The following is a 72089-nucleotide window of genomic DNA, read 5'->3' as shown; positions in this document are numbered from 1 at the left end:
TTCTGGATTTGCAAGAATGTAATTTAGTGTACACAAACTATAAGTTTCAAGTTATAGCCAGACACCATTGTGACTTGTTTATTATTTTCCCATTTCAATTTGCCCCAGGTTACTGAAAATTTGCTGTAATGATTTTTGCTTTTGCCAACTAAAAGTTTAGCTTCTTTCCACTTTCTGGTACATTGCTGAATTTTCACCCAGCTCCAAGTAAATAGTAGTTACCATGAATTTCTTAGCTAAAAACCGTTCACTGACAGGAAAAAGGCACCTTCTTCTTTGCACATCTAGCTTGAACTTTGCATATGATGAGTTAACAACTTTGCGCATGCTACCATGAATGATCACAAGGAAGGCTACAGCATGGCCATGACATTTCAGAGAGTAAAGATTAAGAGGGCAGTAGATGTGCTAAATGAATCTTGGCTAAAGACACAATTCTTGAAAATGTTGGCATGGAATATTATGAGAAGGAAATTTAAAAATATTTTCCCTCAAAACCTAAACATTTCTCCTTTAGTTCCTGCTTATAAACTACTCTCTCTGGAAGAATTCTTCCCAAAACATTGTCTGTCTTCTTCTAGCTTTGATTATCAGTTTCTGTACTGGAAAAGTAATAGATAGATAATTTATTAAATAGTTTATTAAATGATTAGTCCTACAACCATATCAGGGAAAGTTATATATGCCACAGAACAGAGGAATGTAGCAAAACTTTTGTTAATCAGAAAAACTTTAATAAAAGAAACAATTATCTATTTATGCACCTTATTCAGTCAGTAAACACAGTTATATTTTGAAGCTGGGCTAAGGACCTCAGTGGATAGCAGTGGGAAAGGATATGTAAATTAATTGCCTACTTAGGGAGCATCATTATTTGTTGTTCCACCTCAGGCAGCAAAATGGATTAGATCTTCTTTTATTAGACAACCTAAATATAACCCAACAAAGCAGTAACTCATTTATTCTCTCATTTTATTCTCTTTGATCATAATGTTCAGAAGCATTTTCTGCCCTGGGAAGTCATAAAGGGAGGAAATACTCAAAATATCCTCAATCTATTCTGGTGAAATTGAAATAGTGTTCCCCTGTACACTGTTCATCCTTAACTGAGTCAGGATGGTCAGTGATTCTGTAAGTGGAAAATCAATGTTTAAAAAAAAAATCCAGTATCAGAGGTTGCCAGTTTGCTCTTAGGTAGAGTTGGTGATTCCAAATTAGATAATTTGGAATCATACACTTACCGTACAAAGTGTACAGAATCATACATGTTGACACATACTTCTACTTTGGAAATCCAGTCATCCAAAAACTGTGAGCATTGCCTCTCAACTGTCCATTTCTCTTGTGTTTCCTCTCTTTCATTGCAATGAATGAAAATGGATTCTCCTCCAGCAGCCTTTAAAGTTTAAACCATATTGGCTAATCCTACATGGGAAATGATTGACACAACCTTTGGCATGATTGCAGTAGGCACTGTTCCCCTATGGTGCTTCAATTTTTGACTCCTTTGGCATCATAGGAAGCTTCTATGTCTCTTTAAAATTTGATAAGCACTCCAGAGCATGATATTAAATCACCTAAACCTATTACTGAGACAAAATAGAAAAACAAAAACATGTAAGAGTTCTTAGTAGGATAATACAAAGGCTACAAATGCAATTCTGAAATTCTTCATTGATTAGCTATATGTCTAAATAAAAAAAGTTGGAAAAAAACCCTAGCAAATGGATTTCAAATCTCCCTCAATGTACCTACTATTGGTAGCATACCTACTAATTTAATAAGTTCACAATCTGTTTTTGTGCTATGTGTGTTTCGGTTGCTGATACATGATGTTGCTTTCTGAAGGTAACTGTTAATAATTCCATAGGAAATTGAAGGTTCTTAACTATGTTTGCTAAAATTTAGATTTCTGCAAAAGTTATACTCCAATTCTTGCATTTCCTCTATTTACATTTCATCATTCCATACATCCTGAATGAGTAGAGATATTTCAAACTGGGCTCCTATTGCATGACATCTTATAAGTAAAGTCCTTGCAATGTATGGCAAACAATGATCTCAATTTTGCATTGTTTTGTTGCTCAAACTTTGTGCTTTGTATGGGACTTGCACATTCATAACTCACATATTCAGAATAGAATGTTACTAGTTACACCAAAATAATTTTATGATAATTTTTTTGTACTAACTTTATTGAACTTACCTTAATACTTTTTGAGAGGTTATCTGATATAAAGACTTTATGTTGTCACATTTGTGATTTAAAGGGAAACATGAAAAGTTAAAAAAAAACTGCATTAATCTTAAATGTGAAGAAAAATAAAACAAGAGTAATATCAAATAGCAAGTTATAAGTATTAGTGTACTTACAGTTGGTAATAAAGAAGTATAAATGGTGAATTGGACTAGAGGATCTATAAAGAGGTATGTGTGCAGATACGATAACAAAAATAAACCTAGGGTGGAAAACAACGAGAAGGGATTTTTCTTACTACAGGACTTATGGCAGCTCAGGGAATGAATACTGATGATTTGATGGTTTTTCTACTCTCCTACTAATTAGCTGGAGGAAGAGCTGATTAGCTCATGATGCTTTCAGCCTTTTGAAGTCAAAGAGGGGAGAATGATAGCAAGTCAGGTTCAAATTGTCTCATGAGGGATTAGAAAGGAAAACAATGTGGTGTGAAGATACTTGTGAGCTGGATAATCCTTCAAACAGAGTAGGGTGTCTGCAAGGTAGAATGTGAACTTATGCATATAGAATGTGTAAAATTCTGGAGTATGTTGGCATCTTTTTAACTGATTAACAAATTTTATTAAAAGATATAAAGTTTTGTGAGCTGCAGTTTACTATATGTTATGCACATCAAAGGGAGAGCGTGTGGGCACTTTTATCAGCCACTGAAGAGTATGGAGCATATAGTAATATATCATGCTGTTCCAATACACACTACTCGATAGCCTTTTTTTCCTTCAACTTTCTAGTCTAGTGCTGAAACAAAGGCACTGGCCAAAAGTCCCAGCTGGTATTTGTGTCTGAGGATTAGAATTTGGTCTCTGTTCATAATGCAGGACCTTAACTGTTATACCTACCTCTCCCTTCTGTCTGCCTGTCTCTGTTTATCTGTGTGAATGCTTCTTGGGAAAGAAAATATTAGGCCAAGCAGGGAAAGACAGATTTTTTTTCTTAGACCATTCATTTGGTTTCTGATGCTTTTTGAAGAGTGGTATTACCAGTGAGTTATGGGGGCAAGAAGACCAAATGTTGACCCAATCCAAATTTACATTAATTAGGTAATCAAATATTATCTCCAGAAGCTAGATTTAGGATTGAATAATAATGGACAATTATTGTTCATTATTAAAAAGATATAGGAGGAATCATTCTAAAAAACAACAACCCTGAGTGAAGACATAACTTAAATCTCCCTGTGCCTCCTTTCTTTCCTTTTCCTTTTAGTACTTCCTCCGAGTCATTGCCTTTTGCTCTAGAGATGGAGAGATCCATTCTAGATGAATGAATGTTGGACATGTGAATGAATCTGAGGCCTGCATCTGTGGGTGATATCAGATATTGTTTTTGTCTGAGGGGGTGAAAGCTGAGTAAAGACATCCTAGTAAGGTAACTTCTTTCAGGACATGAATGCCAGCTGCTATTTGACCTCTGAGTTTTTTAGTTCCAAAGGCACAATGTTTACAGTGACCTCTGACTTCGCCTAATGTTCAAATCCTTGTCTAAGTCCAGAGTAGAAGGAAATGTTAAAATAGAAACCAGTCACTCTCCACTTTCCTGGCTTATCTTACACTTCCCAAAGTCTGCAATATGAATAGCCTGTGGACATTTCTGGACTAATGAGGAACAATCTGCAAACGTAGACATTTTGATCTTTTGAAAAGTAGCTACTTTTCAAAGTAGTATTTTGAAGTCATATAGTAATGTTCAAACAAGTACTACTGTTTAACATCTTAACTTTATGCTCTTTAGAACAGGTATAGTACATTATTGACTTCATTAAGCCATTTCATTTTCCAGATTCCCACATTTTTGCCTTAAAAATTAACTTTATAATTTGGTAAAATAATGTCAAGTTCCATAATATCAAGAAGGGTTTCTTTCCCCATATGCACTGCCCATACAACCTCTTGATTATGAATGCTTTGGCCACGTGAAGGACTTCTATCCTCCATTTTAGGGCTTCTTCCCTTGGAATTTGAAAGCACAGCTTATGCTGAGTTTGTTGTGGCTGGGCTGTGTGGAACCAATGGGGAGTGAGATTGTGAGATCCAATGCTGCCACAACTTCACATGTTTATGCAAATGTGTAGTCCATTTCAAGCAAGCATCCTTAAACTCTGAGGGACTAGAGCCATTCTATCTTGAAGCTAAGCTGCTCGATTTCCCCAGGGCCTAGCTGGTTGCAGACAGACTTAGAGGAGAAGGTAGGGAGGTGGAGATATCTTTTATTCTTTTTGTTTTAAAAATGTTTTTCCTCCCACTGTATTACTTTTAAGCTAGTTTGATTTTGTTTCAGTTTGTGATGGAATAGAAGAGAGATATTACCTTTGGATCCTTCCCATTATGAGCATTTACTTCTGGAACTCTGGCAGTGAGGAATTTTAAATTCAGAAATTGCCAGCTATGTAAGTTAAAAGTTGATTGGTATTTGTTTAATGAAGGTTGACAAGGAAGTATGAAAGCATGTGGTATTGGATTTTGACCCTTTGTTATAGTTGGTTCTTACCTCTCACTGCTCATGTACATCTCTCACTACATATGTATATCTTATAAAACAGTATCTCAAAAGTTTGCATACTCAGCTTTACAAATATAACTTTCAAAAGGTTTGAAGAACCAAAGTTATAAAACCATGAACATGCTTACACTTTTGTTTGTACAGGTAGTCCTCCACTTACAACCATTCACTTAGTGACTGTTTGAAGTTACAACGGCACTGAAAAAAGTGACTTATGATGATTTTTCACATTTATGACCAATGCAGCATCCCCATGGTCACGTGATTTACATTAGAATGTTTGACAATTCATATTCATGATGGTTCTAGTGTCTTGGGGGGTCATGTGATCACCTTTTGTGACCTGTCAAGCAAAGTCAATGGGGAAGGCAGATCCACTACACAACTGTGTTATTAATTTAACAACTGCAGTGATTCACTTAACAACTGTGGCAAGAAAAGTCATAAAATGGGATAAAACAAACTCAACAAATTTCTCACTTAGCAGTATAAATTTTGGGCTCAATTGTGGTTGTAAGTTGAGGACTACCTGCACTTGATTTTAAAAAGTTCTAAACCCTAACCCTAGAAAAACAGTATCTACAGGATGTTCTTAGATAGTATATAAAGAAAGCTTTTCCAGAGATGTGTAGACTGTAAAGAACAAATGGTAGTTATTTTATTTTAAGTTTTCATAAGGGAATTGAAAATACAGTTTGTAATATTGTGGAAAACAATATTCCCATATGTATCTTGGAGCCAATGAACATTTTGAAAGAATCCAAACAAGGGCAAAGTAGTAAGGCTCTGGAAGCTGAGGAAAAAGATCAGCTAAATCCATTCACTCCAACTTTTTATTTTTATTTTTCAGCTGTATTTATCAGTAATCTGGCAATATTAACCAATTAACCCTTTACTATGTCTTCAGTGTTCTGATTCTCTCAGCTCCAAACTGTCTCCTACTAGCTCCTACATTGCTCTGAAGGAACCCTTGATTTGGGAAAAGATTTCCAAGACCACCACAGATGGCATGGAGAATACAGAGATGGGATTATTCATTTATTTATACCCCTCTTTATTGTTTTTGCAAATAACTCAATAATTGACAAACATACCTAACACACCTTCCTCCTCCTCTTTTTCCCACAACAACAATCCAGTGAGTTGGGTATTGGGTTGGGCTGAGAGAGAGTGACTTTTATTAAATAAGCAGAAACTTCCTCATAGAGCCAAATCAGTGTGATTTACCAAATGAAGTCTCAACTTCTCAAACACAGTGCTTTCTAAAATACACACTTAATTTTAAAACCAATGATAGTTTTCATTAAGCAATATTACTCAGAACTGGTTGCTGCAGAAGATGACTGGACAATGTTATTCTGCTTTTTCTGCAGGTTTTTTTTTTTTTTTTATGTGTGAAATTCCCCCCAGTATCTGAATGGCCACTGTGGCATTGAAATGCTGTATTTGGAGGGCCTTTTCTTGGCTTCAACAGAGTTTTTCTGTTAGGGGCTTAAAATGCCTGATATTCAGAAGTTAGATACGGAGATGAGACAGAGGTGAAGCACAGAGCTATCTCCACTGAAGGAAGCTAATCTGCTTTCACAGGGCAATGTTTACTTTAACAAGAAGAAAAAGAAATTGATAAAATATTAATATTGTCTTTGCTGTCTAATTCCTTCTCTGTGGGGTGTTTTGGGAATATTTGTTTATAACTCTTTTTTATATCAGTTTACAGGAGTTGACAAGAAGATGGAAGAGGATAAAATAGGATTTGCCTAGAGTACCACTGAGGCCCAATGGTGAGTCAAGATCCTCTCTTTGAGAAATGCTGTGCTATAAATTAACAGGGGAAGAATATTAAACAGATACATTATTAAACATCTCCACCTAGCAAAATTAAAAACAATCCCTCAGGGGAAAGGAGACATAATAATTTCTACATCCCTTTCCTGCTTTCTTCCTATTTTCTATTGTAAAAGGAAATTATGGAGGGAAAAGGAACCAGCAATTTAATTAACCCACTCAATGAAAGCTGATGAAGTTTTCAGACCAACTTCTCTGGCTTTTGAGGCTGAGTTTCTGTGAGACAGCAGTACTATCTGTTGGATCCATCTAGTTCCTTTTGAGTTTGGTTATGATTATGGGGCTCTGCTGTAGAATAACAGGAAGTGTGATTAGGAGAAAGGATCAGAGAAAACGTTTCTAATTTCTTCTCCAGATTGCATTTGGGCTTTTGTTTTTTCCCTTTCTTGCTACAGAAAGACTTGTCTTTCCTGTTGGCTCTTGGGATGCTCTGCAAGCAGGAAGACGCACGTACTGTAAGGAAAAATCTGCATGATCCTTCTTGGCGTTGGCTTCTTTGAACATCCTCTTGCTCACCAAAGCCACAAGGCCATCAGTGTGTACAAGAACTCAAATCTATATACAGTAAGTAAGTATTGTAGACAGAGTTTCCAGGTTAAATAGGCAGATGAGGAATCAGAGACACAAAACACTCCTACATAGGTATAAATAGAAAAGAATACCCCCAGACCTTTTACCTGTATCACATACTCTGTAATGTGGATATTCAGTTTTCTGTACAGATGCCCATCACAAGGTAAATGCACTAAGGCTTGCTTGTGATATATGGTGTGCTCATCACATGATCACTTACAGATGGCCATGTGAATGAATTCAGTCATAAAAAGCCTTTCTGAGCAGACCTAAAATAACGTGAATATTCTGTTTGTGACATTTGGTCCTTGATGGTGCATTCATGCATGAGAACCACTCATCTGTAGTTTCACTCAAGTCAAAATGAATGTTGTCTTCAGTAAAGAGATACAACTAAATATACGTGATTTTTTTTTTAAAGGAAAAAATAAGTTCTCTAACTCCCCTATTCAGTCTTATATCTATATTTTTCACCCAAAAAAGTGACATTAGGGAAAAAAAAACCCTCACATGCCATATTAACTCATAACCGTACTTATTAAATGAGTATTTTTTATTCTCATGAAAAAACATTCCCACAATTATATGGAAAAAACACATTAATAATATCTGTGTATGCTTATGTTCTTTGGTCCCATTTACTCAAGCAGTGGCTAAAATACAAAAAGATCTCAGAAAAGAGGGCAGTTCCACAGAAATCTGCCTCCTGGTCTAACTAGAATATGTTCCAAAGAGGCTCACTTCTGTACATTTACCTGCCAAGAGCTTTTAGACCAGAGTTCTCCTTGTTCCATTTGGAGAACAGGGACTGAGGTAAAATTCCTCCAACCATTATTAAGAACTTTAGGAATCCTGTTGTCTAGGGAATCCATTGTCTGCATTCTGAAGGGCTCTTTATTTTTCTTTTTAGATTTAATGAAGAAATATTGACCAAAGCTACATTTGAAATATTCTTTTGTAATCCTCATTTTAAAAATGTAATTTTAATTTCATTTTCCAAAATTGAAAAGTTATCTTTATTAGAAAAATGTTTTTGCCCTTTTCCCCTTGTCATAGGAAAGGAGGGACAAGAATAAATTTAAAATGAATAAACTTTTTTAAAAGTGCAATTTAGTGGCTTTCTTTTTTTCATTTTCTAGTAACTAAGATGGTAAATCTATGTAGGCATATTTGGAAGACCAATTACAGTTATTCCGTAGACTTGCCTACTTACATCCTTTGAACTGTACAGAATTTATTTCTGTAAATAAGCAAATTTTGCATATGTTTCTAAGTCCCATGGAATATACTTCCAGACTAATTGTACTGGATTGCATCTTGAAATTTTCTGTGAAAATGCCTTGTAGTCTTTTTTATATGTAATTTAAACTATATTCAAATTCCTTCTTATTTACAATGGGAAAGAGATAATTCGGTGATGTGGAAGACAGCCGGCTTGATGAAAAATTATTATATAACAAGCAGGAAAATTCATCAAGCAGAAATTTATTTGCCCAATAAAAACAGCAAATATAATTATTTGAACATGCAGGAATATTTAAAAACATTTAAATATGATTTTTAAAAAACATTTCCAACTCCTTTGTTTACCTTTTCTACTACAAAAACAAAAGAAAGAATTGTGTTTTTAAATTAAAAATAACCTTTTGGCTTAAAGCTAATAGATTTTCTGATTTAATTTTTATATGAATTATTGTAGGAATACTGTTTTATGTCAGTTACTTTGATTACAGCAGCTACAAAGAAAGAAAATAAACACATCAATCTTATTTGCCCTTTTGGGCATTCACATGCCTAAGCAAATCAGGAGCCTCACTTGGTCTTTCAAGTCCCTCCCCCACATTTGCATAATTCTAGGAGATGGAAAGGAAACATCTGAACTGGACATTTTTTAATCACCGAGTTGCCTCCCTCAATTGGGAAGTTTGAATAAAATAAGGCTTTAAATCAGGGGTGTCAAACTCAAGGCAGGGTGCTTAAATCTGCCCCGTGGGGCTGGCCTGGAAATATCAAAGGACTGGCCCGGTGCCTCTGCTGGCCAAAGTGGGCTGCGTGCGGCTCCCCTGCGACCCATTTTTGGCCTCTATGGCCTCCTGTGGCACTCTGCCAGCCAAAAACGGGCCACGTGGAGGCTCTGTGAGGCCCCTGTGTGGCCCATTTTTGGCCTCCATGGCCTCCAGCAGCACTCTGCCAGCCAAAAACTAACCCACCCCATTTTGGCCGGCAAAGTGCTGCAGGAGGTGTCCATCCTGTCTCCCCTCCCCCACTGCTCTCTGCCAGCCTGCAGAGAAAGAACTACAATGCTGATCTGGCCCGCGAAGAAATCCAGTTTGACACCCCTACTCTAAATCATGAAAGGGGCCTTCAGGAATAGAAAACATGGTTTCTTCATCTTAGATATTTGATCTTCAACTGTGGAAGACTGTAAATAAGAAGTTGAGGCTATGTAGGAAATGCCCAATTTTTCCCCACAAGTGTTCAACTATGGAAGAGTACGAAGAAGGAGAAATGGTTAGGTAGGGAATACCCCAACTTTCCTGCACTTTCCTGGTTTTGTGTCAGAAACCAGACCTAAGAAAGATGACTGACACGAAGTTATACTAAGAAATCTACCCAACTGTATAAATCATAAAAGTTACTATTTGCTCCAGTATTAAGGGACATGCAAGAGTACAGACATACATTGATCCGCAGGACAGTGAACTAGCCAAGATAATACTTACTAGTATTATCCCATAATCAGGGTTGGTGATATGGGAAGTTTCATCACATTTGCACAGGACTTATCTCAATGAACAAGCAGTGTGCAAATTATTTTATTTTTGCACAATACAGTCCAGACTATTTATTCAGGCTTTTTACTTATATTTGTAGACTTAAACCTGGTTTGAACATCTTCAGGTATCACATGACAAAAGTTAAGGCTACTGGATATGATATTAATTTTCTGTTCCATAAATACCCAGATGTTCATGAAATATTCTATATTGTTGGAATTATTACATAAGACTCAGGGGATGCCATTGTATTTTCTAATACTGCAATATGAAGGAACTCTAAAGGAGAAGTTATTTACCAAGGAAAATATTGGCATGTTTTAAAGGTGCTTAACACTATCTACCAAAAGCCATTATGTAGTTGTTCCACATTTCCTTCCTCATTCTAATGTAGTAAGAAATGCAATGGAGGAAATAAAGGAACAATGTGAAACATGACAAGCCATGGGCACCCCATATAATTTTATAAATAAAAAAAGTTTTCTGGAAGCATCCAAATTAATTTCTGTGAACTACAAGGGAAAATGGGAAAGGGAAAATTAAAAATGAGCACTAATAAAAAGTTGAGGAAACAGCAGGTATGACAAAATGACTGAAGATACTGAAATCAAAAGTATAACAAAACCCATTTTTGAATTTTATTTTTTGATAGAGTGAATAGAAAAACTACACATGCCACATAAAAATATAGCTGCAATATTATCTATCTGTATTCCTGGCAAGTAAAAGTAAAACAAGAGGAAAACCTTATATGCACCAATTCCACCCGCTCTTTCTACAATTTTGTAAACAACAAACTAAAAGACTCAAGGTCCATCCCACCCCTGAAAAGACCTAATGGTAAAGACTGCAACGACGACACCATTAAAGCCAACCTCTTTAACACATTCTTTGGTTCAGTATTTGTAAACAGCAATGGATCATGCCCAGTATTTCCTAGTCGAACTACAGACAACTACAATGATCTAATACATATCGATTTTACAGAAGACATTGTTGAAAAAGCACTGCGCAATCTAAAACCACCTCTATCTATTGGACTGGATGGAATATGTGCCTACTTCTTAAAAAAGCTATCCACTGCCATAGCCGAACCTCTAAGCATAATCTTTGAAAATTCTTTCAGGACCAGCTCCTTGCCAAAACTATGGTCACAAGCCACAGTCATCCTCAGCCTAGTTGAAAATTACAGACCAATCTCTTTATGCTGTGTCACCTGTAAAGTCATGGAATCAATTATTAACAATCCATCATCCTCCACTTAGGGACAAATACTCTCTAATAAACAATTTGGTTTCAGAAAAAAACTATCCTGCAATCTGCAACTCTTACACTGCAAAAACATATGGACTACACAACTCGAGCAGGGCAAAGCAATAGATGCAATCTACATAGACTTCTGTAAAGCCTTTGATTCAGTGGTACACGACAAATTACTCCTAAAACTAAAATCTTATGGTATCTCTGGACACCTGCATAACTGGATAGAAGCATTCCTGTCAAAGAGACAACAAATGGTCAAAATTGGGAGCACCCTATCAAATTCTGTACCTGTCAACAGTGGTGTCCCCCAAGGCAGTGTTCTAGGACCAACTCTTTTCATACTCTACATAAATGACCTCTGTGATCATATTAAGAGCAACTGCATTCTCTTCGCTGATGATGTAAAGCTATTCAACACCACAGACAATACTGCTACCCTTCAAAAAGACCTTGACCATGTATCAGAATGGTCAAACAAATGGCAACTTCAAATCTCAAAAGATAAATGCTCTGTCTTACATATTGGCAAAAAAATCAGAAAATAAAATACAGGCCGAATAGTCAAGACCTCGTTGATGATCCAAACTCTGTCAAAGATCTTGGAGTACTCATCTCTAATGATCTAAGTGCTAGAGCCCACTGTAACTACATAGCCAAAAAGGCGTTAAGAGTTGTTAACCTAATCTTACGTAGCTTTTTCTCTGGTAATATTACACTGCTAACTAGAGCATACAAAACATTTGCTAGACCAATACTCGAATACAGCCCATCAGTCTAGAATCCACATTACGTATCTGATATTAATACAGTTGAGAAAGTCCAGAAATATTTCACAAGAAGAGTTCTCCACTCCTCTACTCGTTGCAGAATACCTTATGCCACCAGACTTGAAATTCTAGACCTAGAAAACCTAGAACTACTCCACCTTTAGCCCGATCTAAGTATAGTATATAAAATCATACATTGCAATGTCCTACCAGTCAATGAATACTTCAGCTTCAACCATAATAATACAAGAGCAAACAATAGATACAAACTCAAGGTTAATCGCACCAAACTTGATTGCAGGAAATACGACTTCAGCAACAGAGTGGTCAATGTCTGGAATACTCTACCTGACTCTGTAGTTTCTTCCCCAAACCCCAAAAACTTTAACCTTAGACTGTCTACTATTGACCTCACCCCTTTCCTAAGAGGTCTGTAGGGGGTGTGAATAAGCGCGTCAACATGTCTACCATCCCTGTCCTATTGTTTCTTTTATTTCTTTTATTTTTCTTATATGTATCCATGTATTCATAACTATGTTTTTACTTATACCTATTATCTTGTAAGCAATTGACAAACCAAAAACATAAATAAAAATAAAAGTACCAGACAATAAGATTTTATAATTTTATATTTAGCGATATGTGTGAGTATGTATGGGTGTGTGATGTATATTCACACACATTCATATAACACATGGGTGTGATATACGTAAATATTTGTCTAATCAAGGCAAATTGTAGTTTGGGGTTCAAAAGTTAAAAATAATACATAGTTTCCCCTCTTAAAACAATCCTTCAAAACTGGTAGAGTTTGAAAAGTATTTTAAGATGATCTATTTAAATCAGGGGTGTCAAACTCAAGGCCCGGGGCCCAGATTTGGCCTGCAGGGTGCTTAGATCTGGCCCACAGGGCTGCCCTTCAAACAGTGAAGGACCAGACCACAGTGCTTCTGCCAGCGAGAACGGAGCTCAGGAGCCCCCACAGATCAGTTTTTGCTGGCAGAGGGCTGCAAGAGGCCATCGCAGCCAGAAATAGAACTCAGGAGCCCGTTTTCACTGGCAGAGTGCTTGGGCCGCCCCAGGCGCCCCCGACATGAGTGATGTCAAGCTGGCCATGCCCATCCTGGCCATGCTCCCCGGCCCCCCAAGGTCAAACACAACCCTGATCTGGGCCTCAATGAAATCAAGTTTGAAATCAAGTTTGAAATCAAGTTTGAAATCAAGTTTTAAAGCAATCTTCTCTGATATGGTCTTGTCATTTGAGAATGATAGGAATTGAATTCCAAGATATATGGAGGATACCAGTTGGGGGAGGCTAGCCGAATCTCAATGAAACCAACTAATTTGGTTAAGGAAACTTTCCAAAAATCTTGTGTTGCTATTCTTGAAAGGGGTTCAAGCCTCTGCTGAATGTATGAGATATGGACTAATAACATTCATTTTAAAAAAAGCTTTTAGAAATTTCAAAAAGTTTATTTGAAGCAGGCAAAGAGAAAGTTATCCATTATTCTTATCACGTTGTTTGACTTGAAACCTTCCTTCGTTGGGCAAAAAACTTTGCATGCATCATCTCTTTTCCTCTTTAAATACTGTAACATGAAACTTATCATTGCTTTTTTTAATAAGAGATTTTCTGTTTCTCTCCATCAGCGGTGGTCTGAATTATTTCTGATGGAAACCTATTACTACTTTTCATAAGTAAGGTGGTGAGGAATTCTTAGAAAGACAGATCGGAGAAATAGTTGATGAACCAGTGTCCAACCAGAATTCATTGTCTCATTTTATTTTTTTTAACCTGGATTTATTTCTAAAATCAGTGTACCCCAGTCTAAGACTAGCTGGATAACATGCCTGAGGTTTCTGAGGATTTCTGAGGAAAGTATGTACTGTGTGGGTCTACATGTGTATCTATATATTATGGCTTACTTGAGATGATGGCAGGTTGGTTACATTTCTATGGGTTAAAGCAGGCTGTATGTTAAATATCCATGCTTACTTTATATGAATTTGGCTTGACTCACATTTTAACACAAGGTGTTGGTGATATTATATAATGTTCCACTTGACATTTTAGACAAATATTTCTATTGAATTAAAAATCTTCCCATTAAGCAGCTTGTTTTGAAACTTCACAAATCTTCTTTGAACTTCTAGTCTTGGGGTGTCAAACTCACGGTGTCATGTCACCATGTGACATATTGCGACTTTTCCCCCTTTGCTAAAATGGGGGTGGGCGTGGCCAGTGCATGACACATCCAGCCCATGGGCTGCGAGTTTGACACCCCTGTTCTAGGATTTTTATGCCACAATCATAAAATGTGTCATTTTATGTCAAATAGTGGTTCAAGGGCTGCTGCTGGCTCTTAGGCCTCAAAAACAGCATCCTGAGAAAGCAAAGATGACCACCCATTTTCCTTCCTGGTCAACTAGATCAGAAGTGTAAAACTTGCAGTCCATGGACCAGATGTGTCACGCGCTGGCCATGCCCACCTCCAGTTTAGCGAGGAGAAAAAAGTTGTGATATGTCATGTGATGACAATGTGACTCCGCAAGTTTGACACTCCTGAGCTAGATAGTGTGAAAAAAAGAGGTTGAGGGAAGTTTTTTTTTAATGAGAATTATCTCATAAAATATTTTACTCATATATTTATATTTCCTCAAGTGTAATAATGTTGTGTGAATGCAAAATGTTAGACAATCCTGAATTCTACATCAAAAATGTAATGATGGGAAGTTTTTTATTTGGTCATGCAGATAAGATTATTGATGACTAATCCTCAAAGTTGAATTTCATAGCAACATTTTAATGTTCATCTTTTAAAAAATTGTCGTATGCACACTTTAATTTAGCTTTACAATATTACTCAAGTACTACAAAAGGCACTATGACTACCGTAGTTATTTCATTTGCCTCCGACAAACAAACAGTCCACATCTCCTTATTATGTTTAAAACGCATGGTGTTGGTTCACAGTGAAACATCTATACATCTATGGCCAAATGTAGCTTTATAGACTGAGGTGCTAGGGCTGGTAGCACTGAAAGAAGTAGGCAACTGCCACAAATGTTATGTGCTGGAAGGATGTGACAAGTTCCCAACCATTCCTCCTGAAACCCTTGGCTATTCCTTCCTCTGGGTTATGGCACCCAGCCTGTCCTATAATCCCTCAGCTTTGACAGAATAACTAGTTGCCAGTCCATTTGGCTTCTGTTTAATGGGTGGAAAAGAACTGAATCATTCTTTGAAAGCAAAGTGCTTTGCATTGGTTCTGTATGTTGGATAAGATAAATTAGGTACGACAGGTAATATATAAGGGGTCTTTCTCCCAAAAATAGAATGCAAAATTGGAATTGGAAAAAACAGAGACACAAAGATGCTTGCTCTGAAAATGCAGATTAGCTGAATTTTCTAAGAATTACCAACAATTTTCTAAATAAAGCCTAAATATATGCAAAAAGAAAATGAAGAGAACCCCAAAACTTTCCACTAACTGCAGCAATGCTTCCTTAGTTACTCAGGATACATTCATACCTCCTTGCAATTTACTTGGTTGTATTAAATGGTGCACTTAGAGACATCTTCCATTTAAGAGTTGAAGTGAGTTGGCTGAATTGGCAGAAAATGATATTAGCATGCAATGTGCTACTCCCATTGCTGCTGCCTATCCTACCTTCCATTGCCTATGTTTCAAATTAATTTACCCACTTGACCTTCCCCAAGATAAAGATGACAAAGCTTAATAGGTTTTACATAATTTGAGACTGCCCTTGGGTAGTGGAAAAAGAAACGGGCGGTGGGGGGGGGAATGCAAATTTAACATTGATACAGTTAAATTGGGGACAAGATAAAGGTAAGATCACAGGCATGTGGCAGGAAAAAAATACACTGCCAAAGGATCTAACTGAAGTTGAAATTAAGGCTGAGACAAGGCATATTCTCTTGTGCAAGTTGAGAGAACCATTGACATCTGATCATCTATTATTTAGTACCAACGAGAAGCTGAAAGTGGCTCTCAGGGCAGAGTTAGTGCTTATGTGAACACTCAATAATTGCTCAGATCAACACCATTGTGGTGGCACAGTGGTTAGAATGCAGTATGGCAGACTAATATTCTGCTCCCAGCAATTCAATTCTCATTGGCTCAAGGTTGACTCAGCCTTCCATCCTTCCAAGGTCAGTAAAATGGGGACCCAGATTGTTGGGGGCAATATGGTGACTCTGTAAACCTTTTCAAGAGGGCTGTAAAGCATTGTGAAGTGGTATATAAGTCTAAGTGCTCTTGCTAAGTGCTAGCTGTACAGGGTCTGTTAACTCATAGGAATGGTGGTTAAAAAAAAGCTGTTAAGAAACACTTGTACTTTTCACTGATAGTAGACAATCAACTCTTCATTTTTGTTTGCAGTAGAGTCTTTTTCCACAGTCTGTCTGTGAGATATCTCAGTTCTTAATCTAAGAAACAAGTTTAACTTTTGAGGTCTGTAATTAACTCCTGAATTCTGGTTGGGACACCTTGAGTTTACACTCAAATTATTCGGATTCAACAATATGCTCTTGTGCTTGATAAACCTGCACTGTATGTAGGCTCCATAATTCATAAATAACATGGGCTTACTTGAAGAAGAATGTTCACATCTTAGGAGTTAGTTTGCCAAGGGCACACATGGGGAAGTTTTTATGATACATTCAGCCACAAGATTCATGTTCAAATGTCGCTAAGTGGACATTGGAAAGAGATATTGTTGTCTACATGATACCAACTCTTGAAAATATAGGCAATGTATGATGAAAAAAGAACAGTATGGGAAGGAGCAGCATAAGTCATTTTCTTCATGATTTTCCTTACAAACCACTTTTTAAATCCAATTTTCAGAACCATAATTGCAATGTGAAAGAATATGGCTGTCTTTAAAGAAGCAGATGTATGACAAATAGATCCCAGTCACCGGGATAAGGCTATTAACTTATGTTGTTTCTAAAAGATTCTCAGAGCTATGTCTATTCCAACTGAAACAGCTCATAATTTAAGTTAAGCTTCTACAAGCTGGGTGTTATTCAAGATGCGTGGATGTCTGTTTCAAGAATTCCTTAAAATGCATGGCAATTATTATGTATTCTTAGAGTCTGTCTCTATGAGAATTTCCAGGTTGAGGAAGGCTGGACTGTAGAATTATCCCACAAGACTTGAGTTGTAGAAGATGGTGACTGACATTTATTTTTCTACAATTTATTCAATTAACACAATTGGAATTCGAGAGGATATTTGAAGAGTTCAGTGTGTGTGAACTTTCATATTCAATGAAAGTTCTGCATAAGAATTCAGAACCCAGTTTGCACTCTACCTTATTCAACTCATTTTTACCAGTTTTGCCAGCTGCAAATGTCAGAGAATTGCAGGTTAACATACCATAAATAATCATATGATTTTCTTATCACCAGCTGGACTTCTAAAAATACTTTTTAGATCATCCTCCCCACTAACCTTTGTGAAGATGAAATTACAAACTGAAAGGCACCTTGATGTTTGTTATTTGAACAATTTTAGATTAGCTTGGACAGAAATCAAGCAAGCTCAAGGAGTGGTGGAATCTACTTTTTTGACCATGACTGTATAAAATTACAAGACATAAAATGATGTTTTCCTCTTTGGCCAGTAGATATGTACTGTGTTCAATACTGAGAATAGGAAACAGTTATTAGAAGTTAAATAATGACATTTCTTTTTTTTCCATCTCTATTTGCTTGATAATTAGAATATAAAAGTTAACACCAATACAGATTGCTCTGCGACTGGGATTCTTAAAACATAACCTGAACATTTTTTGTGCGGTTCATGATAAGTCAACACAGGCAAGTTACACAGAGCTTGAGAACAATTCACATGATATAATTTTATCTTACAAATGAACATCTATATAATTTTAGCCCTGTACCAACTGGTTTCCAGGTATTTCTGAAAGCCTCATAAAAACAAACATTTAGAGTTGCTTGACAATTAGTTGTTCTTCTGTCCAATCCTTTCATCACAGTGTTATATTTTCCCCCCAAATTACTCTGTGATGTGTCAAGATGTGATTTTTGAACATCTTTATTTGTAGGTTTCCTGAATGATGATCATGTCAGGGACAATTTGGCATCTGGGGATGAAAACTGTAATGGTTCCTTAACAGCAATAGCAACAGCAACAAATATAAATAATTAACAATTTTATTTTCTGCCAGATGCAAGCTGCTTCATTTTGACTAATGGCAGAGTTGGCTCTTTATGTGAGATCTCAGATCTTCATGCGTCTCACCTGGTAGATCTCACTATGAAATGACCAGGATAAAAAAACCTCAAGTACATAAAAGAAGAAGGAAAGGACTGGTGTCCTTTGAATGACAACTTCACTCACCACCTTCTTGATTTTAGTGGGAGTAATTGAGGACAATGGGATTTTACTATCCTTTCTCTCTCCCAAGTTCCTCTCCCCCAATAGCAGCATTCAGTATCTTGTTTGGTCCTATACCTATGCAAAAAATTAAAAAAGTTGAAATATATTAACTATAATCAGAAGACACACATTTCTATGAGATAGTTATAGGCTTTATAAGGTGCTTCCTGTGGCAGGAATATTAACTATAGTTACAGTCTAATATGCCTGCTTGACATCTGAATCTTCATGTGCACCATTAGCACTGTAGATCTAGATGCAGAAATTATGTTATCAATCAATGTTCTTGGTGGTGTTCATCTGATTTTTACACTTATTTTTAGGAACTGGGTTTGTGAACTATGTAAATAAGTAGTTGAAATAATGAAGTATTCAGTTCTGTTCCCTCCCCTGATTTTGTAGCTTAAAAAATTAATTCTCTCCATTTGTTCTAATTATTCTATTATGGACACTTCCATAATAATTTCTTCCTGTACTTAGGGATTTTTCATGTTGTGAAAATAAAGACAATACATGTTCTTATGAAAGATGCTGAATGTGTTGGGATAGCAAAGGGATGTAGCAATGAGACAGAGTTGTCAACATCATCCTTATATCTTAAATGCACATTATTTTTCAATGCAGTTCAGTGAGATCTGGAGAAATAATCTTTGTAACACTAAGCGTGGCTTCCTTCAAATCTCCCACATGTCCCTTGGAATTCTGACTTTTAGCACCATCTAGTGCTAGTCATACATTGGCACCATGTCACTATGCATAAATTTGCTACACTATGTATTTAAATTTGATACAATTCTTCATTACTAAGATTCCCTAAAGGAGAACATTTAGCATCCCCATTCTTTAGAGAAATCCAGTTAAGTGGATATAAAAACTGACTGGTGCAGATATAGTTTGAAAAATATTGAAAAACAAACAAAGCAGTCAATATATTGAGAAAATTGCTAGATTATGATGATTCTCTAAAATGTCTACAGGAGAAACATCGTATACTTCTTAACCTCCCACAAACATTATTTCCAACAAGTACCCACATTCCCCCCCTTCCCCCCTCTTTTCAGGCTAGTCCATTCCACCCAACCCAAAACACAATCATCCTCCAATGTTCACCTCAATGTCCACACCTATCAAAACAATACTTTTGGAACCAACCAACCAACTTTCTATCTATTTTTTTTATGAGCAATACATTAAAGCCTTATTCTATAATGGTACTTATTTTAATTATTTCAGGTTTTACACTCCTGTAATGCAGTATAGTAATTCTCTGCATAACTGCCATATTTGAAGTTCAGGTCAAGAACTCTCTTGGCAGGCCATTCTAGCCAACATCTGTTCGGTTAGCATGAGGCTTGTCATAAAACCAACAGACATTTGTGTAAATTGTAGCACCATCTATACTAAAATAATTAGCAACTGGGATGAAAAATAGTCTATTTGCCCTTCTTTTTTTGTCTCCAAAATATTTTTGAGGTGGGGGAGTTACTGATAAAACTGCAAGTTCTGAATGTATAAATATGTCCCAAGGATGGCCACTGGAACTTGTGGAAGAAGCTCAAAGGATAATGCTTTCATGCTTGAGAATGAACCTTCTTCAAACAACTTTCCTTGATGTAGTTATGGGATGGAATGATCTGGAGGGCAGAATTCTTCAGGCTTCCCAAAAGGAAAGTCTTGGGGTTTTTTTTCCTCATCGGTCAATAGTCATATGGATATGTATTGCAAGTGGATCTTTGAGCGATTATATACTCCACTTATGCAATTTAGAGAATATGCAACAAGCACATAGGAAAAAAAGGGTGTAAGTATGTATTAAGCAGGAGCAAAGAAGAAAAAGCGAAGGATGAAGGGTGGTCTGAGCATGTGTTTTTCTCATTTTTCAGGACTTGTCTGGCTGTTTCCAGCACAAACAGAATTGTACAAGGCACACTTCAGTCTTCCCTATCCCTACAGGCCCTGTCTCCAAACAAGCAGATAGATAGATGGATGGCAGCCTGATGCTGCCTGCAGGTGAGGAGGAAGGCTCAGGAAAACATTATATTGGGGGAAAAGACAAGTGTCCTCATTTTCCCTGAGCATGACAGTCCTTGCCCCCTCTCCCTTCCTTGGCTGTGAGTGACGCAGGAGCAGGAAGGATCAGGCCAGCTGACTACATCTCCTCATCCTCACTTGCCTTGCTCCAACGGTGGCAGCAATTGGCAGTGATGCCCAGCAGGAAGTTGGTAGCAACAGAAGCAATGGAAACCACAAAGCCTACAAAGGCAATGAAGAGATAATCATCCAGGCTCAAGGTCAAGTGGCAAGCCTTGAAGCTCTCCTCTGTCAGGGAAAACAAAGAAGCACCCTCCATTTCGGGTGGCTCCCGGCACTCTGCCAGTTGGGTATCTGAAAACAAGAATAATCTGGTAAGTAATAATCTTGCCCATGTCTGTAGCAAGACTTGATTTCCCCATCTCACCCCTTTTGCTAGTCATTTCTCTCAGAACATATCAGAAATTCCTAAGTTGACTGAGGGATGGAAAAAAATAGTACTTCTATTAGGTTAGTCTTAACTCTGATTTGATATTAAATAAAAGCAAACAATGCATTTTGAAGGAGGGAGGAACATTCCCCAGACCCAAGCCACTGCGACTTTCATTTTCCAGAGCAGATTTTGAAAGCATCTGGGGGTTTCAGAGGAAGGGGCACAAGGGAAAGTCTTGCTGCATGAGTGAATGTCTATTCAAATGTTGGATAGTATCCAATGCATAGAAGCTTACATAAAGATCTCCTAAATAAGCGATTGCTGGGATATCAATTAATGAACTGCATTTTTATACTTGCTCCTCTAAGAGCTGAATCTCTGAATAATTCCCCAAACAGAACTACCAACAGCGAAGTAAAAAGCATAATAACAAATACAAATAAAACATTACTTTCCACAATATATTCTAGTTTTGGGTTTCAGAACTATTCCAGCCATTTCAGAACTATTCCAGGCCAAGCTTCACCATTCTTCCATTATTGCTCATAATTAATTTTCAATCACTGGCCTCACTCAACCACTTTTTCTTTTTTTATAAACCTATAATGGCAAGAACTACTTTACACATTCAGTGGAATCACACTCTGCAGCTGTTTTTGGATTAAACACTTCAGAGTGCAGAGTTCATGTGATTTCTGGGTGCCTCCTCACCACCAATTTCTTTATTTATTAAAAACATGTTAGTTTATTGAAAAAAATTAGTGTGACAGGTAGAAATACTCAAAGTTAGTAATTTTTGCTAAGTTTAAAGCTGCTTTGAATGGATGGGTGAAGACCGGTTGATATGACGCATTCATATCTTCAAGCCCACTCTACATTCTTAATGAAAATTAAGTGCTATTGAATTTATTCTAATTCCTGATGACTGTACAGGTAAAAGTCACCATTGGACCTGTCCTTAATAATAACTGACAGATACACATGATTTCATTGCAGTCTTCTATCAACTGCTTCTAAAAATACTGGGTTCTGTACAGATCTTGGATAATGCTGTAAAGAGTAACTAGGTAGTAAATAGCAGGTGTACTAATGAAAATCCCCTAGAAAGCCCACCTTTTCTGCTTGGCGACATTTCCATTAAAAAAACAACAACACCTAGCCTTGCCGACCCAAGTGATTAAGGAGACCAAATCAATTTCACCTGCATTTCCTTGCTTCCAAATGCTGGATAACACCCTCTCCTTCATTATCTAGTCTACTCACATTTGAGATAGATGCAAATTTTTAAAAATACACATAGACTCAGTGGCATAAGGGCACTGAAGGAGAGGAAGGTGCTGTTAAATAAAGCAGGGCTGCTTTCTGCTGTCATTGCCTGAGCAGGATTTCCTGTCCTCAGGCCCTCAGGTTTGCAGCTTGAGAGATAAGCAAGAAGGTTAGAAAAAGACTAGTGTCAGGACAAAAGAAACTGCAAAGAATGGGAGAGGATGCTGATTTATTATTATGCAAGCTGGGGATCTTCCACCACAAGGGCACAGAAAGGGCAGAGAAGCAAGGTGGTATGTCTGCAGAGCCCTTTCTCGTGCATCGTACTTCTCATCCAGTTCTGACAATGCTTTACTTTGGAAGGACATCATCCAATCTCTGAGTGCTTCCAAAAGAGGTTTTGATTCATAGTGTGATAGTATCTGAAACACTCCTGAAATAGTGACTGCAATGAGCGCCCACAATGTCACAATAAACATCGCCGCTGTTGTCCATGTTTTCACTTTTTTTTTTTGCTTAAAAAAAGTGCCTCTCTCTGTTTCCCCCTTCTTCTCTTCCTCTTTTTCAAAGTTTCCCTCCAGGGGTTCTGTTGCCCAGGGGCGGAGGGCAGTCATCTGCAGCCTCCAGTTATGTGGCCATTTAGGTCTTGGTAATTGACAGAAATGAAGAACTTGTGGCTAGTAAATCTCTATTCATAAAGTCCTGGAGGGTAAGGATAGACAGCTCATGTGCCCGGGTTGTGCTCCCTCGAAGAAGAGAATCGTGTCTCTGCCATAATTGGAAGATTAAGAGTAGCAGTGGTGAATTTCAGGAAGTACTTACTGACATTCCTACCCACCCTGTCCTTTGGAAGTGACCTTTGCACTGTCCACTTGCTCTGCTGCTTTGTTCTGGCCCCAATACAAATCATCAGGGTGGGTAGGAATGTTGGAAAGCCATACATGGGATCGTCTCACTCTGGTGCTTTATCCTAAGAACGAGGCTTGAACTGATGGACTCCCTGCATGTCTGCTGGCCATCTGGATGGACTTTCTTCACAGTCAGCATTTGGGTGAGACAATGTGTGCAGTGACTCTCTGCGCTTCAGCAGAGGCAGATACTATGTTGATAGCCAGCATTAGAACAATGCTTTGCTTTGAGGAAGGGTCACAGAGAGGTGACAGAAGAAGCAATAGGAACCACCATACTGGTTTTCAGCCTAATACACTTTGATTTTTTTTCAAAGCACCTCTTGAACCTTTGCACCCAAATCTGGCCTATAAACAAAACATAAATATGTGGATAAACTGCCTGCCCCACTTCCCAATCTTAGTAGCATTCACAAAAAGACATCTATAAAGTATGACCAATAGAGCAACTCGCTGAAACAGGAATCATCTTGCTAATATGACCCAAACTCAAGGAGATGCTATTTGTTGCCTGCTTTGTTCCTAATTTCACCCCAATGTTCAGGTTTTGAAAACAGCCTCCCTCAAACATTACCCACCCCAGGAATCTAGGCATGCAATTTCAAGTAAGGATATGGGGTTCTTCTCCTCCCCACATCCCAGGATTCCAAAACACCCAGGGAATTCCCAGTCATCCTTATTATATCTGAGGAAGTTGCTTATAATCTACTTTCCTTGCCTTGCTGAGGGGATCAGCCAGTTGATGGAAAGTTGGAGTTGTTTTTAAAGGTATAACACATAGTGAGCCTTGGTTGCCACTTGGAATAAAAGGCTGCCTGAGCTTTTGATCAGATTGCACCTGTGCAGCCTCTCTTCCTTTTTTTAAATAGTAATTTTATTAAGAATTATAATTACAATAAAATTAAGACAAAAGAAAAAGAAATATAAAAGGAAGTGGCTTTCCTTTTTTATTATCTTCTCTTAAAATACCAGCTTATCTATAAACAAATCTGTAGGTCCTTGTCATTTCAATCCTGATATTGGCAAAAGTCTAATAACAGTTAGCAAACAATACATCTATTTTAACCTTGATTAAATAAACTGACTTTATATTCCTTCCATTTAATTCTTTAGTCCCTTTGAACAATGTTGTAGAACTTGATTTCTTTTCGTGTTTTTTTGTCCCCCCCAAAAATCAAACTTTAACAAAACTCTTTTGTAGAGTCAATGTGGGAAAACCATCTAATTCACCCTGTTAGTCTGCTATTTGTGAATCCCATTTAATTATTAAGAGATCAACTGATTTCTTTTATATGTACTGTGTAACATCTTTTTCCGTGCCTGGAAAAAGTATAGTCTGTCATTTTTAAATTCACTTTCAAATCAAATCTCAATCCTATGAAATAGAATTTTTTCCTTACTCCATAATATGTTTTAGACCAGGGATGTCCAACCTTTCACCTTCCCTGGGCCACATTAGAAGACGAAAATTTGGTTTGAGCCACACATATAATAAATTATGATAAAATAATTATATTATAAAATTATATAATAAATTATAAATTATTTTTATTATTTATTATTAATTATTTATTAAAATTATTTATTTTTTATTAATTTTCCGGCCAAATTTTGCGGGGGGGGGGGTGCGGCGGGGGCAGAAGCGGCGGCGGTGGGGGCAGAAGCGGCGGCGGCGTGGGCGGCGGTGGGGCAGAAGCGGCGGCAGCGGCGGCAGGGGCAGAAGCAGCAAAGGCGGCGCCTGCCTTTTCTGTTGCTGCTTGGCGTGGCGCTCGCCTCACCCCGCCTCGCGCCTGCCTCTCCTCCTCGCTGGCTCTTGCCAGAAAGTTGGGGTGGGCACTGGGCCGCATTACGAGGCAACCTGGGCCGCATGCGGCCCGTGGGCCGCGGGTTGGACAAGCCTGTTTTAGACCCTATCTATTGAGGCAGACACTATTAAAATTAACTTCTGAGACCATTGTTCAAAAATATCCTTCAAAGTATCCAATGTTAAACTATTTTGCTACATTGTATAATTATAAGTCAAATTTGAGTGGTCTTCTTAAAGTGTAATCTTCAGTTTCTTCTAGTTCACTCCAATGTCCAATTTTTAAAGTGTTATCTTACTATTTATTTATTTTTAAATAAAAACAAAAACATTTTCCCATTGAAAGGATTTTTTTTATAATTAATTCTAAAATTTTACTTCAAATTTAGCTGGACCCTTAGTCTATTTCTAATTTTCTAAAATTGAAGTTTTAATCACCCTTTTGCTATTTATTAAAAAAAAAACCACCAGTTCTTAAATTTGTAGTTAAAACTTCTTTCACTAAGGATTGTAGGAAATTCACCCAGTGCTGTAAAACCTGTTGATCCAAAGATTCCTACTAGCTGAAAACCAGTTAACAAGCAGTTTCTAAAAGTTCTGCAAGTTCTGCCTGAAAGAATGCAACATTTGCTTACTTCTTTTCTAATTAGAAAATTAATTTTCTAATTCTAATTAGAAAAGTAGTAAGCATAAGCAAATGTGTCCTTTCAGGCAACAACATACCAAGATACCTGTTTCTTTGTCCCAGAGTACTAAATCCTTGTGGTCTGCAGGTTTTGCAGTGTTTCCTAATGAAGAGCAATTGTCTGGATCACTTATTGGTGATTTCAATATCTGTCCTTGTCTGGAGAGAAATGATTGAAGAGCCAGTCTACTTGTCAACTTTTCATTCCATCAAGCTCCAAGACAGCTTTTTGTGGAGCTGTGTTCAATTCTGTCTTCAGTTCTGCCACCTTTACTGAGACAAGGTAGATCCCAATAGCAGGTCTAATTTATCCTCTGTTGGGTTCATTCTCTGTTGATCTCCAGAAGCTCTCTAGATATCTTATAGCTCATTTCATTTCCCTCTGCTCCATAGTAAACCAGGGAAAGCCTTGGGATCCACAAGGGAAGAGAGGCTACACAAAAGTCTTCCAGGTAAGAAATGATTTCTTAAAGGTGCATGTACTTTTCTGCCCACATCTACAAAGAGTGGTCTGGCAGCCCTGTTTCAAGATATTCAAGTTATAGAGAATGCATCTTTGAGAGAAGGGATGGACCCACTGAAGAAAATAATGATCTGCTCCTTAAAACACCATTGCTAGATGTCCAATTGGGGACACTTTTTAGTAAAGGTTGTAAAGAAGGAGGTCATGTTGCAGTTTCACAGAATCCTGGAGGAAATGAATTATCTGGACTTGTTTTAGTTGCATTTCATGTCTAGGCATGGAACCAAAACAGTACTGGTTATGCTTGTGGATGATCTCTGGTTGGAATGGGATGGGAGCTGTGTATACATCCTGGCTCTTTTTGATTGCTCAGCAGCTTTCAGTATCATCCATCATGATATCCTTCTGGACTGACTTTGGGATTAGGAATTTGAGGCACAGGCTTATGCTGGTTTTCCTTCTTCCTCTGGGGTCAGTTCCAGTTAGCACTGACAATGGGGAGAGAGATTAAGCCCATATCACCAGTTCACATCTTGATGCTCATCCCACTCCTATTTAGCATCTCTAAGAACTGTTGGGTGAAGTTAATAAACAGCACAAGGGTCATCACTCTTCTGGCTTGGATGTGTTTGTGTGTGTGTATTTTTTTTTTTTTGATGAGTGAGTTATTGCTTATTCTTGGGTGCAGTCACCTGTGTAAGATTGGCAGCCATATAAATCATATAAGTAAATTATTTCTGCTGTGGGCCAGCCAAATGACACGATAAGCACGATCTATCTTTGTGTCTGAAGGCTGTGGAAGCATGGCAAAGAACAGACTTTGGTTTAACCCAAACATGATTGAGGGTTTCAGAGCTCATTGACTCAATGATTTTTCATCCCTTCTGGATGGTATTGCTGCAGAAAGAACTGGTAAACACTTTTTTTTGGGGGGAGGGGGGTCCTCCTAGATTCATGGCCCCTATTCAAAGAGCAGGTGACAGCCCATGGGCAGGAGGGTTGTTGTTTAACTTGGTGTGGTGTACCCTTTCCTCAATCAGATGGTAGCATACATTGTGTCTCATGCTTTGATTAACTTCCAAGGGAATTACTGCAATGTGCTATTGAAGACTATCTGGAAGCTACAAGTGGTCCAGAATGTGGTATTATGAACAATTAAGGATCTGGCTTGGTACACCCCTGTCCCCAATAAGCTTCTGAATGTTGCCTAAGTGGTTGGTTGTCTCTTTTATGCACATATATAGTCTAGAATATTCGCAGTCTCTCTCTCTCTCTCTCTCTCTCTGTGTGTGTGTGTGTGTGTGTGTCTCTGTCTCTCTGTCTCTGTCTCTCTCTCTCCTCCCTCCCCCCTCTCTCTTATTACTTGCTCCATCAGATCTGGCAGAAGGTACATATGCCAGGTCCTGTCAATTAAAGAATGTTACTTGGCAGACTCAGACTGGCAGGCTTTTCTGTATCAGAAACCCATTTCTCTTGAGATTAGATTAATCTCATACCAGTTGGCCTTTTATAAAGCTTCTAAGTACTTGATTTTTTTTTCTGAGATGGGAGGTGATTGAATCTAAAAGTGAATGAATTTGTTGCTAACAAATTAACTGACAAACTTAGTTTATCCCTCTTTCACTTTCTTATGTATTTTTTCTATTGCATTTGTTTATTTCATTGATATTTTAATTGTTAGAGACCCAGAACTGCCAGTTATATAAATTTAAGAAAAGAAATAGACCAATAAAATAATTCATGCTAAGAATAAAAATAAATGTCAATATGTTTGTGTGTGTATCATTTGACATTGCTTTTTATTATTAGCCTGAGTTGTTTTATTCAGTACATATATTATGATAACTATGTTATAATATAATGTATACATTAAATGTACACCTGAAATATTTATTTATCAGTATAACATATACGCACATGTAATGTTGATTATTTAGAGACAGTTTGAAGTTCCGAAAATACACACACACACACACCCCCTATATACATTTTTGAAACGCTTGACATTTCACCTGAATTAAAATCCCATTACCTCATATTATCTTTGAGACAAAATAATGTTTCTCTTACACTTCAGATGAAACTTTAATACTCTGCCTAAAAGATCTTTCAGAGAAGGCATGCTGCGGATACCATCCGCTAGGATCTACATGTGATAGGTCCTAGGAGACATATTCTCCCTGCCATGGCGTCTGCTTTGTGGAACATTCCCTCCCTTCCTCCCCTCCTCCCAAATTAGATTAGCTCTGTCTCTAAGACATGCTTAGATGGCTCCATTGCTGAGCTGGCTATTTTTGTTCCCTAGAGCTTGTATGTCTGTCTTTAATAATATTTACTGTTTAGGTGATTTTTATATATATGTTTATATCTATGGGGTTTTTATATGTGGTTTTATATGTGGTTTGTTGTATGCTGCCCAGAGTTGTCTTTGATAAGATAGGTGACTATACAAACTTGATTAACAAATGAATAGACTTCACAGCAAGATAAGTGACGCAATAAGACATAAATCTAAGAACTGGACAATCACTTAATTTCACCTACCTGACATACATCTCTGGATCCTATTTCTCAACCACTTCAGCAGTGGCTCCATGGTACAACCGCATATCCAGGGATTGCCTCCAATTTGAAGAGTCACCAGGCCTGTGAGACCTTCTAAGGCTTCAAGGCTAAGGAAAGACAGAGCCCCATAGCTGAGATCAAGTGCACGTAGTTGGGCCAAGCCTCGGAAAGCTTGGGGGTCTATCTTCTTCAGCCAAGGGTTGTGGCTTAAGTCAACATGTACCAGGCTGTAGGCTTCCTGAAACATATCAGCCACCACCTGAGTCAAGTTATTGTAGCTCAAGTCCAAGTGGGAAAGATGCTTAGACGTCAAAAAGAGTCCAACTGGTAGTTCAACAAGGGAGTTGTTCCTCAAATCCAATACTCTCAATTCCAAGTAGCAGGTCAAGTATCCAGGAGGGATGCTTGTGAGGTGGTTGTGAGCCAAGCTTAGGTTTCTGGTGTCCAATGGAAGATCTGGTGGGACTGAAAACAGCCGTAGTCCACTGCAATCCACGGCCTGGCTGCGGCATGTGCACAGAACTGGGCAACCAGTGACAGCACTGGCAAAGACTACTACCACTGCTACAAGGAAAGGGCTTAATATCATGGCAGGAGAGCAATGGGGTACAAACTGCTCTCCTCCCAGCTGGACACAGTCTGCACTCATTTTGGCAAGGTGGAAGCTACATGGCAAAGAGAGGCCAATCAAGAAGGGGCAACAATGGGTGGAGACACACTCCAGCCAACGGGAATCACTGACAAAAAACTGCTACATTATGGCTGGAGAAATGTGGAACATTGAAGCCAAGTTTGTCAGATCTTGAGGCACTTACAGGACCATAAAAGAGTTCTAACTAAGTGAGAAGCTGACAAGTTTTGTTAGCTTGTTTAGCTTCCTGAATAACTTTTTTTTTCTGTAGGAAGTAGAAGTGAGTAATCTACCTGCATACATGCACATGTAATTTCTATGGAGAAGTTAAAAGATTATAATAAAAATGTAAACAAAGCTGATAACTTTTATTCAGGATCTGGATAAAATCTAGCTGATCACTAGATTTCTTGATCTTGAATTAAGATACAATGTGCTCCTTTTTAAAGTGTGTTTTATTTTGTGTTGGTGTGCTAGAAACATAATTTGCTGATGCCTTGCAGAAGTTTCTCATTGCACTAGAAAAATATAATCAGGTCACTGCTTTTTGCAATCTCAGTAATTCTACCTGCAGTTCTACCAGACTGGAAGGAACTTCTCCTGGAATCATTCAGGTATTATTAAAATAAATGAAACAGCTGTCTTTGATTGTTCCCCTTTCTGCTTCCCAGAAAGCTACTGTCTAGAGAAGATCCCCTTGATAAGCTGCTGCTAAACTGGATCAAGTGAGTCCCTCTTGGAAAGGTCAGGAGAAACTAAGGCTGGAGATGAGGAGCCTTTTAAAAGCAGTCCAAAATATTACTTGTCTGGGAAGATGGTTAGCCATTATCTTTCATTTTAGGAGCAGATCCCCCCCTCCAGAACTAGAGCCGCTGAAATGGGTGCATGAATCCATGTTGCGCCTAACTTGAAAAACTAAGCTGGAAGCTGTATGCTAAGAACAATCATGTTTTCAGGGTCCAAATATAAAGGTCAGGAGAAGGAGTGTAATGCTGTCCTTGAAGCTTGGTCTTCTTTCCCAGATTAAAGTTCTTCCAGGACAACCTGTCAATGAAATATAATGAAAGATCAAAGTGGGGAGTGGGGATCATATACCCCTTGTGCATTCAACATAGCTCTCCTTTTGCCATCTGTTTTTATTGTAATACACACCCCACTTTCTTCCCAAATCACTGCCAAAGCCCCTATTCTTTGTCCTCTATTATAAACATTATCCTAGGAACTCCACACAATTTTTTTTCAATGTACAGTTGTTATTGCATTTACTGTAGCACTGGACTGAGAAGTGTGGGAAGAAGAAAGAAGGCTGAGGTACTGTTTGTTTGGCCAAAGAATGAATTTATCTCCAAGGAAGTAAATATATTCAGCTTTGACTGAGAGGGAGGAAAAGCATTGTAGTTCAGCATGAAGCCAGCTGAATTAAATTCCTCATCCATTACTTGCTCCACACATTTGGAAGGCATTAGGTTGAAGAAAGCTACCTTAAACTATTCAGTTATCCACCTCTCTTTTACTTTACAAGTCTATTATAAATGACCTGAGATGCCCTTTATGACTGTGGGAAGGCAGACATCAACTTGTATCAATAAAAGATCAATCATTCCAAAAAAGAGAGAAATGGGAAGGAGTCTAGGTGAGAAGGTGTCCGGAAATAACACCAAATTTCACTAGAAAAGGGAGTACCTAGTTCTAAGACAAACTATCTGGTAGTTAATCCCCCTTGAACATGGAGGATTTACTCAAAGGTAAAGTTTATGAGAATATACAGGCCATGCTGGAAGATAAAAGGAAAGTGGAATCACTAGGCTGGCTGGAAGACATCTGACTTGGGTTGTTCATCTGCTGCTTTGTTTAGTGTTTTCTTCCCAAACATACCACAAATCAGCATTTGATCAACCCGATTGAGGGATGGCATGTAAAAGCAAGTGAATGCGAGAGTGAATGGGAATTAATTATTGAAACTCTTTAAATACACAAATATCTTCTATTCCTTTTCATATCTATTATTATACAAGAACCCAAACCTTTTGAACTTGATCCCCAAGTGTGAGCGCCCCTACTTGAAAGTAGAAAGTAAGGGAGTTCAACCAACATTTTTGTAACAGGACCTGGGATTGCATTCAACCTTGTGTCTGCATCTCTGCTAAAATAACACCCAGTTACTTCCTACAGTTCCGGGCCCAGCTGAAGGGCACCACTCACCCATAAGGTCTGCTGAAGCTTCTCCTCCTGCAGCTCTGAAGCAGTTTTGAGAGTTACTCCATACAAAGAGAAAATCTGGTTTCTACTTTGCCATTAAAAGACTGGTGCTGTGCTTCGGAATCGCTAGGTCTCTTTCCACCCTTGGTGCACCCTTGGTGCAGGAGTTCTTGTACCATATTTTCACTCTTCCTTTTCCTTGCCGATGCTATCTCCTTCCATGGTCATCTTTTCCTTGCATAGCCCCCACCCTCCTTTTCCCATTTATCCTTATCTTTTGAAGAACAAACAAGTCACATAATTTACCCCAGAACTCTGCTGAGCTGACATCCCCACATGCTTGTTTTAAACTAGCCTTTCTTTTCATATCTTTGCCCTTACTCTCCTCCCTGGACCCTCAGGAGATGCAATCTCCTCATCTTCTAAGACACACCCTGTTCACATTTCTGAACCCAGAAATCTTACTTTCCTTAACCAGATGTTGTATGGTACCAAGCATGCAGCCCCGTTTTCCTTCTCCACATCCCTTCAGTTTCATCTCACCAGCAAATATAATTACTTACTCTGAGCTGAAGATTTTTTTTTTTAAAGAAATGTTGCCTTAATCCATTAGAGATGCCTCTGCTTCCCACCAGGTCAGCCTTCCCATTCCACGGAGTCTTTCGTGCCTCTGTTCCTCTTGAAAATAAGGACACTGAGGAAATTTCAGTCTCTCCTTGAATTGCAGCTTCTGCTTGTGTGTGTGTGTGAGTGTGTGTGTGTGTGATTCCAACCAGGTCTTTCCCCACCTCCTTTCCCCTTCTTTCTTTCGCTCTCTCTTTCTTCCTTGAGGGCCAGGTACTGACGTTTCTCTGTCTCTTAGCAACTGCCTCCTCATCTCTGAGCAACAGGAGAGCGGAGGGGCTGCAGACCCCACTGAGCTGAGGCAGGGAGGCAATGGACAGGGCGGGGTGGAGTGCGAGGGGGGCGGTGAGCAGGAGGCAATGGATGCATTAAAAAAAAAATGCGCCCATGAGATCCTAGAGACAAGAGAGGGAGGACACGCATTCTGAGGTGGGGGAAGCAGAATCGGGCAGACAAGGGGGCGGCTGAAAAGCTGGGAGACAGACGTGGGCAGAAAAAGATCAGACAGGGACATGCCAGTGCATGCATGCACGCACAGAAGCACAGAAACGGGTGGGTGGGGAGGAACCAGGAATAAAGAGGAGATGCCAGGGAAGCAGTTTCCTCTTGCTAGCTCTCAAGAGGAATTTGTTGCATCTTCTCACAATAGAAGGGCTTGTGAAGAAATAGTCTTGCCTGGCACACACCTCTTATCTTTGCCTGGAGCAGATGTTTTGCCCCAACAGCTGCATTAGCCTTCTTCTTAACCTCCCCACCCCTCTGCCCACCAATGGGGTTAACTACTTCCTGACTCTGGTGCTCTGGATTACTTGTGGTTATTTTTTCACCACCACTCCCACCTTCTTACAGGGATCTGTTTTCTTCTTTCTCTGTAGGGGAGTTTGGCACTTCTTAGGGGGGGTTTCATGTATGTTTTATGGTTGCTGTCTTGCTGTCATCTGATGGGTAGACAGCTGGCGCAAACCTTCCAAAGGAGAGCTTGGTGTTCCTCCCATGGGTGGCTGTTAATTGGTTTTTTCTTTCAAGATCCCACTAGGTTGCAAAGGAACTTCCTGTGTGAAATGGCCTTCAGAAGGCAGATAGGATGCTAGCCAGTTGAATCTTAGAGAAGCACAGCAGTCAGTAAATGCCTTCTTTCAGATGCACCATTTTAAGCCTCACCAGGTGCCACCCAAAAGGAAATTTGCTAAATGTCATGGACAGAGTGTCCTTGCTGACTCTCTGAAACTTGTGACTTGAAAATTATAGTCAGGGCTCCAGTTTATCCTGGCTTTACCTTTACCCTGAAACTAGGGTTATAATTCTTTCTGCGCCACGGACCCTTCTGAGAGTCCAGTGAAATCTATAGACCTCTCCTCTGAGAAATGCCTTTAAATTCATAAAATATCGGTCATTTTACAAAGGAAATTATGCTCACGTACAGCTATCGAAATATTTAATTCAATATTTGAAATAATCAGACAATTAAATTTAAATAATAAACATGTACCTCAGTTATATTTGTGCTTCTTTATTCATCAGTAACAAGACCAGCTAAATCTCAAAGGTTAATGAAATTAAGGCTATACTTTTCCCCTCATTCCAGGTTATGGACCCCCTGACATCTAGCCATTGACCCCAAATTAAAAATTCTTGCCTTACAGGAGATTGAAAAATTCAGGATTTCTCATAAGTCTTCTGAACCTATAGGAAACATGAAACTGGACAGCTTACTGGACAGCAAACTTGTTTTCAGCTAATTTCCTTTGTTGAAGAAAGATTCAAGTTGCATGAGCAATGGTTGCCATGCCTAGGGTTATGTGAACATTTTTTTGGTTTTTAAATCTTATTTTGCACCAAAGTAGCCTATGTTCTATGGAGGAAAATAAAAATTCTGAATACACAGTGTAATGTATTCAGGAGATGGATTATCTTGTGCAGTGAAAGAGCAAAAAATGGAAATAGCAAGAATAATAATTAGGATATTGCCTACACCTTCAGGGCACACCCAGTTTTGGTTCTTAAGTCTTCTTTTATAGCAGGATCCTGAGGCAGGATCTAAGTCTGGGTATTTAGAATATCCTTATTATGGTGTTTGAGAGCTAGTCACAAACATATTTATGGCTTCAGGCTGGGAGACCATTAGTTCTAATCCTGCCTTGGGCACAAAGCCAGCTGGGTGACCTTGGGCCAGCCACTATATCTCAGCTCAGGATGATAGGCAATCCAAAAACCTGACTTAGAGTGCTTAGAGTTGGTTGTGTTAATTTTCTCCATTTGCAACTAATGAACAAACTTGTTTTTTTATTAATACATTTATTTGAAATCATAAGTTTTACCAGAATTCATATAAAATTGCAACAATCTATATGTTCAATACATCCCTTCCAATATTAAAAGCACTATCTGTCAACATCCGCTTTCTTATCTTCCTTGCAGCCATTGCAAACAATGCAACTGGCTTTGTTACATGTTCATCTACATTAGTCAGCAGGAAATAAGAAGTCTTTCTTCTTCTATGCTTGACTGATTCAGTTGGATCAACAAAAGCTTAATGAATGTAGATCTAGGTTCCTGATATAATTCACAGTGTAGTAAGTAATGGATCAGATCTTCCTTATGTGAATTATTACAAATGCATAAATGCAGTTGTTAACCCTTTATATGTTCCATTCATATAGGCTGTTGGCATTGTCTGAAAGTGAAGTTCTATGAAAGTGTGTCTCAGGGAATGGGTAATTGTAAATAGATGATATTGCTTGTCCATATTTAAAAGACTGATACCTCTTGGCCAACTTGCATACCTACTCTTTATCTTCATCCTGTTCAATTCTTTAAAGAATAAGTGGACCACCAATGGTAAAGGTAAAGGTTTCACTGTGCAATTATGCCTGACTCTAGGACACGGTGCTTATCTCTGTTTCTTGGCCAAGGAAGCCAGTGTTATCTGAAGACATTTTCCATGGTCATGTGGCCAGCATGGCATTGGATATACTCCAAAGGTGCATGGAATGCTATTACCTTCCCACCGAAGTTGTACCTATTAATCTATTTGCATTTGCATGCTTCCGAACTGCTAGATGAGCAGAAGTTGGGGCGGGTAATGGGAGCTCACCCTATTATGTGCCGCATGGATCTTGAACCCGGGCCACCAGCTTTTCAGTTGACAAGCTCAACAGCTTTAACCGCTGAACCATTGCACCCCTGGGGACCATCAATAGTGAATGATAATCTACATTGTTCATTAGCTTCTGATCTAATGAAAATTGTGAGAATGGTTTAAAGAAATATTCACCCATCCATTATTGATAAGTTGTTCATGGAGGCATTGCTTTGTCAAAAAAGTGTCGGGCATGAGGATTAGTCTTCTATAATATAAGATTAATGCTTTCTTTCTTTACATTAATTAATGGAAGGGCCACTTCTATTGCTGCTGGTACACATAAGAGTAAAGTTAAGATTGATCTCATGGATTTATTTTAGACCACCGCTAATTCTTTTAGTTTACTTAAACCCCATGTTGGGGCTTCATATGTCAACCATGAGATTGTTTTCCCATAGAAAATTGTGAGTCCAGGCTGTACTAGCCAGCCTTCTTTTGAGTAGAAGAATGAGCAAATGGCTCTGATTAATCTCATAGCCATTGCTCTTTGTGCTAAGTGCTCTTTGAGCTTGGTGGTTTTATTGCATTACCAAACTAGGTAACATTATCAGTGCATGATGCTATCTATATATGTTTTCCATGATAGTATTTCAATAAAATGGATATTCAAATACTTGAATGACTTTACTTGTTCTATCTCCTTATCATCTAAGGTCCATTGATATCTGTTTGGTCTCTTAGCAAATAGTAGTTGGTTTTGGAATAATCTGTCTGTAAGTATTATAAATTCTGTCAGAATCTTTCTTATTCCAGTTATTGTTGATTTCAGCAGCATATCATCTCTATATATTGGGACTTTCTACTTCTAATTGATGAAGCATAAAAAGAAGGATTAAGCTCTTCTTTAGTGCTGTTTATATAAAAGTTAAAGAGGAAGAGAACCAGTGTGAAGCCCTGGTAGGCACATTTTGTGATTTTTAAATTGCTTTGTTAAGGAGCCATTGTGATTTGTCTGTACTTGTATGTGTCTTCATATAGTTCATATATTAGGTAACCTATTTGAACATTAGGTAAAGGTAAAGGTTTCTCTCACACATATGTGCTAGTCGTTTCTGACTGTAGGGAGTGGTGCTCATCTCCGTTACAAAGCCGAAGAGCCAGCGCTGTCCGAAAACGTCTCCGTGGTCATGTGGCCAGCATGATTAAACACCGGGGGCACATGGAATGCTGTTATCTTCCCACCAAAGTGGTCCCTATTTTTCTACTTGCATTTTTACATGCTTTCGAACTGCTAGGTTGGCAGAAGCTGGGACAAGTAACGGGCGCTCACTCTGTTATGCGATACTAGGGATTCGAACCACCGAACTGCCAACCTTTCTGATCAACAAGCTCAGTGTCTTACCCACTGAATCACTACATACCTTGACCATTAGGTAATTTTATTTTAGATATAGGATATAATAATCTATCTAAACCCATAATTAAAATTTCTCCCATAATTTTCCTCTATTTATTTATCATAGGCAAAAATATATCCATAAATGCTGCATGAAGTCATTTTGAGGGACCATTAATAATTTGGTAATCAGATGTTCTAAACTGAAATATTGATCTATAGTATGATGTCCTTTTCTGAAGCCTGCCTGTCCTTCTGCTATTATCTGCCTATCTATCACTCCAATCAATAAATCTGTTTAAAAGATACCTTGTATATAACTTACACTCTGTGATAATAAGTCTTATGGGGTGAAAGTTAGTGAGGTTATGGAATCTCCCTTTTTAAATATTGAAATTGCTATGCTATTTTTCGAGTCTACAAGGATTTGTCCCCATGGCATTGATATAAGTAAACAAGGACATGAGCGTAGGAGCCCATCAATCATGGAATGTCTTTAAAAATTTCTGGCAGTAACATATCTTCTCCCTGGGCTTTGCCAGCTTCCTGTTGTGAAATTATTCTTTTAACTTCTGCAGCAGTGATTGGGGGTTATTTTAATTATGTTTTGAATATATCTGTACCCATTAACTGCTGACTTGATATTCTAATATCCTCAAATTTGTTTTTGAAATAAACTATCCAAAATTTAGATGAAATTTGTACTTCTTTTATTTATTTCTTATTACACTCTGGCTAGAATTTTGCATCAGTATTTTGTAAACATGACAGTCTTTGGTCCTGCCCTGGCTTTATAGTACTCTTGTTTTCTTCTCCTTATCAATGCTTGCATTTATTTCTCACTGCATCTATTCTGTCAAATGATGTATCCTTTATAATTTGTTTCACTTATCTAATCCGTTCCTTAATCTGTAGATAAGCCACGGGACTCTGATCACAGTCCTTTTTCCTTGCCATGATTTATACATCAATGGTCTAAGATTCCCAACCATATTCCCAGCCACTTCCTCATATTTGATATTTGCATTTTCAGGTTTTTAGAATAAGTGTGACCCTCTGCTATAGCATTGTTGGGCTATAGCACTGACCTTACAATTTTGGCCAAGGGGATGTCCACTTTAATTGTTTCTGATTATTTGAAGTAGCTTTTATATTGTGACTCTCTGCTGTTACATTATTTCCACATATCCACATTAAGTCTGAGTCAAGTGAACTCAAGAACTCTTTGGTCAACGTATAATATCAAAATACTGTGCTACTGGGATTATAGAGGGTGATATGAATATTTATTTCTTTTATTTGTTTGTCAAACATGTACAAGTATAAGTATGAACATAAACAAGAATAAAGGAAGTGAACACAGATAAATGGGGGCAGTGGACTTCCGGTTTGTCGGCTTCGCGAGCGGCAGGGATTTGCGAAGCTGCGCGATCCCTGCCGCGCTAGCCGTTTTTGGGGCTCCGACCCAGACGGGTACGAGCTAGGCTGCCCTGCAGGGGCAGCTGAAGGTAGGGGGGATCCAGAGAAGGGTTTGGGGGTTTTGCAGACCCCCTCCCCGGCCAGCAGAACCCCCTTTTCCCAGGACGGTGCAGCGGCGGTCCGTAATGGCCGCCACAAAGAAGCTGGCAGCCGGGTAAGAATGCGCAGGAGGAAGTGGAGAAAGTGCTTGAAAGGAGAAAGTTTTTCTTGGCTCCTAGGACTCTAAGACATATTTAACAAAATTCCTGAAAAGTATGACTTTCTGAATGATACCTTCGAGAAGAGGAAAAAAGCGGCAGTTTAATGGTGCTGAAAGGATAGCTTACCCTCTTTTTCTACGGAATAAAAAGTGAATATTAAGAAATCTATTTTTTTTTAAGTGAAAACTGGTTTTAAGCGATGAGTGGGAAAAGAGAGGACTAAAAGAAAATATTTGTATGCTAAGACTTTGTTGGAGGAGATGCCTTAAGGATTGAAAGACTAAAATATATTGCAATAAGATTTTAAGAAACAGATTTGGACTTTCTTTTTCTCTGATTGATACTACCCTAGGAGGAGAGAGTGGGAACTCTGTCTTGGTTTGGACTGACTGATAACTTTGGGATTGTCTTATTTTTCCTTTGGAATATTCTGACTGTTGTAAGAGAAAAGAAAAGAAAAGATTTATAATGGCTCCTTCTATTGAGGAACTGAGAAAAGATTATGAGCAAGCAAAAAAAAATGGTAAAGCTGGTTTGAAAGAAGCCTTCCTTTTTTAGAAATGGCGCTTATTAACTATCAACAAACATTGCAGCAGATGAAGACAGCAGAAGAAGAAGAAGGAGAGGAAACCATCTTTAATAAATCTCAGAACTCGACCAAGAGGGAAGGAAGAGGGAAGAGAAGAGAAATAAAGGACTTAAGATTTTAAAAAAACATTTAAGAAAAGGAAAAACAAGGTGCAAAATCAATATAAGGATGGTAAACAAAAGGGAAGAGGAATACGACAGAGAAGGGAAGCCAGTAAGGCAGAGGCTAGAAGAAGGGGGGTAGAAAGGTTTGTTGGGAGAAGAAAGAAAGGGAAAAGGTGGAGAAAAGCTACAAAGTTTTGAAATTAAATGGGAAAAAAGGAATTTTTTTTAGGGATAAAGGATAAGTATAATTTCTTCAAAGAGATTTTGCAAGGTACATAAGATGATATGGTAGTATTGTATTAGAAATAGAAAACTTAAATGGCTTAAGAGTTGATAAGAGATTAAAATGTTGAAATGTTAATAATGATTGGTTTTAAAATATAATATGAGGGGAGATTTAGAATATTGAGCTTTAATTAAAGAGTTTAATAAGATTATGGGATTGATGTTATTATAAAATTTTCATTATAGTATTTGTTTTTAATATTTAGATCTATTGTTTAACTATGTATTTAATTATTTTGGATGTATTATTCAGTTAGAATGTACCAAGCAAAATCGGATTGGGTATTCTAAAGATTAATTTGATTAATTTAGTCGGGAGATAGAAAGGCATCATACTCTGATTAGTGATTTCAGGAGAAATTTCTTTTTTTTTAATAAGGAATGAGACAAAGGTACAATAAAGAATGGACAAAAGATACAAATATAATGACTCAAATTAAGATGATTAATTAAGATAGAATTAAAAAGAGTGAAATATGGGGAGAAGTTAATATAGAAGATTTAGAATGGTAAATAAAATAAGTAATGATATGTAAGATGAGTATGAATACAGTTGAAGTCCATGAAGAAAGAAATACCTGGGTCCAAGTTACTTTCCAAAAAGATCTTTTTTTATGTTTTGTGTGTTGTATATATATGTTTTTTTTTGGGGGGGAGAATTAATGAAACCTTGCAGAAATATAGAATGAGAATAATGGTAACTAAGTCAGAAAGAAATAGATGAAATAATAATAATAAAATGGAATAAGAGTAAAGAGAAAGAAAGAGAAAATGGATAAGAGGTTTTTGTATGTTTATATGGAAATGGTTTAAAACAGAATTATAGTTTATCTGACTTGTTAAATTTATAATGGAAAAAGGTTTAAATATGTAATGGATAATGACGACTTGTGTGTTTTGAAAAAAATTAATAAAACTTGTTTAAAAAAAAAAAAAGATAAATGGGGGCAGTAAGACAGGGATGGTAGGCACGCTAGTGCGCTTATAATTTTCATTATAATATATAATGAAAAACAGTACTCCCCCTCTGTGGCTGATTGATATATTAGAATCTCCAGCTACCATTGTTATCCATATAAACTGGCCATTTATACATTAATTTAAGTAGTTCTAGTCCATACTTCTTCTGGATTTTTTCATGTGAAATAGGAACTAGAGGAAAACTAGCTTTCATTTCAGAAAAAGCCTTTACCCTTTTAGTTCCATATTATATGAATATATCAACTAATGTCTCTTTCAGATTATTCCAGTTTACTTGATGTCAGGTGATGTTCTCCTTTAAGATTTCAGCCTCAGCATTTGAATTTCACATATTCCATAATTTCAACGATTAATTTCTTTTATTTTTCAGATCAAAATGTACTGTGATTAGGCTCTTCAAGCCCCCTTTAACATGTCCTCTCTTTTGGTCTTTCTTGGCCTATTTATAAAAAATATCTCTAGCCAAGGAATGCTATCACATTATTTCCCATCAACCAAGCTTCTTGGAGAAAAGTAATATCTTGTAGAAAATAAAAAAAATCCCCATCTATGCATTTACTATTTGGTCTACTCTCCCTGCAAAGGGAATATGACAGACATACTGTATCTATTGGCCTCTAGTCCTTTCTTCCTTTAAAGTAACTGAATCTTCCTCTGGCTATTTCACTTGTTCCATCGAATTTTAAATTCTCTGAGCATCTTTGTAAACATAATAATTTGTAACCCTAGGGATATTTGGCGTAAACTTATATGTTGTGTCTTTGGCTTTCTTGAAAGGTTTCAGGTTCCATTCTAGTTCTAATTGCTTTCTCCTGTGCACTTCTGTAGTAATCTTATAAATTTCTGCACTATTCATCCTCATTGTCTTATCCAACTTGGCTGGAAATAGATATTATGATATTCTGGAAATCACTGGCTGTCAGCTGTTCCAGATTATGTCCCTTTATATACTTTCTTTCATGATCCTTAACAGTGTTTTCTGTATGTTGCTTTGCCATTTTCTTTTGATAATACACATATTATTAGAAGGTTTACTTCTGCATACTCCAGCTCCATCCTGTCAATTCATCAGGGTTCTTAGCTCAGTTATTGTCCTGAAGGTACTCCTTCCAAAAAGCAACTGGACTTTCTTGGGGGTGTTGTTTGAAACCATTTCACTTCTCATCCAGAAGCTTTTTCGATTTGAAACTAAAGAAGCTTCTTCGAAATGTTTTCAAACAACAACAAAAAACAAACCAAATCCCAAAGTCCAGTTGCCTTTTGGGAAAAGCATATTTGGGGCACCTAATAAACCTTGATAATTGAGAATCTCCAAAGACATTTAGCATTGCTTGATTGTTATGTTCAATATTCCCACTTGTGATATATATGAAACCTCTGTTATTTTTTTCCCCACTGTTAATTGGTTCAGATTGCTTGTTAGACCTACAATCTACATTTCCTCCAAAAGTTCAGCAGCAAGCATAGATCTGTTTTCTCCTACTTCTGTTCCCTCCCTGCCCAACAACTCCTGCACCACAATCTGTGAGGTAGGCTGGGTTAATGAAGAATGGCTCAAAGCTGAACCCATGGATGTGGAAGGGCTAGAACAGGGGTCCCCAAACTTGGCAACTTTAAGACTTGTGGACTTCAACCCCTAGAATTCTCCAGCCAGAGTTGCTAAGTTTGGAGACCTCTGGGCTAGAACCTGGGTCTACCCAGTCTTTGCCCCACATTTAGCCAGTATTTCTCAAAGGGAGACATAAAAGTGCAAGAAAGAAAGAAAAAGTAAAATATTTTATTTCCCCCCTTTTCCTCCTTGCACAAATGCTCAGTACAGTACTATACTCAAAAAAGTGCTTTAAGAATAATATTTATAAGAAAATCTAGTTTTTAAAAACAATATGATACTTGGACTAGAAACTTTTACAAGGATGCCTAAGGTTGGATTTACATATACATTATATCCCATTAGTATGATTACTGTCCCACTCATAAAAGATACAACACATATTCTCCAACTTATCTTCCTCTTCTTTGTCTTTCTAAAATCCATACCCTCCAGCTGTTTCTATGATGAACCTTTAGAGTGGCTGTAGCTTCTGTGTGCTGCTGGGTACAATATATTTCAAACGGCAGTATTATCAATTTATCTAGAGGACCCTGCTAAGGGAAAGTGTGCACTGTTAACTGGAGCAGCAAAAATCAAGCTGGGGAGGTTTTTCTAAATTGGCCTTAGGAAATTGTCTAGTTTTGAATCATGGATAAAATGGGTGGTAAAATCTACTAAGAGCCAGCAAGCATCAAGGGAGCATAGAAGCTCTAATCCAAAGTTATGGGGAAAGGAAAGTTCTGGTTATTTTTATTTTTATTTTAAAGAAAAGAGTACAATAAAATGTGCTGGGACAAAGGGATAATCCACATTTGCAGGCAGAATATTGATTTTAGAATTTCTGCAAACACAAGCAGCTGCCTTTCTTTTGTTATGAAAAAGATGACTGGTTTTCACCTTCTGAACAGAATGAAATTTGCTCTGTACTATTTGCCCGGAAGTTATTAAGCAGCAACCCCCATAATAGAAGACTACCTCCACTATAGTGCCTTATATAGTAGCTACTGCCTAAGTGCCCTTGAGAACATATAATATACTCTTACATTTTTGAGGATTCCAAGGATCCCTGTATTACTGGAACAATCACTATGCATTCCATATGGCTTTTAGAAATGCTCCTATTTTTCTCATTTAACATTATAGAAAGAAGCAATCTGAAAAGCGTAGTTTTGATGTTGCAATAATATGATTCTGATCTAATCAGATCCATTATAACTGAAGTCTAATACCATACCAAAGCTTGTTATTATGCTAGCATGGTTCACTTTTCCCCATTATATTCCTTACTTGTTTAGTTTTCTATTCCACTCTCCTTTCTCTAAGATGTGCCCGTTGCTCTCCTTCATGGACCAGCAGTTTTATGACAAGCCTGGAGAAACAGGTCTGCTGGCATCAGCTAAAAGCCTTGAAAGCTTCAAGGTCTTTAGTGCAGGGACTTGTGGGGCCAAGGAGAAACGAGATTAAAAAAAGAGCAAGAGCAATTATAGAAACATAATGATAGGGGATAAGAGAGTACAGAGCATGTGAGAGGTGGGATGAGATAAAGCAGCCTGAGAGCCAACTCATGCTTACACAAATAAGAGAAATCTGAGGAAATCATCTGGTCTATTTACCCTGTGGGATAGAAGTAGATGGTGAATCTGCTTTAAAAATATTACATTATTTTGCAAGAGAGAAATACAGCATGTTTATCTGTAACCCTTCCCCATCTATGGGTACAGGATCCCCGATGCTGTAAATGTGACCAACTCTTAAGGAAGATGTCATGGCTATAAATCACTCCTTGTCATTTTGTGACAGCGAAGCTACATTGTCCTTGAAACTTCCATTTTATTCAAAGAGTTAAATTAAAGTAATTACCCCTGAAATACTCAAAAGAGCCTTTGCGATGTTGATGGTGATGACTTGGGGGATTTCTGCAAACTTCAGTTCTTTCTTCTCTTTAGCCTTTCTGACACAGATCCTACTGTTTCTGATAACTGGCTGCTTTGTATCCTTTTTGAGCTATACATTTCTCCTACCTTCTCTACATGTTCCTGTCTCTTTTCCGTATTTTAGAAAGCTCTGTGTAGCCACCCTGTTCTCTTTCACTGTCTCCCATTTTCTCTCCTAGCAGGAACTGTCTCCATTGAGATATTAGTATCTTGTTTTGCAGGAATCTGCATTTTTTTTTTCTGGACCCTTTTCTCGTTCACAATTTCAAGCCATTGGATATGACTAACCTTCCTTTAAAATTCTCCAAATCAGCCCTTCTAAAGTTGACAGTGCAGATAAGACTTTCTTCAATTTCCCTTTTTCCTTGATATTATGAACTCAAGTATTGTGATCTGTTTCCTCCCCAAGGTTCCAAGTGCTTTACTTTCTCTTCAACCAACTAGCTTCTCCCTCTTAGTAACAATTTGGTCCAAGATTGTAGACTGCCCCATTCCCATTTCTACCTTATGACAATTGAAACTGTAAGAAAGATAGGTGAAAAAAAATGCTTAGATCCTGACTCTTGTCAGAATTAGATTTCCAGCAGATGTCAGACTCTTGGAAATTTCCTTTTGTTACTATTGTGTGGCTCTTTGAATGTTTGGTCATCTGACACAGAAAGAATTCATCCATACCCTCTGCTTGTCCAGGCACCTCCTCTGTTGTTTCTCTCTCCTTTTATTATTACCCAAACACAAACAAAGGACATTGGTCTGATTCAGGACTTTCTGTGCAGGTATAGTCTATTGGGGGCGGTATGTACACCCCTCTCCTTTGGTTGAATCTGTTCTTTCAGAGTAAATTGTAGCCTTCCAAAGCTACATTCCAAACATGTGTCATCTCACCAAGTTTCAATGATGCATGTGATGTCATATTTGTTCTTGTACAATAGGTTAGGATTCCAAGTTCTCTGTGTTTTCTACATTCCATGCATTAATGAAGAAATATCTGAGATTGTGCATGGTATCCCCAAGTGGTTTGTTGTTACAGTTGCATGCCAATCTTTCTTCCACCCTTGTGCTTATTGCTTTGTTTCCAGTCCTTGATATTGTATTTAATTCTGGGTTTTTGCCACTGTCCTCCCCCCCCCCCAGTTTAACATTTTCTTGATAAATGAGTAATGGAGCACCTGATGAACATGTTCATCTCAGTGTTTATCAGAAGTATTTTATCTTTTGCTAGGGTTCTTCATGCACATCAAGGAGCTGCAAACTCATCTTGACCGCTCTATTTAGTAACTTCTTCACCTTTAAGTGAACATTCTCATTCTCTCTTCTTATGCTATAATGCTCAACTGGAAGGATTGATGAAAATACTACTTGAGCTCCCCATTCTTTCACCTAGCCTCTGGAAATCTGTTCAAGGCCTGGCAGTTTTCATCTCTATATGAGTCAATAGGAAGAGATAGATATAGGTGGTTTTGGAGAATCTTGGCAGTCTGCCATCAGAAGAATATGAGCACCTGACATTTCCTGCATTGTATTATCAGCCTCCGTTCCTCTTAGAAGGGATGTTCTAAAATGGTGCAATTATTGTTAGAACAGGAGATCAGAATTGTCTCAACATCACCATATAAGCATCGATCCCTTTCCTTATTCATATATTTAGATTCCTATAGCTCCCACAATATGATGTATAATATATGTGATACATGAGGTATCATTTATGGTATGTGATATATCATGTAACAATTTAAGGGAGAGACTGCAATGAACCAGTCATCACCTGAAAAAGAAGAACCAATCTGGTTCTGTGTATAGCCATGGCATAATCCAAAGAAGTATGACAAGAACTCAACTTTGACAAAGGAGGTGGATAAGAATAAAAAAGAAACTGAAATGAAAGAACTTGTAATAACAGCAGAAACAGTGGAAAAAAAGGAAGAAAGATAAAAAATTGATCAGTACCAGGTAAAGATGAAGGGCATGGTCTTTGGTTGAAACATCTAACTACTCTACATCAATTCATTGCAAAATAGTTTAACAACATACTGCAAAGGAGTGAAATTAAATATTGATTAACATCTGTCAAAATCCACTTGATAATGAAAGATCCAGCAAAAAGGGCAGCACCAGACAACTACAGGCCAATTACTTGCTTGTTAATAACTTTCAAATTACTAACTGGTGTGACAACTGATGCAATCCAACAACATCTAGTTGAAAACAAGCTCTTTCCACTTGAACAGAAAATAAACTGCCCAAACAGCAGAGGAACAAAACATCAGCTCCTAAATAAAAAGATGATTGTGAAAAACTTTAAGGGAAGAAAGACTAACTTGAATGTAACTTGGATTGATTACAAAAAAGCATTTGACTCCCTACCACATGACTGGATAATCAAGTGACTAGAAATAAAGGAGTCAGTAGAAACATCAGAAACGTTATGTGAAGGTTAGTGGTGATATACTGAGAGAGATTAATATCAAGAGAGGAATATTTTTCAAGGGGACTAATTATTACCATTATTGTTTTAATTGCACTGATCCCTCTGTCAATAATACTGAATAAGTCAGACACTGTCTATCAAACTTCAAAAACATTTTCCTGGCTATCCCACCTCTTTCACATCGATCATCTAAAGTTGTATGGAAAAGCACCATCCTAAATACAATCACTGTTCAACACTGCACAGATACACAGGCAAGATATTGCAATGGAGTTTGGACTGGACAAACATATCATCCTTACCATCAATAGGGGAAAATAGTGAAATCTTAAATGAATCAAGATGCCCTATGGAAATAATATCAAAAGTCTGGATGTAGATGATCAATACTGTATCTGGGCATCCTTCTAGCTGACAACTTCAAGCACATTGAAATCAAGAAGAAGGCTAGAAGTTAATACAACATGACAGTGAAGAAGATCTTAAAGTTCAACCTCAATGGAGAAAATACCATCAAGGCAATGAACACCTGGGTTATTCCAGTCATTAGATGCATAGTTGGAATAGTGAATTGGACTCAAGCAGAACTAAAAGCCCTGGATAGGAAGATAAAATAATAATAATGATAATGAATAATTCCTTCATCCACACAGCAATGTTGACAGATTTTACTTATCAAGAAACATAGGTTGTCATGGAATGTTATTAGTACACCAGACAGCTGATGAAGAAAAAGGGGCATTGGAAGAATATCTGAAGGACAGTGAAGAAGATACACTGAAGCTAGTATACCATGAAGGCTTTTTGAATACCGGAGAAACCAAGCCAGCCTGCAGGAAAGACCAAATGAAAAATAGAAAAGAGACATGGCAGGGCAAAGTATTAGATGAACAGTATACACACGCACACACATGTGCACACAAGCAGGCAATGCAGATAACAATGAGACCTGGTGATAACCAAAAGAAGATAGCTGAAGAAAAAGAGAGGTGAATTCTGGCTGTACAAGATGAAGCCTTAGGAACAGATGCATACAAAGCCAGGATTGAGAAAATAGCAACAGACAGCAGGTGCCACCTCTGCAAAGAAGCTGAAGAAACAGTGGATCACTTAGTTAGCTGCTGCAAGAAGATTGCACAGACTGACTACAAAAAATGACATGACAAAGTAGCAATAATGGTTCATTGAAATATCTGCAAGAAATATAATTTGCCTGTCAGCAAGAAATAGTGGGACCATAAAATAGAGAAAGTAAAAGACAGTGAAGAAGTTAAAGTTCTTTTGGACTTTATAATTCAAACAGACAGGCACCTGCCACATAACGTCTAAATTTAAGAGAGTTGGAGAGATTAAAAAAAAATTGCATAATGGACCTGGCAGTATCTATACACAGCAGAATAGAAGAGAAAGAACTAGAGAAAATCACAAAATATAAAGATCTGCAAATGGAAGTAGAATGACTATAGCAAAACAAAGCAAAGATTGTGCCAATAGCAGCAGGAACCTCGGAGGCAGTTCCAAAACATTTGGAGTACCACTTGAACATCCTTAGCATTGACAAAATCACCTTTCCTCAGTTGCAAAAGGCAGCTTTAGCTGGAAGAGTTTTTCAGTTCACATCCTGCTACAATACCTTTAACACTATCAAACAACATCTGCTGACCTCAGATTGGGAAGGACTTGGTAGATGGATAAAAATGTCAATCTAGACTAAACATCTGGCTGACTGTGCGATCAATCATCACCACTACCATCACTATCATAATCAATAAAACACTTTTGAATACAGATGGGTTGCCATCTGGAGCACAACAAGCCAGATATTACAGTTGTTGAGGGCCAAAGCATACAATTTATTGATATCGCTGTACCAGGAGACGCCAGAGTCGAAGAAAAAGAACTGGAAAAAATAACGAAATATCGCAACCTGGCCATCAAAACTACATGGTTATGGATGAAAGATGTAACAGTGATACCCATTGTGATTGGGGCATTTGGTACCATGTCCAAGAATCTTACAAAACACATCAAGAAATTGCAACTTCTTGCAGTAACACCAGTGGAACTGCAAAAAACTGAGCTACTCGGAACATTGTACATTTTAAGAAGATACTTGGTTGATACCTAGGACACTGGCAGCAACCTGTATCAACCATTAGCGTCAGTCCCTGGTATTTGTGATACATTTTTAAATGTTCAGTTGAGTTTCATATTTCATGAATAAAAGAGATAATAATAATATTTCACATAAATTCTACAGATATTTTCAAAGTGCTATAATGCTGTGATTGTCGAGAGTGATTGGTTGCACTAAAATACTGAATTTTGAAGTGGTTTGCTGACAGACCATGACAATAGTGCTATCATTTTAAATTTGCATTATTCAACCATCTGCTACATTGTGTGAAAACTATGTTGGGGGTGATTGTTGTTTTTGAGTTAGTATGAAAGATGTATATTGAATAGATCTGTGTTACAGAGTTATTTCTGTAATTTTTGGCAGAGCAAATGTACATCTATGGATTTATGTTAGTTTGTCTATCAGTCTGGATCCTGAAGTCATTCCCCTCGAAGGATTTCCATCACTGTATTGTTTGTGGAGAAAATATGTTTACAGATTGCAGAGATAACTGAAAACTGTTTCAGCTTCTTATGACCAGCTTCTGCTATAAAATATTTCCTGCACTTAAATGCTTGTACACATACTACCCCGAGCTCTTAATATCTGTGGATGTTGTTCCTTTGTACCTCATGACACTGATGCAAATCTGTTCTTGGGAACAAATAGTCTGTTATCATATACCACTAAGTTTCTCTTCTCATTTGCCGTATACGAGGCAGGTAACTAGATCTTGAAAAATCTAAAGACTTTAAAGATGAACTGAGTGGTCTGATGAAATGCTAGTATATAGACTTTGGGATTAGATAATAAGCAGGGTTGGTTAAGAGTTAAAGATAAACTTTTTTGAGAGGAATGCCAGGTCTGTTCTTGACTGCGGGGCTGAATTACAACTTGCAGAGTCCATGGCTAGTCACAAGTTTTCACTGCTGTCTAGGTTGCCTGGGTGCCAGATAGAGCAGTGAGGTTATGTATAATTAGATCTTCTATTCAAATAAGTTAACCTCCCTAAACAATCCCCATAAACATTCACAGGTATGACAGAGGGTGGGTGGGTGGGTGAAACTGAGGTTTGATGTGACATTATGACACAAGTTACAACCCTTCTGACTTGCTTCTTACCTCCAATAACAGGATGGACATATGAAAGAATGGAGATGTGATATCACCATACATGTCTTCATTACCTCATGGTTGCCTGTGAATGCCTATAACAATCCCACTTTTATGCTCTGCTTTTTACAAATTGATCCAATGATGGATCATTTCTGATTCCTGAAGCCATACCTGTGAATGTTTATGGAGATTGAATTTAGGGACAGTTAACTTATTTGAACAGAAGATCTAATTGTACATAAGCTCACTGCTCTATCTGGTAGCCGTGCAGCCAAGCCAAGTGAACATATTTAAGAAAGCAAACTGTGATTAGATTAGATTCAACTTTATTGTCATTGCCATGGATACAGGCAACGAAATGCAGTTAGCATCCAACCAGAGTGCAAAACAACAGTAAAATATAAATATATGTATGCAAATATGCAAGGCATCTATGAATATGTCAATGGAAAACACAACAAAATGTATGTACACGAGCACACACAGATAAGTGTGACTACACATATATGAACAGGCTCATTTTGGTATCTGAGTGAAGAGTTAACACATTTTAAAAAAAATCCTGTAAGTGTCTCAAAAGCCATAAGACTCTGACGCAGCTTCTCTGATGGCACTGGAGGGCCTCGGAGTCTGGAAGCCTTTCCTGCTCCATATCTGACCTTGGCATTTTCATTGAATTAAGCTGGAGGAAGTCATAGCACTTAGGGATAGAAAATTTAATCAGTTGGAAACAGGAATATATCATACATCTCTTTAGGCAGGTTAATCTGCTTTACATACTACAGCTGTCAATTGTTTGCTTGTCTTGGTATAAGGCTGGCAAAGTTTGCTGAGATACAATGACTTTACAATAAATATTAAGAAAACAATAAATATTAAGAAAAAGAAGGCAAGATATTAAATAATTGGCTCATCAAGCAAGGCCCTTTTCAGGTGTGCAGTGACAGCTCTGGGCAGCAGATTCTGATGTCACAGGTAGAGAAAAATAAATAAATGAATAGTTATTTAATTCTGTAATTAAATATTATGTATTGTCAAGGGTGACAAGAGTAGAGCAGAAGAAATGCTTGAGAGATTTTCTGAATTCTGTGTGGAACTTGATTGGCTTTGGGTACTACGCATTTGGGGGCATAGTGGGGCTCCATTCACTGCTCTGCCTCTGATTGTCTTGGAATATTATCTCCAGTTTTGGCCACACCACAATATTAAAAAGATATTGAGACTCTAGAAAGAGTGCAAAGAAGAGCAACAAGGATGATTAGGGAACTGGAGGCTAAATATACAAAAAATGGCTGCAGGAATTGGGTATGTCTAGTTTAATGAAAAGAAGGACTGGGGTGATATGATAGCAGTGTTCCAATATCTAAGGGGCTGCCACAAGGAACACAGGGTCAACCTCTTCTCCAAAGCACCTGAGGGCAGGACAAGAAGCAATGGATGGAAACTAATCAAGGAGAGATCCAACTTAGAACTAAGGAGAAAGTTCCTGACAGTTAGAACAATTAATCAGTGGAATGACTTGCCTCCAGAAGTTGCGAATATGCCAACACTGGAAGTTTTTAAGAAGAGATTGGACAGCCATTTGTCTGAAATGCTATAGGATTTCCTGCTTGATTGGAGGTCCTTTCCAACCCTGTTATTCTGTTTTGTTTTATTCTGTCCTGCCTCTTACCCATTAAGTCAGGTTATGATCAGAAGGAAACTCTTCCCCATCCAAGAGAAGGACAAAATGCTGGAAGTGGATATGTGGAAGACAGATCTTTGAAGGAACAGTATATCCACAAATGTTACAACACGATAATGTGATGAGAAGGAGACTTAGGCTGCAGATGCTATTTCTTAAGGAAAATAACTTGCTTATGCTGAGATTACGGCTATATGACATTAAGTGTGGATTATTATTGGTAGAGCAATTATTCATGTCCCAACTTTGTAGATAACAATCTTATCTAAATGATTTACAAGCAAGATTTTTAAAAAGTGTAAATAAAGCATAATGAATATTATTTATAAACAATCAAACCAACATCTCCTAATGTCCTTCCTGCAGATCAGCTGATCAGATTGTTGATTGGAGAGTGGATCAGCTTCCCAAGTGAGGGTTGTTTAGCTTTTTGCCTCACTTTGTGTACGTGTGTGTATGTGTGCACACTAAAACTATCTATTTGGCAATGATTAAAATAAGCTGAAAAAAAATAAAGAAAAAATAAAATCTACATGACACCAATATGCAATTAATTCAATCCTTAACTAATTATACCTAGATCAGCACCTCAGTTTTATCCCAAATTGCTTTTTCAAGAGGCAATTGGACTGTTTTGTTTTTCTTTGAAGACATTTCGCTTCTCATCCAAGAAGCCGATTCAGCTCTTCTCCAGCTTCTTGGATGAGAAGTGAAACACCTTCAAGAAAAACCAAGAATGTCCAGTTGCCTCTTGAAAAAGCACCTTTGGGACAACCATGAGCTGGATGACGGAGAATCTCCATAGATAGTTTTAGAATATAAAGGCATTTTTAAAAAGTTGACAAAAGACACATCTCTTGAATCCATTCCTTAATATCAGGAGTACGCATTTCTTTCTATTTATATAAGATCATTTTTTGCCAAGCTGGGCCCCAAGCTCAATAAAACCAGAATTGTATATGAAAGATCAAATACCATGATGATTATGTTCAAATATTTTGGAATTTGAAACCAAAGGGCAGCTGTAACTGGATATGACATTTAATCTGATTAGTACAGCTATTCACATAAAGTCAGAAAAGAAGCAGGTCAATGGAGAAGGGCATAAGAAGATGTTCCTTTGCTAATTTATATAATGGATGAATTTGTGTGGAGTAAAGTTTGGTTGCACATACAACTAATTTCCATAACTGAAACCGAAAGGCACAGTTTTTCAATATTGACCTGAAGGACAACTTTGTGATGGTTCAGTCTACTGTAAAAGTATTCCCCGCTGGTTGGCAACATTAGTGGCCCTGGTTGCTTTTCTTATTGAATGTGAATAGTTTGTTTTGAAGCTGGTAATGGACTCAGGCAGAAGGACCAATTGCTGAAATCTGGCTTTGGATTGCAAAATTTCACAAAATGAAGCTTGAATTTAGATACAAAGTTTCTGCTTCGGTTGACTGCTTGCTAACTTAATCCTCAGATTTATAACACTACATCTTATCTCCTATAGCTTTATGGATCCAGCTAATGAATATATTTTTACTTGTATACTGCTTTATACCAATCTTATACTATATTTCATCTCCTAATATTCCCGACTTATTTTTCATTCAATTCTGAGTCTTGCCAGCCAGCCAGCCAGCCAGGCCCGTAAATGCAGCTTGTTACTTTGTCACCTGGTGCTTGGTCCTGCAATCTTCTCTGTTCTTTGTGCTCACTTCCCCACTCAGCTCTGCTGTCTCTAAAACAGTCTTACACAACCTCCAGCCCTTCCTTTCCCTTCTTTTTGAAGGAATAGATCCTTTAATTTTCAGAGGCACGATAAACCTTGGAGAAGAGGGGTGCAATATTTCTATCGTCACATGTTTCTTTACATACACAGTTTTTAAAGCTAAAGGTTTGGGTTTAAGATTCAGGCCTTGGCCCCTTACAGTTCCAAGTTTCTCTTTTTGCATTATCTTTACAAAGTGCAATCTCTGTCTGCATTTTTTGAGAGAAAATCTGCAATTAGATTTTGCTTGCTGCACAAATGTAGAAACGAAATTCAGAAAAATCGCAGGGTAAAATATCAGTAGGTACAAATATCAACACCACATATCCTTGTCTTACTCCTTGCTCAATCATTAACAATATGTGATGTGATGTTACATGCAGTGGTGGGATTCAATTTTTTTTTACTACCGGTTCTGTGGGCGTGGCTTGGTGGCCGTAGCAGGGGAAGGATACTGTAAAATCTCCAGTCAGAGGTGGTATTTGCCGGTTCTCCGAACTACTTGAAATTTCCACTACTGGTTCTCCAGAACTGGGTCAGAACCTGCTGAATGCCACCTCTAGTTACATGGTTTGGTGATGAGACATCTGCAAGAAAACAGCAAAGCTCAGAGAGTACAAAAGACTCCACAACAACTATGGTATATGCTAAGCCTTTCATTTCTTCTCATACATGTGTTACTTTTATCACATTTCATTCTTAACACGTTCAGCAGCTCATCTTCAACCTCATTATTTATCCAGTCTACAATCAAAGCCTACTCACTTTATTATACACTTTCCTCTAAATATAGAAATATGCAACATTTTTTCTGTTTTCTGTTTTTCATATTCTTCTCAGTAACCTTTTGAAAAGCAAAAAGTTATTGAACCTGCCCCCTGCCAGCTATAAAGCTTCACTACACTTCTCAAAGTTTTTCATGGTCACCTCTCATATCCTTTCCATCAGAATTTTGTCAAACATCTTTCAGGAAATTTAACAATTTAACCCTCTGTAGTGTTTCCTCATGCTATTTTTTATTTTATGTAAAGGAACAGTAACATTTTTCTGAATCTCCAGCACAGATGCAGTTCTCACACAGTGTTAAACAAACTAACTGCTGTAAGGAATTCATATTTTTATTTTAACAATACTTCATGCTCAATACTGTTTAACATTTTGATGTTCTTACATCAATTATCATTCTTTTTCATTAACTATTTTTTAGAAACTAAAATGTACATTATTTGTTTTCATTTTTGACATATCTTTCCCACTTTTATACACGGCCCTAAAACATTCCTTCTAGTATTCTCTCACTTTAGTTTCTTCTCAATCAAATTTCCACTTTAATTTTCAGTTTGACTCACTCTACTGGAGGGTCCTTGTTTAGCCCATTTCACCTATTTTCAAACTTATTCATTATTTCTCTAAAATTTATCTGCATTTTCTCTGCCTTTTAAAATCTGAACAAGGAAAGAAGGAGTCTGGATCTGCCTTTGATGTATTTCTATTCAATTAGCAGGTTTTTTTTTTATTTTCACACTAATTTTCTGAAAAGGGAGAGCTGACTCCAAAGGTTCAACTACCTATCTATTTGAGTCACCATGAAAAAGAAATTGCTGAAGCGAACAATAAAAACATTATTTGAATTTCCTTGGTACTTTCCCCACCCCACTTTCTTGGTGGCATTTGGAGACAGTGCAGCATCTGGAGAATCTTCCTTTTGTCACATTGAAACAAATGTTCTGTGACTTAATCGCCAACCCACTTTCCCTTCTGGAGCACATTTTTAACAGAGCTTAGTGGAGGGTTGCCCCAGCAAATGACAGCATATAATTGACCATGAAAGAAAGCAGGGTTGGACTGGATTTTTTAATACTAGAATGGGAGACTGCTAGGGAATCCCAGAATTGTAAACCAGACTTGAAAGTCAGAAAAGCATTCCAGAAGTCAATAACAAGCGACTGTTGTATTTTCCCTAAAATTTCAGAGCAAATTATCTGTAGTCAAACTCGAGTTGAAGATGTTTGTAGGCTCATTTATAGGCTGTGTTGGAAGTTTATGGAGCAGGACTGGAGATGTATGTGGAATGGGGTGGGGGAATTCCAGAAACAAATAAGTGATAATACAGTTTGCTTGAAAACATCAGGTTCTTCAAAGGGCTTATTGGAAACCATTTGTATGTATTTGAGGCAGCTGGTTATCTATTTTAATTCTCAGTATGCCATGACATGCCTGGGCTTGCTCAGAAGCACTCCCACACACTCATACATTCTTTCAGGCCCAGAATGATTTACACCAGTTTGCCCTTTGATAAACAAATTGACAAGCTGACAGCAATCATGCAGTCATATAATTGAAAGAATGGATGGAGACAACTAGTGATCAGTAGTCAGAGATTTCAAGAGAGTAGTGCACTGCTGCCATCTGCTGGAGTTATCCATGAATTAAAAGCAAAGGTAGCATTTGTCAGATTTGGATAAAAAGCCATTGGTCCACCTGTTTCGAGGAGACTTGATACTCTTTATGGTTTGAATTTTGCTGTCAGCGATGCCATTTCAACCAGTTTGGGAAATAGCAAAATTATGAGAGCTGGAATTGAAAATATTGGAAAGGCATGAGATGACCCATACTTTCCATGGTATACAGCAAGCCAGCACTATTTATTAATCTTATCTATTAGAGAAATAAAGAAAGCAAAAATAAAGATTCCAGTCATGTTTTGAGTTTTGCTGGTTTTTTGAAGTTGTTATTACCGGTTGTTCAAAACAATATGTGTACAATATTATTCTAGTATAATTTAGGATTTTGTCTGATAGATGAATGTTTTCTTTCAAAATATATGCCTAAATATGAAATTCTTAGATTTTTTTTGCACCTTTATTTGCTGTGTTAAACATATCTGGTTTCCCCCATTGACTTTGCTTGTTGGAAGCCTCTTGGAGAGGTCAAAATGACACCTGCAAGGGGTCATTGGATCACGTGATCACGAGGACATGTTGACAGTTGTAAGTGCAAGTACTGGCAATAAGTCATTTTTTTCAGCACCACTGTAACTTTGAACAGTTGTTAAACTATAAGTCTTGCAGATTCATGGGAATTAATTATTCTAGATTTAACAAGCAAGTAGAAAAGATCCTACTTGTGACATTAGTATCTTTTCTTTGATCAGTAGAAAACAAGTTACCCTAATATTTTTTGCTCATTGTTATTGATTCATCACTATTTAGACATTACATTAAATTATTTCTGCCTTGAGTCTCCTGTGGGTAGAAGGACAGATCATAAATCAAATATTAAAACAACAACAATAATATACACAAAAACATTCACGTATTACTAAGAATGTTGGTTTTGGTTGGACAGATGTGATTCTAAATATTGGCCCAGCTCCAGGGCCAACTGACTGACTTTGAGCCGATCTCTCTCAGTCCAGCTTACCTCATATAAGGCGGTTGTGGAAGCCTTACATGAGGTAAGTGGAAACTGTCGATCTCCTGAAGAAAAGGTGAGGTACATACATAACAAAAATAATAATATTTAAGTTGACATAAATGCTGCCCCTCCTTCTAAATGTAGTGAAAGCATTTCTTGTAGTAATTATAGAGTTTTAATATTTTAATCAGAAGCACTAGGCGTCCATCCATTTTAAGAAAAAAAAAAAAACCATCTAATATCTATAGCTAGGGTGAGGGATTCAAAATCAAAGGGAACTAATTTTGATGTCTCATCACTTAAGCAAAAAGTAACCCCTAAGCCAGTTTTTTGGCTCCCGTGCTGATAATTGCACGCTTGCTTGCTTGCGTGTGCTCTTGTGCCAGCACCCAGAAGGCAATGCGTGCTGCCCCCCTACGCCCCCTGCACATGCGTGCACGACCCCCCTCGCACACTGTGCTTCTGCACATGTACGCACAATTCTCCCCTTGTGCACCATGCATCTTTGCGCATGCACATGCGATTCCCTCCTCATGTGCTGTGCATCTTTGCACATGTATGTGCAACTTCCTCATGTGCTGCGCATCTGCACATGTGCACGCAATTCCCCCTTGCATGCTGTGTGTCTTTGTGCATGCGTGTGCGACTCTCTCCTCATGCGCAGCGCACCTACATATGCATGCACTTTTCCCCTCGCATGCAGCACATCTGTGCATGTGCGCACAATCCCCTCATGCGCAGCATGTCCCTGTGCATGCACATGCATCTCCCATGCACCCCCTCTGCCCCTGCACATGCGCACCAGATAGCTGTTGGGCGGTGGCACATGCGCAGTGGGGTACTTCCGGACACCCTCTCGCCTGCTGGGGGAAATGACTCTGCGTGCCACTTCCGGCATGCATGACATAGGTTCACCAACACAGCCCTAAGCAATTGCATTCTATAGTTTGGGAGTAGGTCTTCCCCTGCATATCCAATTAGCTTTTCAAATATAAGCAATTTTAAGAGGGTTTATTTCCTGATCTTGGCATCCAAACAGATTTTTATCTTGTTTCTCAAAGGTCCAACTTTTGCTCTATAGAGTGTCACAGATCCATCACCTACATAATTCTGAACTTTGTAGATATAAACCTGTCATACAGTGGTGGGATTCAAATTTTTTTACTACAGGTTCTGTGGGCGTGGCTTGGTGGGTGTGGCAGGGGAAAGATACTGTAAAATCTCCAGTCAGAGGTGGTATTTGCCGGTTCTCCGAACTACTCAAAATTTCTGCTACTGGTTCTCCAGAACTGGTCAGAACCTGCTGAATTCCACCTCTGCTGTCATAGTATCTGGTTACCTTTTGCAAGATTTTCATTGTTTCCCTGTTAAATGCTGGTTTGATGATGTTGCAGGTTCATCTTTTGAACCATTCATACTCAATCAACAAAAAGCACTGGAAATTTAGACAACAGATTAGATTTTGGCATCTCCCCATAATTGCTGGGGCAGGAGGGGAGATGGAGAAGTCTTTTATTTTACAAAAGAAAAGCTTACAAATAAGTTGAAAATAGTGTAGAAATGAATCTTAATAATAAGACTAATTTTTATTTTAACAATTTATTTCTACAAGGTCTTTAAAGTCCAATTCCATTATATTCCCACATCTTTCTATTCTATAGCTCTAATATATTTGTTTATGGCTGACTTGTAAGCTCCTGTTGTTTTAATCCTGTATATCTTGATGGCCACTTTCTACAGAGCTGTGCGCCTTTTTCTGCAATTTGTCCTTCATCTTTTTTAAAAAAAAGTTTCTGCCTTCTATTTCTGTTCTGACAAAGTCTTGACTTTTTCTTTGCCTTTCTTTGCTTGTTTATTCCTGGGCTGGGCGTCTTCCATCTTCTCCTTTTCCCAATCTTTGTGTCATTTGAGGAAAATGGCTTGAAGAACTTCTCTGTACACCAGTCTACGAAACAAAAGACATTTTTCTCTTGTCAGCTTTCTTAGCTACTGTCTCCTTTCAGGTTGCCTCTTCTCCTCTCTTTATTATTGGCAGTTGATCTAAAAGACAAAAGCTCTCCACCACTTCAATATCTTGTCATTTCTAAGCTTGGTTGCTATATCTGTTGTCATTAGATTGGTCCTATTCTTTTTAATCTTTGTCAATAAATATCATTAATACCCTGAAAGATCTTGACTTCCAGTTTGAGCTTCTTCGGCGACAGACCAAAACTTCATCTCTGCGAGGCTTTGATCCGTGCTCGCCGCTGGAGCGCCCCGAGCCGGCTGGTTTCGGGGCTAAGCCACCCTGTAGAGGTGGTGAAGAAGGGGGAGACTGCCTGCAGGGTTGAGGAGAGCCGCGTCTCTCCTCCCCAGCTGGCCATTACTCCCTTTCCCGAAGGCGGTTGTAGCGGTGGTCAGAAATGGCCACCACAAAGAAGAACTCGACTGGAAAAGAATGTGCAGGAGGAAGATAAGAAGAGAAAGTTTTGGTTGACCAGGTCAAACAGCAAAAGCAACAAATAAGGTACCCTGGAATTTAAATTTAATAACATTGTTCCCAAAGAAGATTTTGAAGCTGCGAAGGAGAGAGAGAAGGGAAAGGATTAGGTTTTTTTTTCTTCCCTTCCTTATACTGACAGCTAAGAGACTTAAGCAAGAAATTGAAAAAAATCCACTTTGACATTAATAGGCATCTAAGCTGAAAATAAAAGTCAAAGGGAGAATAAAGATTTCTGGATATTTAAAAGTTTTTAAAAAGCAGGAAAGGAAAAAAAAAGAATAAAAGGGCAGGATCTGGAAAAATGGAGGAGACTGCCTGGAATTAAGGAATGGAACTGTAATTAAAAGGAACTTACAGTGAAATTTTAACAAGATTCCACAAAGATACATTTTAATGGAAACTTGGTAACAAAATAATAGAATCCCAGAAAGAGAAAGTGGAAAAAAGAAGCAAGAAGAAACAGCCTTGGATTATTTGGATTACTTGGTGATTTTTGGTTTTTGTATCTGGATGACTAAAATTAACCGGGTGCTTGTTTAAAAGTTTTTAAAATGGTATCACTCTTAGAAGAACTGAAAATGGAACTTAAAAAATGGAAAGAAGATGCACAAGAAGGGAGAGGTTCTTTTGGCTTCGTATTTCAATTCTTAGAAATGGAGATCTGGAACTATGAGAAACAACAAGAAATGCTTGCAGAACAAGAAGATTGGGACAAAGAAGAAGCCATCTTTAATGATCAAATAATTTTAAGTGGGGGGAAAAAAGAAAAGGGGGGAAAGAGAGTGAAAGGTTTAAGACTAGAAAAAACAACCAAAAAGAAGAAGAAGAATTTGAAAGATAAGTATAATATTAGAAAGCAACAGAAGAGTGGATTACAGATGAGAGAGTTAGAAGTAGAGAGATGAGGGGGTAAAAAGGGGAGGGAGAAGAAGAGGGGGAAGAAGGCAAGGAAAAGAAGCTGTAAAAGACAGAAACAAGAAATGGAGAAACAGGGAAAAGATATAAGGATTGTAACCATAAGCTTGTTTAGAGATAATGGGTGAAAATTTAAATTGCAAAAGGGATTCTGCAAAGGTACATAAGATAGCATTGTTATATTACAAAGAGAAATAATTTTATAAAATATGATTAAAATGATGGATAAAATATTTACTGTAAGGTAGTTGAATGTTTGGTAATAAATAAATGAATTAAAATGGTTGAGAGAATTAAATGGGAACATTTTTAATTATTAGTAATGATTTATAAAAATATAAGTGAGAATAGGGAAAAAAAGAATTAACTATGGAAAGTTTATAAGTGTTCCCAAGGAAGTATGGTATTTAATTGAAAAGAAATGTTAAAAATGTTAAGATTTTAATGAATATTAATGATAGAATTGAATTGGAATGGAATGTGTGGTTTATTTACACACACATATATATATTCTGCCGAAACGTTGCTACAACTTTAAAAACACAACTATAATGACGTGGGAAAATACCCGAACAAAGCTGAATACCATACATGTAAGTACCCACGAAAACTTAAGAAAACATATGTATATGTACATACATGTATATATATGTATATATATATATATGTATATGTATGTATGTGTATATATATATATACACACACACACACACACACACACACACACACACACACACACACACACACACATTTTTTTCTTTTTAAGAATATAGTGTGTATTTTAAGAATGTACCAAGCAGAATTCGACTGGAAGTTATGTATTATATTGAATGCTATAATCTTAAAGGTATACATTGAAGCTTAAATAAGAATTTGAATGGATAAAATTAAAAGATATAAAGGTGTCATACTCCAATTGGTAACTACAGGGGAAAATTTGTTTAATAAGAAAAGATAATATGAAATTGAAACAGGACAGACAAAAGTATAAATATAATGATTTGAATTGAGATGAGATAATTAAAATAAAGTTGAAAAAATTAAAAGAGGGGAAAAACTATGTAGAAAATATAAAACGGTAATAAGATATGGAATAGAATATAAAAATGAGCATGAAATTGAGTTTGGTGTTTGTATGAAGAAGTGATAACCTGGGACCATGCTATTCTCAAAAAAGATGTTTTATTTGTATCTTGCTTTTGTGAAAACCCAAATAAAATTTTCAAAACAACAACAACAACAACCCTGAAAGATCTTCAGTTGTTTCTTAGTACCATGGGTGCCAGGCAACTTGAGGGCTGAGCAACTGGCATTGGATTGACTATCTATGTGGGTTTTTTTTTTTTTTTTGAGTAAAATATAGTGGCAATTGACCCTAGCATTCCCCTGCATAGCATAGAATGATAGCTTTGCTAGTGTCACTAAAATGGTTATCCACCTCTAGCATGTTCCTATATTGCTGTTTCTGCTTGTTTTACTTCAAGCAATTAGGATGATCTTCATCCTTTAGGCTTACTGGGAATATATACCCCTCATTTATTCCCAGGATTCCTTGTTCATATCTCCCAGGAATACAGACACAGACACACAGACAGACACACACACACACACAAACACATTTATATACACAGAGACACATTCTGCTACAATGAACAGAGTAGCAAGACTTGAGGGACCAAATATTTTACCATGGGCATGTTAAGATTCTCATATTATGTATCTTTTAGGAGTTGAGGTGCTGCAAATAAAGCTAATGGGTACCTTTTAAGAGTAGCTCCCCGCAAAGTGGTGGCAGTATGACAAAACTGATACATTTGCATGGAAAAAATCAATACATTTGCATCGATACATTTGCATGGATTGACATTTTGTTTGTTGTTAGAAGGCGAACTTTCATATTGATTAAAAAGGAGGAGTATGCTGTTGCTGTGGAGAAGCAAAATGAGTGATTTAGATTCATGGTATTTCCAATATATTTCCAGGCATGCTTACTTTAAATCCTTCAGATCCTCTGGTTCTGTTGAAATTTAATTTTTATTGAACGGTGTAAATATGTCAGATTAACCAAGTAAAGAATTTATTGTGGAAATCCTGCTGAACATACATCAATGTTGTGCAAAAAGCTTTTGAATGGGACCCCGGAGAGCCATGCTTGAATGCTGTTGTTGTTTCAATGTGCATTGACCGCAGCTAACACCTGCCATTCCCTCAGACAAGTGGCTCTGCCCTAAGAACTCTTAAGGGTTCTCTTGGGCTGTTGATTTCCCCAATTTTCTTCAATTATTTTTGATGTTATGAAACTTGCTGGGCAATCTCGCTAACAGATGTGTTAACTTTTCCTTTTTTGTTGGCTTAGCCTGTCACTGAAAATCTGTCAGAACCATCCTGTACCTTTGAGCAACAAAGCAGTTTGCACTAGAAGATAGAAGCTCATATACAGTATATTCAGTATAGAAGTTGGAAAGAGCCATTCTTTGAGAAGTACATGATGATGCAAAGTTAATCTAGAGCAACTACAATTTAAGAAAGGTAATAGTATTTACTCTATTAATTAGACGTTCGCTTAACATTTTCAAGGTTCCCTAGTTTCAGCTGGCTATGGATAATGTTCACATGCTTATTTCTGTGTGTAGCAAGAATTTAGCGGAAATTGACTGAGGCTGCAATTGGTACTAGCAAGTGTAATTTCAAGTATGCTATTGTTAATACTAAACAGATTTATCATTTGTATATGTTTTTTACAATCTCCCTCTGGACAAGTGTAAAGATCCATATTTTTCCAGTTTAACTCTACATCTTAATTCTATCTCATTAATTTAACTTGTTTTTCACTCAGACACATCAAGTCATCTCTTCTCTAACAGATTTTCATATCATACCTTCAAATATAGCATTCTCATAACAACACTAAAGTTCTCTACAAGCTTACCAAGATTAAATTTTATGACAACTGGAAGTGCTGTTTTTGTTCTGATATTTCCCCATGTCTAATTAAGACTTCCTTTCATGATAGCAGTTTCAGGCACTGCAACTCATCACAAAAATTAGAGAACCATGCTGGCCACATCCACTGATACCGTAACTCCAAAAAGCATGTTAGAAAAATAATGTAAGAAATTACCTTAAACTGTGTTACATCACTGGCTATGAAGCTCAGTAGTGGTTTTCCAAATACTGCTGAACTGAGTCTGTTGGGAGTTGTACTTTTGCCTTATCTGGAGGGCCACAGATATTCTACTACCTTGCAGACTGATTGATAGTGATACTCTAGGATATCAGATATGAGCCTATTCAGTTCCTAAATGGACCTGGACCTGGATTATTTCATATTCAAAGAGTTACAGCTAGTCTATATAGCAAGGAGGTGCACTATGTTTCCTTAGAAAGCTCAGTGATGGCTACAGCACTATGCAGATGCCTTTGAAGTCAGTGCAGTTTGCTTCTTTGTGAGTAGGTGCTCTTAGAATTGTATTGTGAGCTCATTGGGACACAATAGGAGCAACCTTGATAAAGTTGAATATGAATCATGTGAGGAAAATAATATGTGTGAGCCTTTTTAAGGAAAATGATGGAGAGAAGCTGCTACAGAGGACTGTACAGAAAATGGATTGCCAAGATCATTTTCAATCAGGATTCAAATCTAATAATGGGACACAAAAAAGCTTTGGTCAATCAGGTAGATGGTCTTCATCAAAACTTGAAGGATATATATATATATATTTCTTGGCAACCTCACAGAAATAGTTTCTCAAGGCCTTCCTCCAGCAGGCATTTTTTGACTGGGATTCCTTCTAAAAACTAATGATGACTTAACTTCTGTTTAACTTCTGAGCCCAGACAAGATAGGCCAGATGATGTCCCTTTCCGAGACTCTAGTTTTAACATAAAGTAAATGAAATCCAGTAAAAGAAATATGGTCAGCATTGTTATTTGTCATTTATCTATCAAATTTCCCTTTGTGTAGGAATTTCAATTGAATAAAACTTTTAGAAGGATTCCGGGGGCTACACTTAAGGTTCTGTAGTATTGTACAAAACCCTGTGACTTCAGCCTATAGAGATTTTTGAAAAACTTAGAAGAAAAATGAACTTTAAAAAAACCACACAAAAACAAACCTGAACCCTCCTGCTTAAAGATAGAAAATATTTTATCAGGCTAGTGGTCTCTAGGTATGTGAAGATTGTAAGTTCCAGAATCTCCCAGTCAGGATGAGCTCCACAATCTGTATGAAAAGTTACGGAAAATTGTATGTCCCACTCCTTAGGGCGGAATGTATATCAAAAGAAAAACAGGGCACTGTTGTGTGTGTATATGTGTGTGTGTGTCTGTGCATAAAAAAAGTCACTAAAACAGAATTAATTAAGATTCAGACAAGCTCAGAATTGCCTTTATTGTTACTATGATTACTGCAAAATCAGAATTTATTTAATAAAAAGCAAAATATTAAAATCAGTCTTTTTCATTTTGCACAAAGCTGGAAATCTTAATTTAGTTCATAAAAGTCCCTTTTTTTCTGATCACACTGCCTGCAGCAGTTTGAACTTCCTTGTTCCTGATGCTATAGATCAGTGGGTTTAACATGGGGATGACCACTGCATAAAACACAGAAAACACCTTGCCCTGGTCTGCTAGAAAACTATGGCTGGGCCGCACATATATACAGAAGAGGGTGACCAAGAAGATGGAAACAGCAGTGAGGTGGGTGGAACAGGTGGAGAAAGCCTTCCGCTGGCCCTCCACAGATCGGATCCTCAGGATGGCACAAAGAATATAGATGTAAGAGATAATAATAAAAATGCTGCCGAGAGAGCCAAGAGTGAAGGACATGATAAAAAGCACCATCTTGTTGATTTGTGTCTCAGAACAGGAGAGGGATATGACAGCAGGGATATCACAGAAAAAATGATTGATCTTGGACTTGCAGAAAGTTAATTGGAAAGTCATAACTGTATGTGTCATGGCATTTAATAGTCCAGCAAAACAAGGTGGAACTAAGAGTAACAGACAGGTTTTTTTTGACATAATAACCATGTAAAGCAATGGATTAGAAATAGCTACATACCGATCATATGCCATGGATGCTAAGAGATAACCTTCAGCAGCCACGAAGAAGGCAAAAACCACATTTGTGCTGCACATTCACTTAAGGAAATGGTTTTGCTTTCTGTTATAAAACCTATCAACATCTTTGGGGTGACCACAGAAGAATAGCAAAGGTCAAGTAATGACAGGTTACTAAGGAAGAAGTACATGGGGGTGTGAAGTCGAGAGTCTATCTGGATTAACAGAAACATCGTAAAATTTCCCAGCAAGGTAATGAAATAAATTATCAGGAAGAAGATGAAGAGCAAAACCTGTAATTCTGAGATCCAGCAAATCCAATCAAAATGAATTCATACACCAGTGTGTGATTTGCTTTTGCCATGTGTGCATTTTCTGCAAAGAAAAGTGGAAAGTAAGCTTAGCTGCAAAATACGGTATCATAAAACACTGAGAACAAATGGAAGAAAATAAAAAGGACATTTCCACATGTATTTTTTTGCCCTCCAAAATCCCCAATTCCAGCTGTTATCTAAAAAAAAATTGAAAGTTTGGATAACAAATAAAACTTGATTAAAAAACAACCAGATCACACACATCATGTGCAATTTCAACAAAAATACTACTAAACACGCCACTTAACCTTTCCAAATTTACATTTGTCCTGAAATCATACCCCACAAATGCCCTAATCTCTTAATGCTTTATGCTTTAATACAGTATTTTCTCCATTGTCCACCTCAACCATGAAATGATGTATTATTTAGATTTATTTCCTTCTTATTCCTGACTGTAACCCTAATCACTCTTACCTGGGATTAAAGTATTTTGCAGAGAGAGGATCTACAGTCAGATCAGAGAAAAACCATGCATGGGTTCCAGAGGGTGACTCCTTGGGATGGATTTCTGGTCTGGCAGCACAGAAAGTGCTGTTTTTGTTCTGATATTTCCCCATGTCTAATTAAGACTTCCTTTCATGATAGCAGTTTCAGGCACTGCAACTCATCACAAAAATTAGAGAACCATGCTGGCCACATCCATTGATACCGTAACTCCAAAAAGCATGTTAGAAAAATAATGTAAGAAATTACCTTAAACTGTGTTACATCACTGGCTATGAAGCTCAGTAGTGGTTTTCCAAATACTGCTGAACTGAGTCTGTTGGGAGTTGTACTTTTGCCTTATCTGGAGGGCCACAGATATTCTACTACCTTGCAGACTGATTGGTAGTGATACTCTAGGATATCAGATATGAGCCTATTCAGTTCCTAAATGGACCTGGACCTGGATTATTTCATATTCAAAGAGTTACAGCTAGTCTATATAGCAAGGAGGTGCACTGTGTTTCCTTAGAAAGCTCAGTGATGGCTACAGCACTATGCAGATGCCTTTGAAGTCAGTGCAGTTTGCTTCTTTGTGAGTAGGTGCTCTTAGAATTGTATTGTGAGCTCATTGGGACACAATAGGAGCAACCTTGATAAAGTTGAATATGAATCATGTGAGGAAAATAATATGTGTGAGCCTTTTTAAGGAAAATGATGGAGAGAAGCTGCTACAGAGGACTGTACAGAAAATGGACTGTACAGAGGACTGTACAGAAATCAGGATTCAAATCTAATAATGGGACACAAAAAAGCTTTGGTCAATCAATCAGGTAGATGGTCTTCATCAAAACTTGAAGGATATATATATATATTTCTTGGCAACCTCACAGAAATAGTTTCTCAAGGCCTTCCTCCAGCAGGCATTTTTTGACTGGGATTCCTTCTAAAAACTAATGATGACTTAACTTCTGTTTAACTTCTGAGCCCAGACAAGATAGGCCAGATGATGTCCCTTTCCGAGACTCTAGTTTTAACATAAAGTAAATGAAATCCAGTAAAAGAAATATGGTCAGCATTGTTACTTGTCATTTATCTATCAAATTTCCCTTTGTGTAGGAATTTCAATTGAATCAAACTTTTAGAAGGATTCCGGGGGCTACACTTAAGGTTCTGTAGTATTGTACAAAACCCTGTGACTTCAGCCTATAGAGATTTTTGAAAAACTTAGAAGAAAAATGAACTTTAAAAAAACCACACAAAAACAAACCTGAACCCTCCTGCTTAAAGATAGAAAATATTTTATCAGGCTAGTGGTCTCTAGGTATGTGAAGATTGTTAAGTTCCAGAATCTCCCAGTCAGGATGAGCTCCACAATCTGTATGAAAAGTTACGGAAAATTGTATGTCCCACTCCTTAGGGCGGAATGTATATCAAAAGAAAAACAGGGCACTGTTGTGTGTGTATATGTGTGTGTGTGTCTGTGCATAAAAAAAGTCACTAAAACAGAATTAATTAAGATTCAGACAAGCTCAGAATTGCCTTTATTGTTACTATGATTACTGCAAAATCAGAATTTATTTAATAAAAAGCAAAATATTAAAATCAGTCTTTTTCATTTTGCACAAAGCTGGAAATCTTAATTTAGTTCATAAAAGTCCCCTTTTTTCTGATCACACTGCCTGCAGCAGTTTGAACTTCCTTGTTCCTGATGCTATAGATCAGTGGGTTTAACATGGGGATCATCACAGTATAAAACACAGAAAACACCTTGCCCTGGTCTGCTAGAAAACTATGGCTGGGCCGCACATATATACAGAAGAGGGTGACCAAGAAGATGGAAAAAGTAGTGAGGTGGGTGGAACAGGTGGAGAAAGCCTTCCGCTGGCCCTCCACAGATCGGATCCTCAGGATGGCACAAAGAATATAGATGTAAGAGATAATAATAAAAATGCTGCCGAGAGAGCCAAGAGTGAAGGACATGATAAAAAGCACCATCTTGTTGATTTGTGTCTCAGAACAGGAGAGGGATATGACAGCAGGGATATCACAGAAAAAATGATTGATCTTGGACTTGCAGAAAGTTAATTGGAAAGTCATAACTGTATGTGTCATGGCATTTAATAGTCCAGCAAAACAAGGTGGAACTAAGAGTAACAGACAGGTTTTTCTTGACATAATAACCATGTAAAGCAATGGATTAGAAATAGCTACATACCGATCATATGCCATGGATGCTAAGAGATAACCTTCAGCAGCCACGAAGAAGGCAAAAAACCACATTTGTGCTGCACATTCACTTAAGGAAATGGTTTTGCTTTCTGTTATAAAACCTATCAACATCTTTGGGGTGACCACAGAAGAATAGCAAAGGTCAAGTAATGACAGGTTACTAAGGAAGAAGTACATGGGGGTGTGAAGTCGAGAATCTATCTGGATTAACAGAAACATCGTAAAATTTCCCAGCAAGGTAATGAAATAAATTATCAGGAAGAAGATGAAGAGCAAAACCTGTAATTCTGGAGATCCAGCAAATCCAATCAAAATGAATTCATACACCAGTGTGTGATTTGCTTTTGCCATGTGTGCATTTTCTGCAAAGAAAAGTGGAAAGTAAGCTTAGCTGCAAAATACGGTATCATAAAACACTGAGAACAAATGGAAGAAAATAAAAAGGACATTTCCACATGTATTTTTTTTGCCCTCCAAAATCCCCAATTCCAGCTGTTATCTAAAAAAAAATTGAAAGTTTGGATAACAAATAAAACTTGATTAAAAAACAACCAGATCACACACATCATGTGCAATTTCAACAAAAATACTACTAAACACGCCAGTTAACCTTTCCAAATTTACATTTGTCCTGAAATCATACCCCATAAATGCCCTAATCTCTTAATGCTTTATGCTTTAATACAGTATTTTCTCCATTGTCCACCTCAACCATGAAATGATGTATTATTTAGATTTATTTCCTTCTTATTCCTGACTGTAACCCTAATCACTCTTACCTGGGATTAAATTGTATTTTGCAGAGAGAGGATCCCTTTAAGCAGTCAGATCAGAGAAAACCATGCATGGGTTCCAGAGGGTGACTCCTTGGGATGGATTTCTGGTCTGGCAGCACAGAAAGGTGTCTTTATATTTGTCCTTCAGCCTTCTGACTAGAGTTTGGGGAATGTACTGCCACCATCAGGTAGTAACCAATAATCATCATTTTTTTTTGTTCCAGAGGGCATAAAGATTACTTGCACTGAAAAAAATGTATTTAATTTGAAGGGGATTCAGTTTCTGCCTGTTAGTGCACATTTCTCATTGGCTGTCTTTGCAAAATAAACCTATGGCTTGGAATCTGTGAAACAAGTCAGATTTCCTTTTTTTTTTTTTTAAATAAAAAGGTTTTTTTAATAACAAAACCAAAAAAATAAAACCATCTTTCAATTATACAGTGTGTTGACTGGGTACCTATATCTTGTGCACATATTAATATTTGTATACATTTCTTACTAAGTTTACATTCATATTATAGCCTATTCAGCATTAGGTCAGATTTCCAAAAGTCAGGACAGCTGTCCTTATGTATTTGAATGGTTGACATATAGAAGGTGGGTTATAGTAAGAGAACCTGTACTCAGGGGTGGGCTTCAAAAATTTTAGCAAAGGGTTCTCTGCCTGGTTGCTGGGTGGGCGTGGCCATGGTGGGCGTGGCCTAGTCAGCCTCCTGCACCACGGGAAAGGGGGGCATTTTTGTCTTCCCTGGGGGCTTTTCTTGAGCCTCCGGGAGGGCGAAAATGGTGCCCCTGGGCTCTGGAGGCTCTCTGGAAGCCAGAAATGGGCACATTTCTGGCCTTCCTAAACTTCCAGATGTCCATTTTTTGTCCTCCCCGAGCCTCCGCGCAAGCCCTGCACTTACCTGCATCCAAAATGGGCTGCATGGTGACCCCTGGAAGAGGATGGGCAAGGTAGGCGGGGCCAGCCAGGAGTTGGATTTGGGGTTATCCAAATTGCACAGAATCTTAGCTAATCTTAGCCTGAACCCCTGCGAACACCCAGCAGCCCACCCCTTTCTATAGGAATCGCCTACTTGGGTGGTACACTCTCCTTTGCTGGAGGGGATCTCTTAGATGATCTCCAGGATCATCTCTAGCCCCTTTATTCTAAAATTCTCTAAATAGTTTTATACACATCTTTCACACTGATTTCCCTAAACATTTTTTGAGAACCACTTCCCGTGAAATATTGAACAGGATTTTATTTTTACAAAGGCATCTTGAAATGGGAATGGCACATTCCTGCCTTCTTTCTTAAAGCAGATACTCTGTAATTTGGCCAACAGCTAAAGGGGCTGCCTAAAGTGGTTCAGCACTTCAATGTGCCAGATTTTCTCCTTTAAAACACGTTAATGATGGAGGTGCTATGGAGATGCAATTGGTGAAACCACGTGAGAGATATCTTTGCCTACATGTTTCATCAACCTTATTCTGCCTTTAGACGAGGGAATCTTACTTTGCAGTTTGGAAAACAAAAGTCTAGTCAGGTCTTTCTTTGTAGTCAGAGCATTTTCCCCTGCATCATTTAGATCGGATTGAGTGGAGAGTCATGTAGGGCACCAAAAATGTAGATAAGGGTCAACCAAGGAGAATCTAGGTTCAGCCACTGGCTATGCAAAAGAAAATCTTGTTTTGGGTGGTCCATGTCTCCAAGCTGGGTACCAACTGGAGCTCCAGTTCTTGAAGGTCAGGAGGAAAGAGGTAGTCCTCCACCAACCTAAAGTGCTTAATTGGTGCTATGCTGATCCCATTCCCTGAATGGGATCCGTTGAGAGTACTGCCGGCAGAACAGTTAGCCAGGCATCTCTGATTGTGTCTAGGGCAAAATCTTTTCTATTATGGGAAAAAACAACAACAACCTAGTTGAACACCAGGACAGCTAAGGAAAACCTCAAGGTGACCTCAGTATGGAGATCAGTGGACTCTCCAGAGAGATTACAGCAGAAGAGTTTCCCAAAACACAGATGGGAGGTAGATACAAACTTCTTAACTGAAATTTGTGAGTACTTCCTCCCACCCCCCACTGCCTATGGTCTCAAGTGAAAATCAAAAAGAGGATGAATGAATGAATCTCCAGGAACTTTCTCCCATCTTGACCAACTTGACCATAGGCATATGCATCTTACGTTTATCTTCTAACAGAGAATTATATATCTAAACAACAGTTTGGGGTTTGTGTGTAGCTGAGTGCTGCACTTGACCTTTGAACATGATGACAGAGGATACACTGAGTAAAAATCCATATACCCGTGCAGTTTGCTTGGAAATCACATAAAATTGCCTTCTTCCAGGAAGAATTTTTTGATATCCCAGGCTAGTCAAAAGTCCCAGGATTTTTGGGTGTCTCCCATCCAACATGTAACCATGGCTGACTTTGCTTAATTTCTGTGCCCAGACAAGATAAGCCAGGTGCTACCCCTTGCTGAGCCTCTGTTTGATTTTCTTTATGTTAAAATGAAAAAAAAAGGGCAGCATTTTTACTTGCCATTTATCTGACAGCTTTCCATTTCATTCAGTGGAAACTTTGGGAGGATTTTGGGGGCAGCCCATAAGACCTTCAGTGTTGCAAGAGACCCTATCATCTTTGAACACCTAAAAGGGAAATAAACCTTTTTTTAAAACTCTGCTTGAAGGCAGATATTTCTTTCCCCTAGACCAGTGTTTTCTTGGCAGGTAAAGGTTGTGAGTCCCTGCCAGGATGAGATCAACATTCTTTTTTTGTTTTGTTTTGTTTTAATTTTTTTAATTTTTATTTATTTTCTTCTTCTTTTTTTAAATTTTTTTTATTGGTTTTTAAAAACAAATATAAACAAACAAAACATAAAAACATCAAGCTATCTTCTATATGTGTACATACAGTGTGCCGGTTGGTTTACAAATTGTTTTGTGCTTCCATTTTGTAGTCTTCTTACATTGCATATAATCTCATATTTTCAATCAAAAATTAAATACCTTAGTATCATTATTAATCAATCATTTGACTATACTTTTATTCATTCATGTTTTACAAGATAATCATAATTTACTCATTTTATTTTATAACAGTTCATATTATCATCCCAAATCTATCCTAAAATCATTTTGTAGATATAATAAGAAGTACATCTTTATATATTTATTTTTTTCTAAAAGCCTACATATTTCATTACTGTATTTTATTGTCTAACCATTGATAGAAAAGATCCCAAATTTTATAAAATTGTTTATCCCCTTGTTCTCCAATTTCAAATGTCAATCTACTCATTTCAGCACATTCCAATATTTTCTTAATGATTTCCTCCTGTGGTGGTATTTTCTCATTTTCTCATTCTCAATGAGAGATCAACATTCTTTATGGAACATTATGTAAAACTGTATGTGCTCATCCCTCAGGTCTGAAAAGACTACAGTTAGTTAATACAGGGGTGGTGGAATAAGAAAAGTGAAAAAAATATTATCTACAACAGAAATAATTAGCAATCATAGAAGCTCAGGATTAATTTTATTGATTCTACAATACTGTTTCGTAACTACTACAAAAGATAATTTTATTCCGCATGATTTTTGTTATTAAAACCTTACCTGTTGTATTTTAAAAGCAAACAATCTAAATTTTA

General features: G+C 37.7%; 3 protein-coding genes across 6 annotated transcripts; all 3 read right to left on the bottom strand.

Annotated features, from left to right (window-relative positions):
• Positions 1–14758: 14758 nt before the first annotated feature.
• Positions 14759–43115, bottom strand: LRRC55 (leucine rich repeat containing 55). Of its 4 annotated transcripts, none has more exons than XM_087950489.1 (3): positions 43016–43115; positions 28547–30242; positions 14759–20797 (listed from the first exon to the last, which is right to left on the bottom strand). In XM_087950489.1, the coding sequence occupies exons 2-3, from the start codon at positions 29214–29216 to the stop codon at positions 20562–20564; spliced, it is 906 nt and encodes a 301-aa protein (XP_087806615.1). In that variant the 5' UTR covers positions 29217–30242; positions 43016–43115; the 3' UTR covers positions 14759–20561. The 4 variants fall into 4 exon arrangements, with proteins under 4 accessions (XP_087806615.1, XP_026539586.1, XP_087806616.1 ...); XM_026683801.2 differs by lacking the exon at positions 43016–43115 and adding an exon at positions 31961–34861; XM_087950490.1 differs by lacking the exon at positions 43016–43115 and adding an exon at positions 31401–31914.
• A 20955-nt stretch (positions 43116–64070) lies between these two features.
• Positions 64071–65007, bottom strand: LOC148133232 (olfactory receptor 5G9-like). Its single transcript, XM_087957092.1, is given in 3 exon segments — positions 64071–64702; positions 64705–64947; positions 64950–65007. Coding segments are annotated over 3 exon segments (933 nt in total).
• A 2080-nt stretch (positions 65008–67087) lies between these two features.
• Positions 67088–68552, bottom strand: LOC148133231 (olfactory receptor 5G9-like). The gene is made up of 2 exons (XM_087957012.1): positions 68455–68552; positions 67088–68037 (listed from the first exon to the last, which is right to left on the bottom strand). Exon 2 carries the CDS (start codon positions 68024–68026, stop codon positions 67088–67090), a length of 939 nt encoding a protein of 312 aa, XP_087813138.1. The 5' UTR covers positions 68027–68037; positions 68455–68552.
• Positions 68553–72089: the final 3537 nt, after the last annotated feature.

This window comes from Notechis scutatus, chromosome 1 (assembly GCF_049901735.1).
Source record: "Notechis scutatus isolate UNSWTSFEM ecotype Mainland chromosome 1, rNotScu1.2, whole genome shotgun sequence".
Taxonomy (NCBI): Eukaryota; Metazoa; Chordata; class Lepidosauria; order Squamata; family Elapidae; genus Notechis; species Notechis scutatus.
Note: the sequence above shows the minus strand (reverse complement) of the source record. Positions and strands in the feature narration are given on the sequence as shown.

Bases quoted from the DNA above. Each gene is read 5' to 3' on its own strand.
- LRRC55 (XM_087950489.1), bottom strand. From the start codon at position 29,216: ATGAGTGCAGACTGTGTCCAGCTGGGAGGAGAGCAGTTTGTACCCCAT. The intron at 20,798-28,546 runs GTAGGTGAAATT...TCTTGTTTTCAG, and splicing joins GATCCAGAGATGTATGTCAG to ATACCCAACTGGCAGAGTGC.
- LOC148133231 (XM_087957012.1), bottom strand. From the start codon at position 68,026: ATGGCAAAAGCAAATCACACACTGGTGTATGAATTCATTTTGATTGGA.